Source organism: Pseudophryne corroboree, chromosome 10, assembly GCF_028390025.1.
Source record: "Pseudophryne corroboree isolate aPseCor3 chromosome 10, aPseCor3.hap2, whole genome shotgun sequence".
NCBI classification, from domain to species: Eukaryota; Metazoa; Chordata; class Amphibia; order Anura; family Myobatrachidae; genus Pseudophryne; species Pseudophryne corroboree.
Genome location: NC_086453.1, coordinates 135,240,739 through 135,312,592, shown reverse-complemented (window position 1 = coordinate 135,312,592; position 71,854 = coordinate 135,240,739).

Sequence of the window (71,854 nt, the reverse complement as noted above, 5' to 3'; positions counted from 1 at the left end):
CAACTAGTGCCCAGTCTAACAAACAAAAGGCCAGTGCCTGAAACTGGTGCCAGGTGGTCAACTGCGGCCCCCACAAGTAGTGCCCACTCTAACAACCGGCCTGAATACGAAACTGGTGCTAAGGGGTTACCTGTAACCCCCACATCTAGTGCCTAATCTAGAAAACAAAAGGCCAGAGTCTCAAACTGGTGCCAGGGGGTCCCTTGTGGCCCCTACGTCTAGTGCCCAGTGTAACAAACAATTGCCCTGAGCCTGAAACTGCTGCCAGGGGGTCCCTTGTGGCCCCTACAACTAGTGCCCAGTCTAACAAACAATCGGCCTGAGCCTGAAACTTGTACCGGGGGTCACCTGCGATCCCCTTGTCTAGTGCCCAGTCCAAAAAACAAAGGGCTGGTGCCTGAAACTGGTGCCAGGGGGTCCCTTGTGGCCCCTACAACTAGTGCCCTGTCGAACAAACAATCGTCTGGAGCCTTAAACTGGTGTTAGGGTGTCAACTATGACCCCCACGTCTAGTGCCGAGTCTAATAAAAACAGGCCGGAGCCCCAAACTGATGCCCAGGGGTCCCTTGCGGCCCCAACGTCTAGTGCCCAGTCTAACAAACAATAGGCCGGAGCCTGAAACTGGTGCCAGGGGGTCCCGTTTGGCCCCTACAACTAGTGCCCAGTCTAACAAACAATCGGCCTGAGCCTGAAACTAGTACCGGGGGTCACCTGCGATCCCCTTGTCTAGTGCCCAGTCCAAAAAACAAAAGGCTGGTGCCTGAAACTGGTGCCTGGGGGTCCCTTGTGGCCCCTACAACTAGTGCCCAGTCTAACAAACAATTGTCCGGAGCCTGAAACTGGTGTTAGGGTGTCAACTACGACCCCCACGTCTAGTGCCCAGTCTAATAAAAACAGACCGGAGCACCAAACTGGTGCCCAGGGGTCCCTTGCGGCCCCAACGTCTCGTGCCCAGTCTAACAAACAATCATCCGGAGACAGAAGCTGGTGCCAGGGGGTCCCTTTTGGCACCTACAACTAGTGCCCAGTCTAACAAGCAATAGGCCGGAGCCCCAAACTGGTGCCAGGGGGACCCTTGCGGCCACAACATTAAGTGCCCCGTCCAAAAAACAATAGACTGGTGCCTTAAACTGGTGCCAGGGGGTCCCTTGTGGCCCCTACAACTAGTGCCCAGTCCAAAAAATTAAAGGCTGGTGCCTAAATTTGGTGCCAGGGGGTTCCCTTGTAGCCCCTACAACTAGTGCCCAGTCTAACAAACAAAAGGCCGGAGCCTGAAACTGGTGCCAGGGGGACCCTTGCGGACACAACATTTAGTGCCCAGTCCAAAAAACAAAGGGGCGGTGCCTGAAACTGGTTCCAGGGGGTCCATTATGGCCTCTACAACTAGTGCCCAGTCTAACAAACAATCGGCCTGAGCCTGAAACTAGTACCGGGGGTCACCTGCGATCCCCTTGTCTAGTGCCCAGTCCAAAAAACAAAAGGCTGGTGCCTGAAACTGGTGCCAGGGGGTCCCTTGTGGCCCCTACAACTAGTGCCCAATCTAACAAACAATTGTACGGAGCCTTAAACTGGTGTTAGGGTGTCAACTATGACCCCCACGTCTAGTGCCCAGTCTAATAAAAATAGGCCGGCGCCCCAAACTGGTGCCCAGGGGTCCCTTGCGGCCCCAACGTCTAGTGCCCAGTCTATCAAACAATAGGCCGGAGCCTGAAACTGGTGCCAGGGGGTCCCGTTTGGCCCCTACAACTAGTGCCCAGTCTAACAAACAATCGGCCTGAGCCTGAAACTAGTACCGGGGGTCACCTGTGATCCCCTTGTCTAGTGCCCAGTCCATAAAACAAAAGGCTGGTGCCTGAAACTGGTGCCAGGGGGTCCCTTGTGGTCCCTACAACTAGTGCCCAGTCTAACAAACAATCGTCCGGAGCCTGAAACTGGTGTTAGGGTGTCAACTACGACCCCCACGTTTAGTGCCCAGTCTAATAAAAACCGTCCGGAGCCCCAAACTGGTGCCCAGGGGTCCCTTGCGGCCCCAACGTCTAGTGCCCAGTCTAACAAACAATAGGCCGGAGCCTGAAACTGGTGCCAGGGGGTCCCGTTTGGCCCCTACAACTAGTGCCCAGTCTAACAAACAAAAGGCCAGTGCCTGAAACTGGTGCCAGGTGGTCAACTGCGGCCACCACAAGTAGTGCCCACTCTAACAACCGGCCTGAATACGAAACTGGTGCTAGGGGGTTACCTGTAACCCCCACGTCTAGTGCCTAATCTAGAAAACAAAAGGCCGGAGTCTCAAACTGGTGCCAGGGGGTCCCTTGTGGCCCCTACGTCTAGTGCCCAGTGTAACAAACAATTGCCCTGAGCCTGAAACTGCTGCCAGGGGGTCCCTTCTGGCCCCTACAACTAGTGCCCAGTCTAACAAACAATCGGCCTGAGCCTGAAACTAGTACCGGGGGTCACCTGCGATCCCCTTGTCTAGTGCCCAGTCCAAAAAACAAAAGGCTGGTGCCTGAAACTGGTGCCAGGGGGTCCCTTGTGGCCCCTACAACTAGTGCCCAGTCTAACAAACAATCGTCTGGAGCCTTAAACTGGTGTTAGGGTGTCAACTATGACCCCCACGTCTAGTGCCGAGTCTAATAAAAACAGGCCGGAGCCCCAAACTGGTGCCCAGGGGTCCCTTGCGGCCCCAACGTCTAGTACCCATTCTAACAAACAATAGGCCGGAGCCTGAAACTGCTGCCAGGGGGTCCCGTTTGGCCCCTACAACTAGTGCCCAGTCTAACAAACAATCGGCCTGAGCCTGAAACTAGTACCGGGGGTCACCTGTGATCCCCTTGTCTAGTGCCTGCCCAGTCCATAAAACAAAAGGCTGGTGCCTGAAACTGGTGCCAGGGGGTCCCTTGTGGCCCCTACAACTAGTGCCCAGTCTAACAAACAATTGTCCGGAGCCTTAAACTGGTGTTAGGGTGTCAACTATGACCCCCACGTCTAGTGCCCAGTCTAATAAAAATAGGCCGGAGCCCCAAACTGGTGCCCAGGGGTTCCTTGCGGCCCCAATGTCTAGTGCCCAGTCTAACAAACAATAGGCCGGAGCCTGAAACTGGTGCCAGGGGGTCCCGTTTGGCCCCTACAACTAGTGCCCAGTCTAACAAACAAAAGGCCAGTGCCTGAAACTGGTGCCAGGTGGTCAACTGCGGCCCCCACAAGTAGTGCCCACTCTAACAACCGGCCTGAATACGAAACTGGTGCTAAGGGGTTACCTGTAACCCCCACGTCTAGTGCCTAATCTAGAAAACAAAAGGCCGGAGTCTCAAACTGGTGCCAGGGGGTCCCTTGTGGCCCCTACATCTAGTGCCCAGTGTAACAAACAATTGCCCTGAGCCTGAAACTGCTGCCAGGGGGTCCCTTGAGGCCCCTACAACTAGTGCCCAGTCTAACAAACAATCGGCCTGAGCCTAAAACTAGTACTGGGGGTCACCTGCGATCCCCTTGTCTAGTGCCCAGTCCAAAAAACAAAGGGCTGGTGCCTGAAACTGGTGCAAGGGGGTCCCTTGTGGCCCCTACAACTAGTGCCCTGTCTAACAAACAATCGTCTGGAGCCTTAAACTGGTGTTAGGGTGTCAACTATGACCCCCACGTCTAGTGCCGAGTCTAATAAAAACAGGCCGGAGCCCCAAACTGGTGCCCAGGTGTCCCTTGCGGCCCCAACGTCTAGTGCCCAGTCTAACAAACAATAGGCCGGAGCCTGAAACTGGTGCCAGGGGTTCCCGTTTGGCCCCTACAACTAGTGCCCAGTCTAACAAACAATCGGCCTGAGCCTGAAACTAGTACCGGGGGTCACCTGCGATCCCCTTGTCTAGTGCCCAGTCCAAAAAACAAAAGGCTGGTGCCTGAAACTGGTGCCAGGGGGTCCCTTGTGGTCCCTACAACTAGTGCCCAGTCTAACAAACAATTGTCCGGAACCTTAAACTGGTGTTAGGGTGTCAACTATGACCCCCACGTCTAGTGCCCAGTCTAATAAAAATAGGCCGGCGCCCCAAACTGGTGCCCAGGGGTCCCTTGCGGCCCCAACGTCTAGTGCCCAGTCTAACAAACAATTGCCCTGAGCCTGAAACTGCTGCCAGAGGGTCCCGTTTGGCCCCTACAACTAGTGCCCAGTCTAACAAACAATCGGCCTGAGCCTGAAACTAGTACCGGGGGTCACCTGTGATCCCCTTGTCTAGTGCCCAGTCCATAAAACAAAAGGCCTGAGCCTGAAACTAGTATCGGGGGTCACCTGCGATCCCCTTGTCTAGTGCCCAGTCCAAAAAACAAAGGGCTGGTGCCTGAAACTGGTGCCAGGGGGTCCCTTGTGGCACCTACAACTAGTGCCCTGTCTAACAAACAATCGTCTGGAGCCTTAAACTGGTGTTAGGGTGTCAACTATGACCCCCACGTCTAGTGCCGAGTCTAATAAAAACAGGCTGGAGCCCCAAACTGGTGCCCAGGGGTCCCTTGCGGCCCCAACGTCTAGTGCCCAGTCTAACAAACAATAGGCCGGAGCCTGAAACTGGTGCCAGGGGGTCCCGTTTGGCCCCTACAACTAGTGCCCAGTCTAACAAACAATCGGCCTGAGACTGAAACTAGTACCGGGGGTCACCTGCGATCCCCTTGTCTAGTGCCCAGTCCAAAAAACAAAAGGCTGGTGCCTGAAACTGGTGCCTGGGGGTCCATTGTGGCCCTTACAACTAGTGCCCAGTCTAACAAACAATTGTCCGGAACCTTAAACTGGTGTTAGGGTGTCAACTATGACCCCCACGTTTAGTGCCCAGTCTAATAAAAATAGGCAGGCGCCCCAAACTGGTGCCCAGGGGTCCCTTGCGGCCCCAACGTCTAGTGCCCAGTCTAACAAACAATAGGCCGGAGCCTGAAACTGGTGCCAGGGGGTCCCGTTTGGCCCCTACAACTAGTGCCCAATATAACAAACAATCGGCCTGAGCCTGAAACTAGTACCGGGGTCACCTGTGATCCCCTTGTCTAGTGCCCAGTCCATAAAACAAAAGGCTGGTGCCTGAAACTGGTCCCAGGGGGTCCCTTGTGGCCCCTACAACTAGTGCCCAGTCTAACAAACAATCGTCCGGAGCCTGAAACTGGTGTTAGGGTGTCAACTACGACGCCCACGTCTAGTGCCCAGTCTAATAAAAACAGGCCGGAGCCCCAAACTGGTGCCCAGGGGTCCCTTGCGGCCCCAACGTCTAGTGCCCAGTCTAACAAACAATAGGCCGGAGCCTGAAACTGGTGCCAGGGGGTCCCGTTTAGCCCCTACAACTAGTGCCCAGTCTAACAAACAAAAGGCCAGTGCCTGAAACTGGTGCCAGGTGGTCAACTGCGGCCCCCACAAGTAGTGCCCACTCTAACAACCGGCCTGAATATGAAACTGGTGCTAGGGGGTTACCTGTAACCCCCACGTCTAGTGCCTAATCTAGAAAACAAAAGGCCGGAGTCTCAAACTGGTGCCAGGGGGTCCCTTGTGGCCCCTACGTCTAGTGCCCAGTGTAACAAACAATTGCCCTGAGCCTGAAACTGCTGCCTGGGGGTCCCTTGTGGCCCCTACAACTAGTGCCCAGTCTAACAAACAATCGGCCTGAGCCTGAAACTAGTACCGGGGGTCACCTGCGATCCCCTTGTCTAGTGCCCAGTCCAAAAAACAAAAGGCTGGTGCCTGAAACTGGTGCCAGCGGGTCCCTTGTGGCCCCTACAACTAGTGCTCAGTCTAACAAACAATCGTCTGGAGCCTGAAACTGGTGTTAGGGTGTCAACTATGACCCCCACGTTTAGTGCCCAGTCTAATAAAAACCGTCCGGAGCCCCAAACTGGTGCCCAGGGGTCCCTTGCGGCCCCAACGTCTAGTGCCCAGTCTAACAAACAATAGGCCGGAGCCTGAAACTGGTGCCAGGGGGTCCCGTTTGGCCCCTACAACTAGTGCCCAGTCTAACAAACAAAAGGCCAGTGCCTGAAACTGGTGCCAGGTGGTCAACTGCGGCCCCCACAAGTAGTGCCCACTCTAACAACCGGCCTGAATACGAAACTGGTGCTAGGGGGTTACCTGTAACCCCCACGTCTAGTGCCTAATCTAGAAAACAAAAGGCCGGAGTCTCAAACTGGTGCCAGGGGGTCCCTTGTGGCCCCTACGTCTAGTGCCCAGTGTAACAAACAATTGCCCTGAGCCTGAAACTGCTGCCAGGGGCTCCCTTGTGGCCCCTACAACTAGTGCCCAGTCTAACAAACAATCGGCCTGAGCCTGAAACTAGTACCGGGGGTCACCTGCGATCCCCTTGTCTAGTGCCCAGTCCAAAAAACAAAGGGCTGGTGCCTGAAACTGGTGCCAGGGGGTCCCTTGTGGCCCCTACAACTAGTGCCCTGTCTAACAAACAATCGTCTGGAGCCTTAAACTGGTGTTAGGGTGTCAACTATGACCCCCACGTCTGGTGCCGAGTCTAATAAAAACAGGCCGGAGCCCCAAACTGGTGCCCAGGGGTCCCTTGCGGCCCCAACGTCTAGTGCCCAGTCTAACAAACAATAGGCCGGAGCCTGAAACTGGTGCCAGGGGGTCCCGTTTGGCCCCTACAACTAGTGCCCAGTCTAACAAACAATCGGCCTGAGACTGAAACTAGTACCGGGGGTCACCTGCGATCCCCTTGTCTAGTGCCCAGTCCAAAAAACAAAAGGCTGGTGCCTGAAACTGGTGCCTGGGGGTCCATTGTGGCCCCTACAACTAGTGCCCAGTCTAACAAACAATTGTCCGGAACCTTAAACTGGTGTTAGGGTGTCAACTATGACCCCCACGTCTAGTGCCCAGTCTAATAAAAATAGGCCGGCGCCCCAAACTGGTGCCCAGGGGTCCCTTGCGGCCCCAACGTCTAGTGCCCAGTCTAACAAACAATAGGCCGGAGCCTGAAACTGGTGCCAGGGGGTCCCGTTTGGCCCCTACAACTAGTGCCCAATCTAACAAACAATCGGCCTGAGCCTGAAACTAGTACCGGGGTCACCTGTGATCCCCTTGTCTAGTGCCCAGTCCATAAAACAAAAGGCTGGTGCCTGAAACTGGTCCCAGGGGGTCCCTTGTGGCCCCTACAACTAGTGCCCAGTCTAACAAACAATCGTCCGGAGCTTGAAACTGGTGTTAGGGTGTCAACTACGACCCCCACGTCTAGTGCCCAGTCTAATAAAAACAGGCCGGAGCCCCAAACTGGTGCCCAGGTGTCCCTTGCGGCCCCAACGTCTAGTGCCCAGTCTAACAAACAATAGGCCGGAGCCTGAAACTGGTGCCAGGGGGTCCCGTTCAGCCCCTACAACTAGTGCCCAGTCTAACAAACAAAAGGCCAGTGCCTGAAACTGGTGCCAGGTGGTCAACTGCGGCCCCCACAAGTAGTGCCCACTCTAACAACCGGCCTGAATACGAAACTGGTGCTAGGGGGTTACCTGTAACTCCCACGTCTAGTGCCTAATCTAGAAAACAAAAGGCCGGAGTCTCAAACTGGTGCCAGGGGGTCCCTTGTGGCCCCTACGTCTAGTGCCCAGTGTAACAAACAATTGCCCTGAGCCTGAAACTGCTGCCAGGGGGTCCCTTGTGGCCCCTACAACTAGTGCCCAGTCTAACAAACAATCGGCCTGAGCCTGAAACTAGTACCGGGGGTCACCTGCGATCCCCTTGTCTAGTGCCCAGTCCAAAAAACAAAAGGCTGGTGCCTGAAACTGGTGCCAGGGGGTCCCTTGTGGCCCCTACAACTAGTGCCCTGTCTAACAAACAATCGTCTGGAGCCTTAAACTGGTGTTAGGGTGTCAACTATGACCCCCACGTCTAGTGCCGAGTCTAATAAAAACAAAAGGCCGGAGCCCCAAACTGGTGCCCAGGGGTCCCTTGCGGCCCCAACGTCTAGTACCCATTCTAACAAACAATAGGCCGGAGCCTGAAACTGCTGCCAGGGGGTCCCGTTTGGCCCCTACAACTAGTGCCCAGTCTAACAAACAAAAGGCCAGTGCCTGAAACTGGTGCCAGGTGGTCAACTGCGGCCCCCACAAGTAGTGCCCACTCTAACAACCGGCCTGAATATGAAACTGGTGCTAGGGGGTTACCTGTAACCCCCACGTCTAGTGCCTAATCTAGAAAACAAAAGGCCGGAGTCTCAAACTGGTGCCAGGGGTCCCTTGTGGCCCCTACGTCTAGTGCCCAGTGTAACAAACAATTGCCCTGAGCCTGAAACTGCTGCCAGGGGGTCCCTTGTGGCCCCTACAACTAGTGCCCAGTCTAACAAACAATCAGCCTGAGCCTGAAACTAGTACCGGGGGTCACCTGCGATCCCCTTGTCTAGTGCCCAGTCCAAAAAACAAAGGGCTGGTGCCTGAAACTGGTGCCAGGGGGTCCCTTGTGGCCCCTACAACTAGTGCCCTGTCTAACAAACAATCATCTGGAGCCTTAAACTGGTGTTAGGGTGTCAACTATGACCCCCACGTCTAGTGCCCAGTCTAATAAAAACAGGCCGGAGCCCCAAACTGGTGCCCAGGGGTCCCTTGCGGCCCCAACGTCTAGTGCCCAGTCTAACAAACAATAGGCCGGAGCCTGAAACTTGTGCCAGGGGGTCCCGTTTGGCCCCTACAACTAGTGCCCTGTCTAACAAACAATCGTCTGGAGCCTTAAACTGGTGTTAGGGTGTCAACTATGACCCCCACGTCTAGTGCCGAGTCTAATAAAAACAAAAGGCCGGAGCCCCAAACTGGTGCCCAGGGGTCCCTTGCGGCCCCAACGTCTAGTACCCATTCTAACAAACAATAGGCCGGAGCCTGAAACTGCTGCCAGGGGGTCCCGTTTGGCCCCTACAACTAGTGCCCAGTCTAACAAACAATCGGCCTGAGCCTGAAACTAGTACCGGGGGTCACCTGTGATCCCCTTGTCTAGTGCTCAGTCCATAAAACAAAAGGCTGGTGCCTGAAACTGGTGCCAGGGGGTCCCTTGTGGCCCCTACAACTAGTGCCCAGTCTAACAAACAATCGTCCGGAGCCTGAAACTGGTGTTAGGGTGTCAACTACGACCCCCACGTCTAGTGCCCAGTCTAATAAAAACAGGCCGGAGCCCCAAACTGGTGCCCAGGGGTCCCTTGCGGCCCCAACGTCTAGTGCCCAGTCTAACAAACAATAGGCCGGAGCCTGAAACTGGTGCCAGGGGGTCCCGTTTGGCCCCTACAACTAGTGCCCAGTCTAACAAACAAAAGGCCAGTGCCTGAAACTGGTGCCAGGTGGTCAACTGCGGCCCCCACAAGTAGTGCCCACTCTAACAACCGGCCTGAATATGAAACTGGTGCTAGGGGGTTACCTGTAACCCCCACGTCTAGTGCCTAATCTAGAAAACAAAAGGCCGGAGTCTCAAACTGGTGCCAGGGGGTCCCTTGTGGCCCCTACATCTAGTGCCCAGTGTAACAAACAATTGCCCTGAGCCTGAAACTGCTGCCAGGGGGTCCCTTGTGGCCCCTACAACTAGTGCCCAGTCTAACAAACAATCGGCCTGAGCCTGAAACTAGTACCGGGGGTCACCTGCGATCCCCTTGTCTAGTGCCCAGTCCAAAAAACAAAGGGCTGGTGCCTGAAACTGGTGCCAGGGGGTCCCTTGTGGCCCCTACAACTAGTGCCCTTTCTAACAAACAATCGTCTGGAGCCTTAAACTGGTGTTAGGGTGTCAACTATGACCCCCACGTCTAGTGCCGAGTCTAATAAAAACAGGCCGGAGCCCCAAACTGGTGCCCAGGGGTCCCTTGCGGTCCCAACGTCTAGTGCCCAGTCTAACAAACAATAGGCCAGAGCCTGAAACTGGTGCCAGGGGGTCCCGTTTGGCCCCTACAACTAGTGTCCAGTCTAACAAACAATCGGCCTGAGACTGAAACTAGTACCGGGGGTCACCTGCGATCCCCTTGTCTAGTGCCCAGTCCAAAAAACAAAAGGCTGGTGCCTGAAACTGGTGCCTGGGGGTCCATTGTGGCCCCTACAACTAGTGCCCAGTCCAACAAACAATTGTCTGGAACCTTAAACTGGTGTTAGGGTGTCAACTATGACCCCCACGTCTAGTGCCCAGTCTAATAAAAATAGGCAGGCGCCCCAAACTGGTGCCCAGGGGTCCCTTGCGGCCCCAACGTCTAGTGCCCAGTCTAACAAACAATAGGCCGGAGCCTGAAACTGGTGCCAGGGGGTCCTGTTTGGCCCGTACAACTAGTGCCCAGTCTAACAAACAATCGGCCTGAGCCTGAAACTAGTACCGGGGGTCACCTGTGAAACCCTTGTTTAGTGCCCAGTCCATAAAACAAAAGGCTGGTGCCTGAAACTGGTGCCCAGGGGTCCCTTGTGGCCCCAACGTCTAGTGCCCAGTCTAACAAACAATAGGCCGGAGCCTGAAACTGGTGCCAGGGGGTCCCGTTTGGCCCCTACAACTAGTGCCCAGTCTAACAAACAAAAGGCCAGTGCCTGAAACTGGTGCCAGGTGGTCAATTGCGGCCCCCACAAGTAGTGCCCACTCTAACAACCAGCCTGAATACGAAACTGGTGCTAGGGGGTTACCTGTAACCCCCACGTCTAGTGCCTAATCTAGAAAACAAAAGGCCGGAGTCTGAAACTGGTGCCAGGGGGACCCTTGTGGCCCCTACGTCTAGTGCCCAGTGTAACAAACAATTGCCCTGAGCCTGAAACTGGTGCCCAGGGGTCACTTGCGGCCCCAACGTCTAGTGCCCAGTCTAACAAACAAACAGCCTGAGCCTGAAACTAGTGCCAGGGGGTCACCTGCGATCCCCTTGTCTAGTATCCAGTCCAAAAACCAAAAGGCTGGTGCCTGAAACTGGTGCCAGGTGGTCCCTTGTGGCCCCTACAGCTAGTGCCCAGTCTAACAAACAATTGTCCGGAGCCTGAAACTGGTGTTAGGGTGTCAACTACGACCCCCACGTCTAGTGCCAAGTCTAATAAAAACAGACCGGAGCACCAAACTGGTGCCCAGGGGTCCCTTGCGGCCCCAACGTCTCGTGCCCAGTCTAACAAACAATCGGCCGGAGACAGAAGCTGGTGCCAGGGGGTCCCTTTTGGCATCTACAACTAGTGCCCAGTCTAACAAACAATAGGCCGGAGCCCCAAACTGGTGCCAGGGGGACCCTTGCGGCCACAACATTTAGTGCCCAGTCCAAAAAACAATAGACTGGTGCCTGAAACTGGTGCCAGGGGGTCCCTTGTGGCCCCTACAACTAGTGCCCAGTTTAACAAACAAATGGCCGGATACAGAAGCTGGTGCCAGGGGGTCCCTTGTGGCCCCTACAACTAGTGCCCAGTCTAACAAACAAAAGGCCGGAGCCTGAAACTGGTGTCAGGGGGACCCTTGCGGACACAACATGTAGTGCCCAGTCCAAAAAACAAAGGGGCGGTGCCTGAAACTGGTGCCAGGGGGTCCATTATGGCCCTTACAACTAGTGCCCAGTCTAACAAGCAATCGGCCTGAGCCTAAAACTAGTACCGGGGGTCACCTGCGATCCCCTTGTCTAGTGCCCAGTCCAAAAAACAAAAGGCTGGTGCCTGAAACTGGTGCCAGGGGGTCCCTTGTGGCCCCTGCAACTAGTGCCCAGTCTAACAAACAATCGTCCGGAGCCTGAAACTGGTGTTAGGGTGTCAACTACGACCCCCACGTCTAGTGCCCAGTCTAATATAAACAGTCCGGAGCCCCAAACTGGTGCCCAGGGGTCCCTTGCGTCCCCAACGTCTAGTGCCCAGTCTAACAAAAAATAGGCCGGAGCCTGAAACTGGTGCCAGGGGGTCCCGTTTGGCCCCTACAACTAGTGCCCAGTCTAACAAACAAAAGGCCAGTGCCTGAAACTGGTGCCAGGTGGTCAACTGCGGCCCCCACAAGTAGTGCCCACTCTAACAACCGACCTGAATACGAAACTGGTGCTAGGGGGTTACCTGTAACCCCCACGTCTAGTGCCTAATCTAGAAAACAAAAGGCCGGAGTCTGAAACTGGTGCCAGGGGGTCCCTTGTGGCCCCTACGTCTAGTGCCCAGTGTAACAAACAATTGCCCTGAGCCTGAAACTGGTGCCAGGGGGTCCCTTGTGGCCCCTACAACTAGTGCCCAGTCTAACAAACAATCGGCCTGAGCCTGAAACTAATACCGGGGGTCACCTGCGATCCCCTTGTCTAGTGCCCAGTCCAAAAAACAAAAGGCCGGTGCCTGAAACTGGTGCCAGGGGGTCCCTTGTGGCCCCTGCAACTAGTGCCCAGTCTAACAAACAATCATCAGGAGCCTTAAACTGGTGTTAGGGTGTCAACTATGACCCCCAAGTATAGTGCCCAGTCTAATAAAAACAGGCCGGAGACCCAAACTGGTGCCCAGGGTCCCTCGCGGCCCCAACATCTAGTGCCCAGTCTAACAAACAATAGGCCGGAGCCTGAAACTGGTGCCAGGGGGTCCTGTTTGTCCCCTACAACTAGTGCCCAGTCTAACAAATAAACGGCCTGAGCCTGAAACTAGTACCGGGGGTCACCTGCGATCCCCTTGTCTAGTGCCCAGTCCAAAAAACAAAAGGCTGGTGCCTGAAACTGGTGCCAGGGGGACCCTTGCGGCCACAACATTAAGTGCCCCGTCCAAAAAACAATAGACTGGTGCCTTAAACTGGTGCCAGGGGGTCCCTTGTGGCCCCTACAACTAGTGCCCAGTCCAAAAAATTAAAGGCTGGTGCCTAAATTTGGTGCCAGGGGGTCCCTTGTAGCCCCTACAACTAGTGCCCAGTCTAACAAACAAAAGGCCGGAGCCTGAAACTGGTGCCAGGGGGACCCTTGCGGACACAACATTTAGTGCCCAGTCCATAAAACAAAGGGGCGGTGCCTGAAACTGGTTCCAGGGGGTCCATTATGGCCTCTACAACTAGTGCCCAGTCTAATAAACAATCGGCCTGAGCCTGAAACTAGTACCGGGGGTCACCTGCGATCCCCTTGTCTAGTGCCCAGTCCAAAAAACAAAAGGCTGGTGCCTGAAACTGGTGCCAGGGGGTCCCTTGTGGCCCCTACAACTAGTGCCCAGTCTAACAAACAATTGTACGGAGCCTTAAACTGGTGTTAGGGTGTCAACTATGACCCCCACGTCTAGTGCCCAGTCTAATAAAAATAGGCCAGAGCCCCAAACTGGTGCCCAGGGGTCCCTTGCGGCCCCAATGTCTAGTGCCCAGTCTAACAAACAATAGGCCGGAGCCTGAAACAGGTGCCAGGGGGTCCCGTTTGGCCCCTACAACTAGTGCCCAGTCTAACAAACAAAAGGCCAGTGCCTGAAACTGGTGCCAGGTGGTCAACTGCGGCCCCCACAAGTAGTGCCCACTCTAACAACCGGCCTGAATACGAAACTGGTGCTAAGGGGTTACCTGTAACCCCCACGTCTAGTGCCTAATCTAGAAAACAAAAGGCCAGAGTCTCAAACTGGTGCCAGGGGGTCCCTTGTGGCCCCTACGTCTAGTGCCCAGTGTAACAAACAATTGCCCTGAGCCTGAAACTGCTGCCAGGGGGTCCCTTGTGGCCCCTTCAACTAGTGCCCAGTCTAACAAACAATCGGCCTGAGCCTGAAACTAGTACCGGGGGTCACCTGCGATCCCCTTGTCTAGTGCCCAGTCCAAAAAACAAAGGGCTGGTGCCTGAAACTGGTGCCAGGGGGTCCCTTGTGGCCCCTACAACTAGTGCCCTGTCGAACAAACAATCGTCTGGAGCATTAAACTGGTGTTAGGGTGTCAACTATGACCCCCACGTCTAGTGCCGAGTCTAATAAGAACAGGCCGGAGCCCCAAACTGATGCCCAGGGGTCCCTTGCGGCCCCAACGTCTAGTGCCCAGTCTAACAAACAATAGGCCGGAGCCTGAAACTGGTGCCAGGGGGTCCCGTTTGGCCCCTACAACTAGTGCCCAGTCTAACAAACAATCGGCCTGAGCCTGAAACTAGTACCGGGGGTCACCTGCGATCCCCTTGTCTAGTGCCCAGTCCAAAAAACAAAAGGCTGGTGCCTGAAACTGGTGCCAGGGGGTCCCTTGTGGCCCCTACAACTAGTGCCCAGTCTAACAAACAATTGTCCGGAACCTTAAACTGGTGTTAGGGTGTCAACTATGACCCCCACGTCTAGTGCCCAGTCTAATAAAAATAGGCCGGCGCCCCAAACTGGTGCCCAGGGGTCCCTTGCGGCCCCAACGTCTAGTGCCCAGTCTAACAAACAATAGGCCGGAGCCTGAAACTGGTGCCAGGGGGTCCCGTTTGGCCCCTACAACTAGTGCCCACTCTAACAAACAATCGGCCTGAGCCTGAAACTAGTACCGGGGGTCACCTGTGATCCCCTTGTCTAGTGCCCAGTCCATAAAACAAAAGGCTGGTGCCTGAAACTGGTGCCAGGGGGTCCCTTGTGGTCCCTACAACTAGTGCCCAGTCTAACAAACAATCGTCCGGAGCCTGAAACTGGTGTTAGGGTGTCAACTACGACCCCCACGTTTAGTGCCCAGTCTAATAAAAACCCGGCCGGAGCCCCAAAATGGTGCCCTGGGGTCCCTTGCGGCCCCAACGTCTAGTGCCCAGTCTAACAAACAATAGGCCGGAGCCTGAAACTGGTGCCAGGGGGTCCCGTTTGGCCCCTACAACTAGTGCCCAGTCTAACAAACAAAAGGCCAGTGCCTGAAACTGGTGCCAGGTGGTCAACTGCGGCCCCCACAAGTAGTGCCCACTCTAACAACCGGCCTGAATACGAAACTGGTGCTAGGGGGTTACCTGTAACCCTTACGTCTAGTGCCTAATCTAGAAAACAAAAGGCCGGAGTCTCAAACTGGTGCCAGGGGGTCCCTTGTGGCCCCTACGTCTAGTGCCCAGTGTAACAAACAATTGCCCTGAGCTTGAAACTGCTGCCAGGGGGTCCCTTGTGGCCCCTACAACTAGTGCCCAGTCTAACAAACAATCGGCCTGAGCCTGAAACTAGTACCGGGGGTCACCTGCAATCCCCTTGTCTAGTGCCCAGTCCAAAAAACAAAAGGCTGGTGCCTGAAACTGGTGCCAGGGGGTCCCTTGTGGCCCCTACAACTAGTGCCCAGTCTAACAAACAATCGTCTGGAGCCTTAAACTGGTGTTAGGGTGTCAACTATGACCCCCACGTCTAGTACCGAGTCTAATAAAAACAGGCCGGAGCCCCAAACTGGTGCCCAGGGGTCCCTTGTGGCCCCAACGTCTAGTACCCATTCTAACAAACAATAGGCCGGAGCCTGAAACTGCTGCCAGGGGGTCCCGTTTGGCCCCTACAACTAGTGCCCAGTCTAACAAACAATCGGCCTGAGCCTGAAACTAGTACCGGGGGTCACCTGTGATCCCCTTGTCTAGTGCCCAGTCCATAAAACAAAAGGCTGGTGCCTGAAACTGGTGCCAGGGGGTCCCTTGTGGCCCCTACAACTAGTGCCCAGTCTAACAAACAATTGTCCGGAGCCTTAAACTGGTGTTAGGGTGTCAACTATGACCCCCACGTCTAGTGCCCAGTCTAATAAAAATAGGCCGGAGCCCCAAACTGGTGCCCAGGGGTTCCTTGCGGCCCCAATGTCTAGTGCCCAGTCTAACAAACAATAGGCCGGAGCCTGAAACTGGTGCCAGGGAGTCCCGTTTGGCCCCTACAACTAGTGCCCAGTCTAACAAACAAAAGGCCAGTGCCTGAAACTGGTGCCAGGTGGTCAACTGCGGCCCCCACAAGTAGTGCCCACTCTAACAACCGGCCTGAATACGAAACTGGTGCTAAGGGGTTACCTGTAACCCCCACGTCTAGTGCCTAATCTAGAAAACAAAAGGCCGGAGTCTCAAACTGGTGCCAGGGGGTCCCTTGTGGCCCCTACGTCTAGTGCCCAGTGTAACAAACAATTGCCCTGAGCCTGAAACTGCTGCCAGGGGGTCCCTTGTGGCCCCTACAACTAGTGCCCAGTCTAACAAACAATCGGCCTGAGCCTGAAACTAGTACCGGGGGTCACCTGCGATCCCCTTGTCTAGTGCCCAGTCCAAAAAACAAAGGGCTGGTGCCTGAAACTGGTGCCAGGGGGTCCCTTGTGGCCCCTACAACTAGTGCCCTGTCTAACAAACAATCGTCTGGAGCCTTAAACTGGTGTTAGGGTGTCAACTATGACCCCCACGTCTAGTGCCGAGTCTAATAAAAACAGGCCGGAGCCCCAAACTGGTGCCCAGGGGTCCCTTGCGGCCCCAACGTCTAGTGCCCAGTCTAACAAACAATAGGCCGGAGCCTGAAACTGGTGCCAGGGGTTCCCGTTTGGCCCCTACAACTAGTGCCCAGTCTAACAAACAATCGGCCTGAGCCTGAAACTAGTACCGGGGGTCACCTGCGATCCCCTTGTCTAGTGCCCAGTCCAAAAAACAAAAGGCTGGTGCCTGAAACTGGTGCCTGGGGGTCCCTTGTGGCCCCTACAACTAGTGCCCAGTCTAACAAACAATTGTCCGGAACCTTAAACTCGTGTTAGGGTGTCAACTATGACCCCCACGTCTAGTGCCCAGTCTAATAAAAATAGGCCGGCGCCCCAAACTGGTGCCCAGGGGTCCCTTGCGGCCCCAACGTCTAGTGCCCAGTCTAACAAACAATAGGCCGAAGCCTGAAACTGGTGCCAGGGGGTCCCGTTTGGCCCCTACAACTAGTGCCCAGTCTAACAAACCATCGGCCTGAGCCTGAAACTAGTACCGGGGGTCACCTGTGATCCCCTTGTCTAGTGCCCAGTCCATAAAACAAAAGGCTGGTGCCTGAAACTGGTGCCAGGGGGTCCCTTGTGGTCCCTACAACTAGTGCCCAGTCTAACAAACAATCGTCCGGAGCCTGAAACTGGTGTTAGGGTGTCAACTACGACCCCCACGTTTAGTGCCCAGTCTAATAAAAACCGTCCGGAGCCCCAAACTGGTGCCCAGGGGTCCCTTGCGGCCCCAACTTCTAGTGCCCAGTCTAACAAACAATAGGCCCGAGCCTGAAACTGGTGCCAGGGGGTCCCGTTTGGCCCCTACAACTAGTGCCCAGTCTAACAAACAAAAGGCCAGTGCCTGAAACTGGTGCCAGGTGGTCAACTGCGGCCCCCACAAGTAGTGCCCACTCTAACAACCGGCCTGAATACGAAACTGGTGCTAGGGGGTTACCTGTAACCCCCACGTCTAGTGCCTAATCTAGAAAACAAAAGGCCGGAGTCTCAAACTGGTGCCAGGGGGTCCCTTGTGGCCCCTACGTCTAGTGCCCAGTGTAACAAACAATTGCCCTGAGCCTGAAACTGCTGCCAGGGGGTCCCTTGTGGCCCCTACAACTAGTGCCCAGTCTAACAAACAATCGGCCTGAGCCTGAAACTAGTACCGGGGGTCACCTGCGATCCCCTTGTCTAGTTCCCAGTCCAAAAAACAAAAGGCTGGTGCCTGAAACAGGTGCCAGGGGGTCCCTTGTGGCCCCTACAACTAGTGCCCTGTCTAACAAACAATCGTCTGGAGCCTGAAACTGGTGTTAGGGTGTCAACTATGACCCCCACGTCTAGTGCCGAGTCTAATAAAAACAGGCCGGAGCCCCAAACTGGTGCCCAGGGGTCCCTTGCGGCCCCAACGTCTAGTGCCCAGTCTAACAAACAATAGGCCGAAGCCTGAAACTGGTGCCAGGGGGTCCCGTTTGGCCCCTACAACTAGTGCCCAGTCTAACAAACAAAAGGCCAGTGCCTGAAACTGGTGCCAGGTGGTCAACTGCGGCCCCCACAAGTAGTGCCCACTCTAACAACCGGCATGAATACGAAACTGGTGCTAGGGGGTTACCTGTAACCCCCACGTCTATTGCCTAATCTAGAAAAAAAAAGGCCGGAGTCTGAAACTGGTGCCAGGGGGACCCTTGTGGCCCCTACGTCTAGTGCCCAGTGTAACAAACAATTGCCCTGAGCCTGAAACTGGTGCCCAGGGGTCCCTTGCGGCCCCAACGTCTAGTGCCCAGTCTAACAAACAATAGGCCGAAGCCTAAAACTGGTGCCAGGGGGTCCCGTTTGGCCCCTACAACTAGTGCCCAGTCTAACAAACAAAAGGCCAGTGCCTGAAACTGGTGCCAGGTGGTCAACTGCGGCCCCCACAAGTAGTGCCCACTCTAACAACCGGCCTGAATACGAAACTGGTGCTAGGGGGTTACCTGTAACCCCCACGTCTAGTGCCTAATCTAGAAAACAAAAGGCCGGAGTCTGAAACTGGTGCCAGGGGGTCCCTTGTGGCCCCTACGTCTAGTGCCCAGTGTAACAAACAATTGCCCTGAGCCTGAAACTGCTGCCAGGGGGTCCCTTGTGGCCCCTACAACTAGTGCCCAGTCTAACAAACAATCGGCCTGAGCCTGAAACTAGTACCGGGGGTCACCTGCGATCCCCTTGTCTAGTGCCCAGTCCAAAAACAAAAGGCTGGTGCCTGAAACTGGTGCCAGGGGGTCCCTTGTGGCCCCTACAACTAGTGCCCAGTCTAACAAACAATCGTCTGGAGCCTTAAACTGGTGTTAGGGTGTCAACTATGACCCCCACGTCTAGTGCCGAGTCTAATAAAAACAGGTCGGAGCCCCAAACTAGTGCCCAGGGGACCCTTGCGGCCCCAACGTCTAGTGCCCATTCTAACAAACAATAGGCCGGAGCCTGAAACTGGTGCCAGGGGGTCCCGTTTGGCCCCTACAACTAGTGCCCAGTCTAACAAACAATCGGCCTGAGCCTGAAACTAGTACCGGGGGTCACCTGCGATCCCCTTGTCTAGTGCCCAGTCCAAAAAAACAAAAGGCTGGTGCCTGAAACTGGTGCCAGGGGGTCCCTTGTGGCCCCTACAACTAGTGCCAAGTCTAACAAACAATCGTCTGGAGCCTGAAACTGGTGTTAGGGTGTCAACTACGACCCCCACGTCTAGTGCCCAGTCTAATAAAAACAGGCCGGGCCCCAAACTGGTGCCCAGGGGTCCCTTGTGGCCCCAACGTCTAGTGCCCAGTCTAACAAACAATAGGCCGGAGCCTGAAACTGGTGCCAGGGGGTCCCGTTTGGTCCCTACAACTAGTGCCCACTCTAAAAAACAAAAGGCCAGTGCCTGAAACTGGTGCCAGGTGGTCAACTGCGGCCCCCACAAGTAGTGCCCACTCTATCAACCGGCCTGAATACGAAACTGGTGCTAGGGGGTTACCTGTAACCCCCACGTCTAGTGCCTAATCTAGAAAACAAAAGGCCGGAGTCTGAAACTGGTGCCAGGGGGACCCATGTGGCCCCTACGTCTAGTGCCCAGTGTAACAAACAATTGCCCTGAGCCTGAAACTGGTGCCCAGGGGTCGCTTGCGGCCCCAACGTCTAGTGCCCATTCTAACAAACAATAGGCCGGAGCCTGAAACTGGTGCCAGAGGGTCCCGTTTGGCCCCTACAACTAGTGCCCAGTCTAACAAACAATCGGCCTGAGCCTGAAACTAGTACCGGGGGTCACCTGCGATCCCCTTGTCTAGTGCCCAGTCCAAAAAAACAAAAGGCTGGTGCCTGAAACTGGTGCCAGGGGGTCCCTTGTGGCCCCTACAACTAGTGCTCAGTCTAACAAACAATCGCCTGGAGCCTGAAACTGGTGTTAGGGTGTCAACTACGACCCCCACGTCTAGTGCCCAGTCTAATAAAAACAGGCCGGGCCCCAAACTGGTGCCCAGGGGTCCCTTGCGGCCCCAACGTCTAGTGCCCAGTCTAACAAACAATAGGCCGGAGCCTGAAACTGGTGCCAGGGGGGCCCGTTTGGCCCCTACAACTAGTACCCAGTCTAACAAACAAAAGGCCAGTGCCTGAAACTGGTGCCAGGTGGTCAACTGCGGCCCCCACAAGTAGTGCCCACTCTAACAACCGGCCTGAATACGAAACTGGTGCTAGGGGGTTACCTGTAACCCCCACGTCTAGTGCCTAATCTTGAAAACAAAAGGCCGGAGTCTGAAACTGGTGCCAGGGGGTCCCTTGTGGTCCCTACGTCTAGTGCCCAGTGTAACAAACAATTGCCCTGAGCCTGAAACTGGTGCCAGGGGGTCCCTTGTGGCCCCTACAACTAGTGCCTAGTCTAACAAACAATCGGCCTGAGCCTGAAACTAGTGCCAGGGGGTCACCTGTGATCCCCTTGTCTAGTATCCAGTCCAAAAAACAATAGGCTGGTGCCTGAAACTGGTGCCAGGGGGTCCCTTGTGGCCCCTACAGCTAGTGCCCAGTCTAACAAACAATTGTCCGGAGCCTGAAACTGGTGTTAGGGTGTCAACTACGACCCCCATGTCTAGTGCCCAGTCTAATATAAACAGACCGGAGCACCAAACTGGTGCCCAGGGGTCCCTTGCGGCCCCAACGTCTCGTGCCCAGTCTAACAAACAATCATCCGGAGACAGAAGCTGGTGCCAGGGGGTCCCTTTTGGCACCTACAACTAGTGCCCAGTCTAACAAGCAATAGGCCGGAGCCCCAAACTGGTGCCAGGGGGACCCTTGCGGCCACAACATTAAGTGCCCCGTCCAAAATACAATAGACTGGTGCCTTAAACTGGTGCCAGGGGGTCCCTTGTGGCCCCTACAACTAGTGCCCAGTCCAAAAAATTAAAGGCTGGTGCCTAAATTTGGTGCCAGGGGATCCCTTGTAGCCCCTACAACTAGTGCCCAGTCTAACAAACAAAAGGCCGGGGCCTGAAACTGGTGCCAGGGGGACCCTTGCGGACACAACATTTAGTGCCCAGTCCAAAAAACAAAGGGGCGGTGCCTGAAACTGGTGCCAGGGGGACCATTATGGCCTCTACAACTAGTGCCCAGTCTAACAAACAATCGGCCTGAGCCTGAAACTAGTACCGGGGGTCACCTGCGATCCCCTTGTCTAGTGCCCAGTCCAAAAAACAAAAGGCTAGTGCCTGAAACTGGTGCCAGGGGGTCCCTTGTGGCCCCTACAACTAGTGCCCAGTCTAACAAACAATTGTACGGAGCCTTAAACTGGTGTTAGGGTGTCAACTATGACCCCCACGTCTAGTGCCCAGTCTAATAAAAATAGGCCGGAGCCCCAAACTGGTGCCCAGGGGTCCCTTGCGGCCCCAATGTCTAGTGCCCAGTCTAACAAACAATAGGCCGGAGCCTGAAACTGGTGCCAGGGGGTCCCGTTTGGCCCCTACAACTAGTGCCCAGTCTAACAAACAATTGTACGGAGCCTTAAACTGGTGTTAGGGTGTCAACTATGACCCCCACGTCTAGTGCCCAGTCTAATAAAAATAGGCCGGAGCCCCAAACTGGTGCCCAGGGGTCCCTTGCGGCCCCAATGTCTAGTGCCCAGTCTAACAAACAAAAGGCCAGTGCCTGAAACTGGTGCCAGGTGGTCAACTGCGGCCCCCACAAGTAGTGCCCACTCTAACAACCGGCCTGAATACGAAACTGGTGCTAGGGGGTTACCTGTAACCCCCACGTCTAGTGCCTAATCTAGAAAACAAAAGGCCGGAGTCTCAAACTGGTGCCAGAGGGTCCCTTGTGGCCCCTACGTCTAGTGCCCAGTGTAACAAACAATTGCCCTGAGCCTGAAACTGCTGCCAGGGGGTCCCTTGTGGCCCCTACAACTAGTGCCCAGTCTAACAAACAATCGGCCTGAGCCTGAAACTAGTACCGGGGGTCATCTGCGATCCCCTTGTCTAGTGCCCAGTCCAAAAAACAAAAGGCTGGTGCCTGAAACTGGTGCCAGCGGGTCCCTTGTGGCCCCTACAACTAGTGCTCAGTCTAACAAACAATCGTCTGGAGCCTGAAACTGGTGTTAGGGTGTCAACTATGACCCCCACGTTTAGTGCCCAGTCTAATAAAAACCGGCCGGAGCCCCAAACTGGTGCCCAGGTGTCCCTTGCGGCCCCAACGTCTAGTGCCCAGTCTAACAAACAATAGGCCGGAGCCTGAAACTGGTGCCAGGGGGTCCCGTTTGGCCCCTACAACTAGTGCCCAGTCTAACAAACAAAAGGCCAGTGCCTGAAACTGGTGCCAGGTGGTCAACTGCGGCCCCCACAAGTAGTGCCCACTCTAACAACCGGCCTGAATACGAAACTGGTGCTAGGGGGTTACCTGTAACCCCCACGTCTAGTGCCTAATCTAGAAAACAAAAGGCCGGAGTCTCAAACTGGTGCCAGGGGGTCCCTTGTGGCCCCTACGTCTAGTGCCCAGTGTAACAAACAATTGCCCTGAGCCTGAAACTGCTGCCAGGGGGTCCCTTGTGGCCCCTACAACTAGTGCCCAGTCTAACAAACAATCGGCCTGAGCCTGAAACTAGTACCGGGGGTCACCTGCGATCCCCTTGTCTAGTGCCCAGTCCAAAAAACAAAAGGCTGGTGCCTGAAACTGGTGCCAGGGGGTCCCTTGTGGCCCCTACAACTAGTGCCCTGTCTAACAAACAATCGTCTGGAGCCTTAAACTGGTGTTAGGGTGTCAACTATGACCCCCACGTCTAGTGCCGAGTCTAATAAAAACAAAAGGCCGGAGCCCCAAACTGGTGCCCAGGGGTCCCTTGCGGCCCCAACGTCTAGTGCCCAGTCTAACAAACAATAGGCCGGAGCCTGAAACTGGTGCCAGGGGGTCCCGTTTGGCCCCTACAACTAGTGCCCAGTCTAACAAACAATCGGCCTGAGCCTGAAACTAGTACCGGGGGTCACCTGTGATCCCCTTGTCTAGTGCCCAGTCCATAAAACAAAAGGCTGGTGCCTGAAACTGGTGCCAGGGGGTCCCTTGTGGTCCCTACAACTAGTGCCCAGTCTAACAAACAATCGTCCGGAGCCTGAAACTGGTGTTAGGGTGTCAACTACGACCCCCACGTCTAGTGCCCAGTCTAATAAAAACAGGCCGGAGCCCCAAACTGGTGCCCAGGGGTCCCTTGCGGCCCCAACGTCTAGTGCCCACTCTAACAAACAATAGGCCGGAGCCTGAAACTGGTGCCAGGGGGTCCCGTTTAGCCCCTACAACTAGTGCCCAGTCTAACAAACAAAAGGCCAGTGCCTGAAACTGGTGCCAGGTGGTCAACTGCGGCCCCCACAAGTAGTGCCCACTCTAACAACCGGCCTGAATATGAAACTGGTGCTAGGGGGTTACCTGTAACCCCCACGTCTAGTGCCTAATCTAGAAAACAAAAGGCCGGAGTCTCAAACTGGTGCCAGGGGGTCCCTTGTGGCCCCTACGTCTAGTGCCCAGTGTAACAAACAATTGCCCTGAGCCTGAAACTGCTGCCAGGGGGTCCCTTGTGGCCCCTACAACTAGTGCCCAGTCTAACAACCAATCGGCCTGAGCCTGAAACTAGTACCGGGGGTCACCTGCGATCCACTTGTCTAGTGCCCAGTCCAAAAAACAAAAGGCTGGTGCCTGAAACTGGTGCCAGGGGGTCCCTTGTGGCCCCTACAACTAGTGCCCAGTCTAACAAACAATCGTCTGGAGCCTTAAACTGGTGTTAGGGTGTCAACTATGACCCCCACGTCTAGTGCCGAGTCTAATAAAAACAGGCCGGAGCCCCAAACTGGTGCCCAGGGGTCCCTTGCGGCCCCAACGTCTAGTGCTCATTGTCACAACTGAGGGCCTGAGCTGACGGGAGGCAGCCTCAGTTGTAGGGGCTGAGATGTACCGGAACCTGGGAGGTTGTATCAGACCCCTGGACATGTAAGTAACATGAATAATAACTGCCCGAAGGCGTGACCACGACAACTTAGATAAAAGTCAATGATGTTTATTATGACAACTCCGCATCACAGCAGCAATAAAAGAAAACGTAAAAGTCAGCAAAGAATAAATACAGTTCCTGAGTACTACAGCATGGCAGGAGCCACAGGGCACTGGTAGTGTGAGATAGTTCTTATGATCTTCTAGATGGAAAGTCCTTACCAGGCCCGGCTGTAGCAATGGAGATAACCCAGGATTGTACCAGCTGGTGTTCCAGGAAGAGCTGGGTTGCTAAAGGTAAAACAGCTGCTGTGGATACTGGCTGGAACCAGACTGTTGTTAGCACGGAGTGGATACTGGCTGGAACCAGTTAAATAATAAATGAACTTTGGGAGCGATGAAATGTGAACTGAAATGTAGAACTTGAGAGCGGAGAAATAATAATTCCGGTGGAGAGTGGTAAAGTGTAGAAAGGACACCGGCCCTTTAAGGGAAGCTGTACTCTGCTGGAAGCTGAGGCTGGAAGCAGGTAGTGTTGTAGCTGGAAACAGATGAATCCACAATGGATTGGAGAGTCAGGCTACACCGCAGGTGGAATGCTGGTGCGGGTCTCTATGGTGGAAGTCTTGAGACAGGAGCTGGAACCTGGAAGACAATCATAGAAGAGAGACAAACAGGAACTAGGTTTGACAACCAAAGCACTGACGTCTTCCTTGCTCAGGTACAGCTTACTTATACCTGCAGCAAGGAAGGGGTTGGCTAGGCAATTATGCAAATCAACAACACAGACAGCAGATTGGTGGAAATGATCAGATGACAGAATCCAAGATGGCTGCGCCCATGCAGACACTTGGAGGGAAGTTTGGTTTGTAATCCATGTGGTCTGGGAAACAGTAATGGCGGCGCCGGCCACCGGAGACAGGAGACGCCAGGCTGATAGATGCACATTTAACCACGCGGGCACAGCGGAGGCCGCGGCTGATGAAAAGACCACTCTGCATGTGGAAACTCAGGAACAGCGGAATCCGGTCCTGGAACGCTGAGCCCGCCTTAGGAGGCATCTGAAGGGTAAGTAATGGCGTCCAGATACCCGGATCGTGACAGCACCCCCCCCTTTAGGAGTGGCCCCAGGACACTTCTTAGGCTTTAAAGGAAACTTTGCGTGGAAATTTCGGACCAAGGCAGGAGCATGGACGTCAGAGGCATTGGTCCAAGAGCGTTCTTCAGGACCATAGCCCTTCCAGTCAATGAGATACTGAAGTTGACCGTAACGGTGACGTGAGTCCAGGATCTTGGCCACTTCATACTCAACGCCTCGTTGAGTTTGGACTTTCGGAGTTGGTGGAAGTGAGGAATGAAACCGATTCAAGATTAGCGGTTTCAACAGGGAAACATGGAATGTCCTGGGTATTTTTAAGAAGGGAGGTAACTGGAGTCTGTAAGCAACAGGATTGATGACTTGATCAATTTTAAAAGGACCGATGTAGCGAGGTGCAAACTTCATACTGGGAACTCTTAACCTCAAATTCTTCGTGGATAACCATACCCGATCACCCACCTTGAGAGCAGGAACTGCTCGACGCTTCTTATCCGCAAACTTCTTGTACCTGAACGATGCCTTGAGCAGAGCTGATCGTACGCTCTTCCAGATATTGGCAAACTGATGCAAGGTGATATCCACTGCGGGAACAGAAGTTGCTGGAAGCGGTTGGAACTCAGGGACTTTAGGGTGGAATCCAAAGTTGGTGAAGAATGGTGTTGAGGAAGATGAAGAATGATACTGGTTGTTATGACAGAACTCGGCCCAGGGAAGTAATTGAACCCAGTCATCTTGAGAGGAGGACACATAGATGCGGAGGAAGGCCTCCAAGTCCTGATTCACCCTCTCAGTTTGACCATTGGTCTGAGGATGGTAAGCCGTGGAAAACTTTAACTTGACTTGGAGGACTTGACATAAACTTCGCCAGAATTTGGCTGTGAATTGAACTCCTCGATCTGAGATAATTTCTTCTGGAAGACCGTGGAGTCGGAAGATCTCTTGTATGAATACTTGAGCCAACTTGGAAGCTGACGGAAGACCGGTGAGAGGAATGAAGTGTGCCATCTTGGTGAACCGGTCAACTACCACCCAGATGGTATTGAACTTGTTGCACATGGGCAAATCTGTAATAAAATCCATCGACAAATGGGTCCATGGTCGACGGGGAACAGATAGTGGAACCAGTTGCCCCGCAGGCGACTGGCGGGATACTTTATGTTGAGCACACTTTGGGCAAGATGCAATAAACTCCAAAACGTCCTTTTTCAGAGTTGGCCACCAATAGGACCTAGAGATAAACTCCAGGGTTTTTTGGATACCTGTATGTCCGGCAAAACGGGAAGCATGGGCCCAATGCATGAGCTTCTTCCTTAGTGTCGGCTTCACAAAACTTTTCCCTGATGGGGGCGTAGAGTCCATCCCTACCGTGGAGAATGCCAACGGATTTATAATAGGATGCTTGTCTGAAGACTCCGACTCATTTTCTTGCTCCCATGAGCGGGAAAGGGCATCGGCCTTGCGATTCTGAGAGCCCGGACAGAACTGGAGTTTAAAGTCGAACCTGGAAAAGAAAAGTGCCCATCTGGCCTGACGAGGGTTGAGACATTGTGCGCCTTTTAGATATAGAAGGTTCTTGTGGTCTGTAAGGATGGTGATTGAATGAGAAGCTCCCTCCAACAGATATCTCCACTCCTCTAGAGCGAGCTTGATGGCTAGCAACTCCTGGTCGCCAATGGCATAGTTGCGCTCCGCTGGGGAGAACTTCCGTGAGAAGAAACTGCAAGGATGTAAATGACCATCTTTAGCCCTCTGAGATAACACCGCTCCTACTCCAACGGAGGAGGCATCCACCTCTAAGATGAAAGGAGAGTCGATGTCAGGCTGTTTCAGGACAGGTGCAGAGATGAACCTCTGTTTTAAAAGATGAAAAGCTTGCATGGCTTCTTCAGACCACTTGGACGGGTTAGCACCCTTCTTGGTGAAAGCAGTAATAGGCGCCACAATGGTGGAAAAGTCTCGTATAAACTTTCGGTAATAATTGGCGAACCCTAAGAACCTCTGGACCCCTTTGAGGGTTAAGGGTACCGGCCAATTCTGGATTGCTTGTAGTTTCTCAGGATCCATCTCTAGTCCGGAACCGGACACAATGTACCCTAGAAACGGAATGGACTTGACTTCAAAGACGCATTTCTCTAATTTGCAGTAGAGATGATTGACACGGAGACGGGACAGAACCTCCTTTACCCAGAAACGATGTTCCTCTAAATCGTTGGCAAAAATGAGGATATCATCTAGATAGACCACGACATGACGGTATAGAATGTCTCTGAAGATCTCATTGACGAAATGCTGGAAGACAGCTGGAGCATTGCTCAATCCGAAGGGCATGACGAGGTACTCATAATGTCCGTCACGGGTGTTAAATGCGGTCTTCCACTCGTCACCCTCACGGATCCGGATGAGATTGTATGCACCTCTCAGGTCCAGCTTTGTAAAGATGGTAGCTCCGCTAACTCTGTCAAAGAGCTCAGTAATCAGGGGTAAAGGATAGCGGTTCTTGATGGTAATGTCGTTCAAACCTCTGTAGTCGATGCACGGCCGCAGACCACCATCTTTCTTCTTTACAAAAAAGAAGCCTGCGCCGGCTGGAGAAGAAGAAGGTCGAATGAACCCCTTTGCTAGGTTCTCTTTAATGTATTCCTCCATAGAATGTGTCTCGGGGAGAGACAACGGATAAGTTCGGCCTCGAGGTGGAACCTTCCCTGGAACGAGATCAATCGGGCAGTCCCATTCTCTATGAGGAGGAAGGATATCGGCAGAAGCTTTACTGAACACATCCGTGAAATCTTGATATGGAGGAGGTGGAACATCAGACGACCTGGGGGAGGAAGAACAGACAGGCAATACTTTAAACAAACATGTCTTAGTACAGGAGGAACCCCATGCCAGGATTTGCGTAGTCGTCCAATCAATTGTAGGATTGTGAAGACGGAGCCATGGAAGGCCCAGGACCACAGGATGTGTGGCTCTTGGAATCACTAAAAATGAAATAAGTTCGGAATGAAGAACTCCCACTCTCAGACGAACTGGTAGAGTCCTTAGAGAAATAACTGTATCAAAAATTTTACTGCCATCCACAGCAGTTAAGGAAAAGGACGAAGGAAGTCTCTCGGTGGGTAGGGACCACCGTTTAACATAGGCTTCAGTAATAAAGTTCCCAGCTGCTCCGGAATCCAGGAGGGCAATGACGTTCTGATAACGTTGAGCAACTTGAAGCGAGACTGGGAGGTTACAATCTTGAGGAGATGGAGAGGAGATCATTACTCCTAGCCGGCCCTCTCCTTGGCGAGCTAGGATTTGGAGTTTCCCGGACGTTTGGGACAGGCATTAATGGTGTGAGACGGAGCTGCACAATACAGACAGAGAAACTCGGAGAGACGTCTTCGGCGCTCAGCAGGAGTTAAACGGGAACGGCCAATTTGCATGGGTTCATCTGTAGTTGGTGACAGTTGGCGAGGAGGAGGAGTAGAAGATTTTGGAGCAGATGATCTTCCACGCTCAGTTGCTCTCTCTCTGAAACGTAAGTCAACTTTCGTACAAAGTGAGATTAGCTCATCTAACTTGGAGGGTAAGTCTCTGGTAGCTAACTCATCTTTAATACGCTCGGATAAACCATGCCAGAATGCAGCATACAGGGCCTCGTCGTTCCATGCCAGTTCGGATGCCAGGATCTGGAACTGTATAAGATATTGTCCTACAGTACGTGATTCCTGGCGTAAACGGAGAATCTCAGACGAAGCTGAAGTTACCCGGCCTGGCTCGTCGAAGATGCGCCTGAATGTTGACACAAATGCAGTGTAAGAAGATAGCAGGGTGTCGGACCTCTCCCATAACGGTGATGCCCAATCAAGGGCTGAGCCACTGAGAAGAGAAATAATGTAGGCAATTTTTGTACGGTCACTGGGAAAATTGCCAGGTTGTAGCTCAAACTGAATCTCACACTGGTTGAGAAATCCCCTGCAGAATCTTGGAGATCCGTCAAATTTTGCTGGCGTTGGAAGATGAAGACGTGGAGCAGAAATGGGTAAGGTTATAGCTGGAGTCACTGTGGTTGACGCACCAGACGCGCCTGATCCACGGAGAGTTGTCTGAATCCCATCCAGCCGAGTAGAGAGATCCTGGAGACAGCGGATGATGTGGCCCTGTGCAGCCTCCTGATGTTCTAGTCGGGCTGCCAGTTCTTGCATCGGCCTGGCCGCTTGATCCTGGTCTCCGGCTGGATTCATTAGGTCAGTGCTTACTGTCACAACTGAGGGCCTGAGCTGACGGGAGGCAGCCTCAGTTGTAGGGACTGAGATGTACCGGAACCTGGGAGGTTGTATCAGACCCCTGGACATGTAAGTAACATGAATAATAACTGCCCGAAGGCGTGACCACGACAACTTAGATAAAAGTCAATGATGTTTATTATGACAACTCCGCATCACAGCAGCAATAAAAGAAAACGTAAAAGTCAGCAAAGAATAAATACAGTTCCTGAGTACTACAGCATGGCAGGAGCCACAGGGCACTGGTAGTGTGAGATAGTTCTTATGATCTTCTAGATGGAAAGTCCTTACCAGGCCCGGCTGTAGCAATGGAGATAACCCAGGATTGTACCAGCTGGTGTTCCAGGAAGAGCTGGGTTGCTAAAGGTAAAACAGCTGCTGTGGATACTGGCTGGAACCAGACTGTTGTTAGCACGGAGTGGATACTGGCTGGAACCAGTTAAATAATAAATGAACTTTGGGAGCGATGAAATGTGAACTGAAATGTAGAACTTGAGAGCGGAGAAATAATAATTCCGGTGGAGAGTGGTAAAGTGTAGAAAGGACACCGGCCCTTTAAGGGAAGCTGTACTCTGCTGGAAGCTGAGGCTGGAAGCAGGTAGTGTTGTAGCTGGAAACAGATGAATCCACAATGGATTGGAGAGTCAGGCTACACCGCAGGTGGAATGCTGGTGCGGGTCTCTATGGTGGAAGTCTTGAGACAGGAGCTGGAACCTGGAAGACAATCATAGAAGAGAGACAAACAGGAACTAGGTTTGACAACCAAAGCACTGACGTCTTCCTTGCTCAGGTACAGCTTACTTATACCTGCAGCAAGGAAGGGGTTGGCTAGGCAATTATGCAAATCAACAACACAGACAGCAGATTGGTGGAAATGATCAGATGACAGAATCCAAGATGGCTGCGCCCATGCAGACACTTGGAGGGAAGTTTGGTTTGTAATCCATGTGGTCTGGGAAACAGTAATGGCGGCGCCGGCCACCGGAGACAGGAGACGCCAGGCTGATAGATGCACATTTAACCACGCGGGCACAGCGGAGGCCGCGGCTGATGAAAAGACCACTCTGCATGTGGAAACTCAGGAACAGCGGAATCCGGTCCTGGAACGCTGAGCCCGCCTTAGGAGGCATCTGAAGGGTAAGTAATGGCGTCCAGATACCCGGATCGTGACACTCATTCTAACAAACAATAGGCCGGAGCCTGAAACTGGTGCCAGGGGGTCCCGTTTGGCCTCTACAACTAGTGCCCAGTCTAACAAACAATCGGCCTGAGCCTGAAACTAGTACCGGGGGTCATCTGCGATCCCCTTGTCTAGTGCCCAGTCCAAAAAACAAAAGGCTGGTGCCTGAAACTGGTGCCAGCGGGTCCCTTGTGGCCCCTACAACTAGTGCTCAGTCTAACAAACAATCGTCTGGAGCCTGAAACTGGTGTTAGGGTGTCAACTATGACCCCCACGTTTAGTGCCCAGTCTAATAAAAACCGGCCGGAGCCCCAAACTGGTGCCCAGGTGTCCCTTGCGGCCCCAACGTCTAGTACCCATTCTAACAAACAATAGGCCGGAGCCTGAAACTGCTGCCAGGGGGTCCCGTTTGGCCCCTACAACTAGTGCCCAGTCTAACAAACAAAAGGCCAGTGCCTGAAACTGGTGCCAGGTGGTCAACTGCGGCCCCCACAAGTAGTGCCCACTCAAACAACCGGCCTGAATACGAAACTGGTGCTAGGGGGTTACCTGTAACCCCCACGTCTAGTGCCTAATCTAGAAAACAAAAGGCCGGAGTCTCAAACTGGTGCCAGGGGGTCCCTTGTGGCCCCTACGTCTAGTGCCCAGTGTAACAAACAATTGCCCTGAGCCTGAAACTGCTGCCAGGGGGTCCCTTGTGGCCCCTACAACTAGTGCCCAGTCTAACAAACAATCGGCCTGAGCCTGAAACTAGTACCGGGGGTCACCTGCGATCCCCTTGTCTAGTGCCCAGTCCAAAAAACAAAAGGCTGGTGCCTGAAACTGGTGCCAGGGGGTCCCTTGTGGCCCCTACAACTAGTGCCCTGTCTAACAAACAATCGTCTGGAGACTTAAACTGGTGTTAGGGTGTCAACTATGACCCCCACGTCTAGTGCCGAGTCTAATAAAAACAAAAGGCCGGAGCCCCAAACTGGTGCCCAGGGGTCCCTTGCGGCCCCAACGTCTAGTACCCATTCTAACAAACAATAGGCCGGAGCCTGAAACTGCTGCCAGGGGGTCCCGTTTGGCCCCTACAACTAGTGCCCAGTCTAACAAACAAAAGGCCAGTGCCTGAAACTGGTGCCAGGTGGTCAACTGCGGCCCCCACAAGTAGTGCCCACTCAAACAACCGGCCTGAATATGAAACTGGTGCTAGGGGGTTACCTGTAACCCCCACGTCTAGTGCCTAATCTAGAAAACAAAAGGCCGGAGTCTCAAACTGGTGCCAGGGGGTCCCTTGTGGCCCCTACGTCTAGTGCCCAGTGTAACAAACAATTGCCCTGAGCCTGAAACTGCTGCCAGGGGGTCCCTTGTGGCCCCTACAACTAGTGCCCAGTCTAACAAACAATCGGCCTGAGCCTGAAACTAGTACCGGGGGTCACCTGCGATCCCCTTGTCTAGTGCCCAGTCCAAAAAACAAAGGGCTGGTGCCTGAAACTGGTGCCAGGGGGTCCCTTGTGGCCCCTACAACTAGTGCCCTGTCTAACAAACAATCGTCTGGAGCCTTAAACTGGTGTTAGGGTGTCAACTATGACCCCCACGTCTAGTGCCGAGTCTAATAAAAACAGGCCGGAGCCCCAAACTGGTGCCCAGGGGTCCCTTGCGGCCCCAACGTCTAGTGCCCAGTCTAACAAACAATAGGCCGGAGCCTGAAACTGGTGCCAGGGGGTCCCGTTTGGCCCCTACAACTAGTGCCCAGTCTAACAAACAATCGGCCTGAGACTGAAACTAGTACCGGGGGTCACCTGCGATCCCCTTGTCTAGTGCCCAGTCCAAAAAACAAAAGGCTGGTGCCTGAAACTGGTGCCTGGGGGTCCATTGTGGCCCCTACAACTAGTGCCCAGTCTTACAAACAATTGTCCGGAACCTTAAACTGGTGTTAGGGTGTCAACTATGACCCCCACGTCTAGTGCCCAGTCTAATAAAAATAGGCCGGCGCCCTAAACTGGTGCCCAGGGGTCCCTTGCGGCCCCAACGTCTAGTGCCCAGTCTAACAAACAATAGGCCGGAGCCTGAAACTGGTGCCAGGGGGTCCCGTTTGGCCCCTACAACTAGTGCCCAGTCTAAAAAATAATCGGCCTGAGCCTGAAACTAGTACCGGGGGTCACCTGTGATCCCCTTGTCTAGTGCCCAGTCCATAAAACAAAAGGCTGGTGCCTGAAACTGGTGCCAGGGGGTCCCTTGTGGTCCCTACAACTAGTGCCCAGTCTAACAAACAATCGTCCGGAGCCTGAAACTGGTGTTAGGGTGTCAACTACGACCCCCACGTTTAGTGCCCAGTCTAATAAAAACCGTCCGGAGCCCCAAACTGGTGCCCAGGGGGCCCTTGCGGCCCCAACGTCTAGTGCCCAGTCTAACAAACAATAGGCCGGAGCCTGAAACTGGTGCCAGGGGGTCCCGTTTGGCCCCTACAACTAGTGCCCAGTCTAACAAACAAAAGGCCAGTGCCTGAAACTGGTGCCAGGTGGTCAACTGCGGCCCCCACAAGTAGTGCCCACTCTAACAACCGGCCTGAATACGAAACTGGTGCTAGGGGGTTACCTGTAACCCCCACGTCTAGTGCCTAATCTAGAAAACAAAAGGCCGGAGTCTCAAACTGGTGCCCAGGGGTCCCTTGTGGCCCCTACGTCTAGTGCCCAGTGTAACAAACAATTGCCCTGAGCCTGAAACTGCTGCCAGGGGGTCCATTGTGGCCCCTACAACTAGTGCCCAGTCTAACAAACAATCGGCCTGAGCCTGAAACTAGTACCGGGGGTCACCTGCGATCCCCTTGTCTAGTGCCCAGTCCAAAAAACAAAAGGCTGGTGCCTGAATCTGGTGCCAGGGGGTCCCTTGTGGCCCCTACAACTAGTGCCCTGTCTAACAAACAATCGTCTGGAGCCTTAAACTGGTGTTAGGGTGTCAACTATGACCTCCACGTCTAGTGCCGAGTCTAATAAAAACAAAAGGCCGGAGCCCCAAACTGGTGCCCAGGGGTCCCTTGCGGCCCCAACGTCTAGTACCCATTCTAACAAACAATAGGCCGGAGCCTGAAACTGCTGCCAGGGGGTCCCGTTTGGCCCCTACAACTAGTGCCCAGTCTAACAAACAATCGGCCTGAGCCTGAAACTAGTACCGGGGGTCACCTGTGATCCCCTTGTCTAGTGCCCAGTCCATAAAACAAAAGGCTGGTGCCTGAAACTGGTGCCAGGGGGTCCCTTGTGGTCCCTACAACTAGTGCCCAGTCTAACAAACAATCGTCCGGAGCCTGAAACTGGTGTTAGGGTGTCAACTACGACCCCCACGTTTAGTGCCCAGTCTAATAAAAACCGGCCGGAGACCCAAACTGGTGCCCAGGGGTCCCTTGCGGCCCCAACGTCTAGTGCCCAGTCTAACAAACAATAGGCCGGAGCCTGAAACTGGTGCCAGGGGGTCCCGTTTGGCCCCTACAACTAGTGCCCAGTCTAACAAACAAAAGGCCAGTGCCTGAAACTGGTGCCAGGTGGTCAACTGCGGCCCCCACAAGTAGTGCCCACTCTAACAACCGGCCTGAATACGAAACTGGTGCTAGGGGGTTACCTGTAACCCCCACGTCTAGTGCCTAATCTAGAAAACAAAAGGCCTGAGTCTCAAACTGGTGCCAGGGGGTCCCTTGTGGCCCCTACGTCTAGTGCCCAGTGTAACAAACAATTGCCCTGAGCCTGAAACTGCTGCCAGGGGGTCCCTTGTGGCCCCTACAACTAGTGCCCAGTCTAACAACCAATCGGCCTGAGCCTGAAACTAGTACCGGGGGTCACCTGCGATCCACTTGTCTAGTGCCCAGTCCAAAAAACAAAAGGCTGGTGCCTGAAACTGGTGCCAGGGGGTCCCTTGTGGCCCCTACAACTAGTGCCCAGTCTAACAAACAATCGTCTGGAGCCTTAAACTGGTGTTAGGGTGTCAACTATGACCCCCACGTCTAGTGCCGAGTCTAATAAAAACAGGCCGGAGCCCCAAACTGGTGCCCAGGGGTCCCTTGCGGCCCCAACGTCTAGTACCCATTCTAACAAACAATAGGCCGGAGCCTGAAACTGCTGCCAGGGGGTCCCGTTTGGCCCCTACAACTAGTGCCCAATCTAACAAACAATCGGCCTGAGCCTGAAACTAGCACCGAGGTCACCTGTGATCCCCTTGTCTAGTGCCCAGTCCATAAAACAAAAGGCTGGTGCCTGAAACTGGTCCCAGGGGGTCCCTTGTGGCCCCTACAACTAGTGCCCAGTCTAACAAACAATCGTCCGGAGCCTGAAACTGGTGTTAGGGTGTCAACTACGACCCCCACGTCTAGTGCCCAGTCTAATAAAAACAGGCCGGAGCCCCAAACTGGTGCCCAGGGGTCCCTTGCGGCCCCAACGTCTAGTGCCCACTCTAACAAACAATAGGCCGGAGCCTGAAACTGGTGCCAGGGGGTCCCGTTTAGCCCCTACAACTAGTGCCCAGTCTAACAAACAAAAGGCCAGTGCCTGAAACTGGTGCCAGGTGGTCAACTGCGGCCCCCACAAGTAGTGCCCACTCTAACAACCGGCCTGAATATGAAACTGGTGCTAGGGGGTTACCTGTAACCCCCACGTCTAGTGCCTAATCTAGAAAACAAAAGGCCGGAGTCTCAAACTGGTGCCAGGGGGTCCCTTGTGGCCCCTACGTCTAGTGCCCAGTGTAACAAACAATTGCCCTGAGCCTGAAACTGCTGCCAGGGGGTCCCTTGTGGCCCCTACAACTAGTGCCCAGTCTAACAACCAATCGGCCTGAGCCTGAAACTAGTACCGGGGGTCACCTGCGATCCACTTGTCTAGTGCCCAGTCCAAAAAACAAAAGGCTGGTGCCTGAAACTGGTGCCAGGGGGTCCCTTGTGGCCCCTACAACTAGTGCCCAGTCTAACAAACAATCGTCTGGAGCCTTAAACTGGTGTTAGGGTGTCAACTATGACCCCCACGTCTAGTGCCGAGTCTAATAAAAACAGGCCGGAGCCCCAAACTGGTGCCCAGGGGTCCCTTGCGGCCCCAACGTCTAGTGCTCATTCTAACAAACAATAGGCCGGAGCCTGAAACTGGTGCCAGGGGGTCCCGTTTGGCCTCTACAACTAGTGCCCAGTCTAACAAACAATCGGCCTGAGCCTGAAACTAGTACCGGGGGTCATCTGCGATCCCCTTGTCTAGTGCCCAGTCCAAAAAACAAAAGGCTGGTGCCTGAAACTGGTGCCAGCGGGTCCCTTGTGGCCCCTACAACTAGTGCTCAGTCTAACAAACAATCGTCTGGAGCCTGAAACTGGTGTTAGGGTGTCAACTATGACCCCCACGTTTAGTGCCCAGTCTAATAAAAACCGGCCGGAGCCCCAAACTGGTGCCCAGGTGTCCCTTGCGGCCCCAACGTCTAGTGTACAGTCTAACAAACAATAGGCCGGAGCCTGAAACTGCTGCCAGGGGGTCCCGTTTGGCCCCTACAACTAGTGCCCAGTCTAACAAACAAAAGGCCAGTGCCTGAAACTGGTGCCAGGTGGTCAACTGCGGCCCCCACAAGTAGTGCCCACTCTAACAACCGGCCTGAATACGAAACTGGTGCTAGGGGGTTACCTGTAACCCCCACGTCTAGTGCCTAATCTAGAAAACAAAAGGCCGGAGTCTCAAACTGGTGCCAGGGGGTCCCTTGTGGCCCCTACGTCTAGTGCCCAGTGTAACAAACAATTGCCCTGAGCCTGAAACTGTTGCCAGGGGGTCCCTTGTGGCCCCTACAACTAGTGCCCAGTCTAACAAACAATCGGCCTGAGCCTGAAACTAGTACCGGGGGTCACCTGCGATCCCCTTGTCTAGTGCCCAGTCCAAAAAACAAAAGGCTGGTGCCTGAAACTGGTGCCAGGGGGTCCCTTGTGGCCCCTACAACTAGTGCCCTGTCTAACAAACAATCGTCTGGAGCCTTAAACTGGTGTTAGGGTGTCAACTATGACCCCCACGTCTAGTGCCGAGTCTAATAAAAACAAAAGGCCGGAGCCCCAAACTGGTGCCCAGGGGTCCCTTGCGGCCCCAACGTCTAGTACCCATTCTAACAAACAATAGGCCGGAGCCTGAAACTGCTGCCAGGGGGTCCCGTTTGGCCCCTACAACTAGTGCCAAGTCTAACAAACAAAAGGCCAGTGCCTGAAACTGGTGCCAGGTGGTCAACTGCGGCCCCCACAAGTAGTGCCCACTCAAACAACCGGCCTGAATATGAAACTGGTGCTAGGGGGTTACCTGTAACCCCCACGTCTAGTGCCTAATCTAGAAAACAAAAGGCCGGAGTCTCAAACTGGTGCCAGGGGGTCCCTTGTGGCCCCTACGTCTAGTGCCCAGTGTAACAAACAATTGCCCTGAGCCTGAAACTGCTGCCAGGGGGTCCCTTGTGGCCCCCACAACTAGTGCCCAGTCTAACAAACAATCGGCCTGAGCCTGAAACTAGTACCGGGGGTCACCTGCGATCCCCTTGTCTAGTGCCCAGTCCAAAAAACAAAGGGCTGGTGCCTGAAACTGGTGCCAGGGGGTCCCTTGTGGCCCCTACAACTAGTGCCCTGTCTAACAAACAATCGTCTGGAGCCTTAAACTGGTGTTAGGGTGTCAACTATGACCCCCACGTCTAGTGCCGAGTCTAATAAAAACAGGCCGGAGCCCCAAACTGGTGCCCAGGGGTCCCTTGCGGCCCCAACGTCTAGTGCCCAGTCTAACAAACAATAGGCCGGAGCCTGAAACTGGTGCCAGGGGGTCCCGTTTGGCCCCTACAACTAGTGCCCAGTTTAACAAACAATCGGCCTGAGACTGAAACTAGTACCGGGGGTCACCTGCGATCCCCTTGTCTAGTGCCCAGTCCAAAAAACAAAAGGCTGGTGCCTGAAACTGGTGCCTGGGGGTCCATTGTGGCCCCTACAACTAGTGCCCAGTCTAACAAACAATTGTCCGGAACCTTAAACTGGTGTTAGGGTGTCAACTATGACCCCCACGTCTAGTGCCCAGTCTAATAAAAATAGGCCGGCGCCCCAAACTGGTGCCCAGGGGTCCCTTGCGGCCCCAACGTCTAGTGCCCAGTCTAACAAACAATAGGCCGGAGCCTGAAACTGGTGCCAGGGGGTCCCGTTTGGCCCCTACAACTAGTGCCCAGTCTAAAAAATAATCGGCCTGAGCCTGAAACTAGTACCGGGGGTCACCTGTGATCCCCTTGTCTAGTGCCCAGTCCATAAAACAAAAGGCTGGTGCCTGAAACTGGTGCCAGGGGGTCCCTTGTGGTCCCTACAACTAGTGCCCAGTCTAACAAACAATCGTCCGGAGCCTGAAACTGGTGTTAGGGTGTCAACTACGACCCCCACGTTTAGTGCCCAGTCTAATAAAAACCGTCCGGAGCCCGAAACTGGTGCCCAGGGGGCCCTTGCGGCCCCAACGTCTAGTGCCCAGTCTAACAAACAATAGGCCGGAGCCTGAAACTGGTGCCAGGGGGTCCCCTTTGGCCCCTACAACTAGTGCCCAGTCTAACAAACAAAAGGCCAGTGCCTGAAACTGGTGCCAGGTGGTCAACTGCGGCCCCCACAAGTAGTGCCCACTCTAACAACCGGCCTGAATACGAAACTGGTGCTAGGGGGTTACCTGTAACCCCCACGTCTAGTGCCTAATCTAGAAAACAAAAGGCCGGAGTCTCAAACTGGTGCCCAGGGGTCCCTTGTGGCCCCTACGTCTAGTGCCCAGTGTAACAAACAATTGCCCTGAGCCTGAAACTGCTGCCAGGGGGTCCCTTGTGGCCCCTACAACTAGTGCCCAGTCTAACAAACAATCGGCCTGAGCCTGAAACTAGTACCGGGGGTCACCTGCGATCCCCTTGTCTAGTGCCCAGTCCAAAAAACAAAAGGCTGGTGCCTGAATCTGGTGCCAGGGGGTCCCTTGTGGCCCCTACAACTAGTGCCCTGTCTAACAAACAATCGTCTGGAGCCTTAAACTGGTGTTAGGGTGTCAACTATGACCTCCACGTCTAGTGCCGAGTCTAATAAAAACAAAAGGCCGAAGCCCCAAACTGGTGCCCAGGGGTCCCTTGCGGCCCCAACGTCTAATACCCATTCTAACAAACAATAGGCCGGAGCCTGAAACTGCTGCCAGGGGGTCCCGTTTGGCCCCTACAACTAGTGCCCAGTCTAACAAACAATCGGCCTGAGCCTGAAACTAGTACCGGGGGTCACCTGTGATCCCCTTGTCTAGTGCCCAGTCCATAAAACAAAAGGCTGGTGCCTGAAACTGGTGCCAGGGGGTCCCTTGTGGCCCCTACAACTAGTGCCCAGTCTAACAAACAATCGTCCGGAGCCTGAAACTGGTGTTAGGGTGTCAACTACGACCCCCACGTCTAGTGCCCAGTCTAATAAAAACAGGCCGGAGCCCCAAACTGGTGCTCAGGGGTCCCTTGCGGCCCCAACGTCTAGTGCCCAGTCTAACAAACAATAGGCCGGAGCCTGAAACTGGTGCCAGGGGGTCCCGTTTGGCCCCTACAACTAGTGCCCAGTCTAACAAACAAAAGGCCAGTGCCTGAAACTGGTGCCAGGTGGTCAACTGCGGCCCCCACAAGTAGTGCCCACTCTAACAACCGGCCTGAATATGAAACTGGTGCTAGGGGGTTACCTGTAACCCCCACGTCTAGTGCCTAATCTAGAAAACAAAAGGCCGGAGTCTCAAACTGGTGCCAGGGGGTCCCTTGTGGCCCCTACGTCTAGTGCCCAGTGTAACAAACAATTGCCCTGAGCCTGAAACTGCTGCCAGGGGGTCCCTTGTGGCCCCTACAACTAGTGCCCAGTCTAACAAACAATCGGCCTGAGCCTGAAACTAGTACCGGGGGTCACCTGCGATCCCCTTGTCTAGTGCCCAGTCCAAAAAACAAAAGGCTGGTGCCTGAAACTGGTGCCAGGGGGTCCCTTGTGGCCCCTACAACTAGTGCTCAGTCTAACAAACAATCGTCTGGAGCCTGAAACTGGTGCCAGGGGGTCCCGTTTGGCCCCTACAACTAGTGCCCAGTCTAACAAACAATCGGCCTGAGCCTGAAACTAGTACCGGGGGTCACCTGCGATGCCCTTGTCTAGTGCCCAGTCCAAAAAACAAAAGGCTGCTGCCTGAAACTGGTGCCAGGGGGTCCCTTGTGGCCCCTACAACTAGTGCTCAGTCTAACAAACAATCGTCTGGAGCCTGAAACTGGTGTTAGGGTGTCAACTACGACCCCCACGTCTAGTGCCCAGTCTAATAAAAACAGGCCGGAGCCCCAAACTGGTGCCCAGGGGTCCCTTGTGGCCCCAACGTCTAGTGCCCAGTCTAAAAAACAATAGGCCCGAGCCTGAAACTGGTGCCAGGGGGTCCCGTTTGGCCCCTACAACTAGTGCCCAGTCTAACAAACAAAAGGCCAGTGCCTGAAACTGGTGCCAGGTGGTCAACTGCGGCCCCCACAAGTAGTGCCCACTCTAACAACCAGCCTGAATACGAAACTGGTGCTAGGGGGTTACCTGTAACCCCCACGTCTAGTGCCTAATCTAGAAAACAAAAGGCCGGAGTCTGAAACTGGTGCCAGGGGGACCCTTGTGGCCCCTACGTCTAGTGCCCAGTGTAACAAACAATTGCCCTGAGCCTGAAACTGGTGCCCAGGGGTCGCTTGCGGCCCCAACGTCTAGTGCCCAGTCTAACAAACAAACGGCCTGAGCCTGAAACTAGTGCCAGGGGGTCACCTGCGATCCCCTTGTCTAGTATCCAGTCCAAAAACCAAAAGGCTGGTGCCTGAAACTGGTGCCAGGTGGTCCCTTGTGGCCCCTACAGCTAGTGCCCAGTCTAACAAACAATTGTCCGGAGCCTGAAACTGGTGTTAGGGTGTCAACTACGACCCCCACGTCTAGTGCCCAGTCTAATAAAAACAGACCGGAGCACCAAACTGGTGCCCAGGGGTCCCTTGCGGCCCCAACGTCTCGTGCCCAGTCTAACAAACAATCGGCCGGAGACAGAAGCTGGTGCCAGGGGGTCCCTTTTGGCATCTACAACTAGTGCCCAGTCTAACAAACAATAGGCCGGAGCCCCAAACTGGTGCCAGGGGGACCCTTGCGGCCACAACATTTAGTGCCCAGTCCAAAAAACAATAGACTGGTGCCTGAAACTGGTGCCAGGGGGTCCCTTGTGGCCCCTACAACTAGTGCCCAGTTTAACAAACAAATGGACGGATACAGAAGCTGGTGCCAGGGGGTCCCTTGTGGCCCCTACAACTAGTGCCCAGTCTAACAAACAAAAGGCCGGAGCCTGAAACTGGTGTCAGGGGGACCCTTGCGGACACAACATGTAGTGCCCAGTCCAAAAAACAATGGGGCGGTGCCTGAAACTGGTGCCAGGGGGTCCATTATGGCCCTTACAACTAGTGCCCAGTCTAACAAGCAATCGGCCTGAGCCTGAAACTAGTACCGGGGGTCACCTGCGATCCCCTTGTCTAGTGCCCAGTCCAAAAAACAAAAGGCTGGTGCCTGAAACTGGTGCCAGGGGGTCCCTTGTGGCCCCTACAACTTGTGCCCAGTCTAACAAACAATTGTCCGGAGCCTTAAACTGGTGATAGGGTGTCAACTATGACCCCCACGTCTAGTGCCCAGTCTAATAAAAATAGGCCGGAGCCCCAAACTGCTGCCCAGGGGTCCCTTGCGGCCGCTACGTCTAGTGCCCAGTCTAACAAACAATAGGCCGGAGCCTGAAACTGGTGCCAGGGGGTCCCGTTTGGCCCCTACAACTAGTGCCCAGTCTAACAAACAAAAGGCTAGTGCCTGAAACTGGTGCCAGGTGGTCAACTGCGGCCCCCACAAGTAGTGCCCACTCTAACCACCGACCTGAATACGAAACTGGTGCTAGGGGGTTACCTGTAACCCCCACGTCTAGTGCCTAATCTAGAAAACAAAAGGCCGGAGTCTGAAACTGGTGCCAGGGGGTCCCTTGTGGCCCCTACGTCTAGTGCCCAGTGTAACAAACAATTGCCCTGAGCCTGAAACTGGTGCCAGGGGGTCCCTTGTGGCCCCTACAACTAGTGCCCAGTCTAACAAACAATCGGCCTGAGCCTGAAACTAATACCGGGGGTCACCTGCGATCCCCTTGTCTAGTGCCCAGTCCAAAAAACAAAAGGACGGTGCCTGAAACTGGTGCCAGGGGGTCCCTTGTGGCCCCTGCAACTAGTGCCCAGTCTAACAAACAATCGTCCGGAGCCTGAAACTGGTGTTAGGGTGTCAACTACGACCCCCACGTCTAGTGCCCAGTCTAATAAAAACAGTCCGGAGCCCCAAACTGGTGCCCAGGGGTCCCTTGCGTCCCCAACGTCTAGTGCCCAGTCTAACAAAAAATAGGCCGGAGCCTGAAACTGGTGCCAGGGGGTCCCGTTTGGCCCCTACAACTAGTGCCCAGTCTAACAAACAAAAGGCCAGTGCCTGAAACTGGTGCCAGGTGGTCAACTGCGGCCCCCACAAGTAGTGCCCACTCTAACAACCGACCTGAATACGAAACTGGTGCTAGGGGGTTACCTGTAACCCCCACGTCTAGTGCCTAATCTAGAAAACAAAAGGCCGGAGTCTGAAACTGGTGCCAGGGGGTCCCTTTTGGCCCCTACGTCTAGTGCCCAGTGTAACAAACAATTGCCCTGAGCCTGAAACTGGTGCCAGGGGGTCCCTTGTGGCCCCTACAACTAGTGCCCAGTCTAATAAACAATCGGCCTGAGCCTGAAACTAATACCGGGGGTCACCTGCGATCCCCTTGTCTAGTGCCCAGTCCAAAAAACAAAAGGCTGGTGCCTGAAACTGGTGCCAGGGGGTTCCTTGTGGCCCCTACAACTTGTGCCCTGTCTAACAAACAATTGTCCGGAGCCTTAAACTGGTGTTAGGGTGTCAACAATGGCCCCCACGTCTAGTGCCCAGTTTAATAAAAATAGGCCGGAGCCCCAAACTGGTGCCCAGGGGTCCCTTGCGGCCCCAACGTCTAGTGCCCAGTCTAACAAACAATAGGCCGGAGCCTGAAACTGGTGCCAGGGGGTCCCGTTTCGCCCCTACAACTAGTGCCCAGTCTAACAAACATTCGGCCTGAGCCTGAAACTAGTACCGGGGGTCACCTGTGATCCCCTTGTCTAGTGCCCAGTCCAAAAAACAAAAGGCTGGTGCCTGAAACTGGTGCCAGGAGGTCCCTTGTGGCCCCTACAACTAGTGCCCAGTCTAACAAACAAAAGGCCGGAGCCTGAAACTGGTGCCAGGGGGACCCTTGCGGACACAACATTTAGTGCCCAGTCCAAAAAACAAAGGGGCGGTGCCTGAAACTGGTGCCAGGGGGTCCATCATGGCCCCTACAACTAGTGCTTAGTCTAACAAACAAATGGCCGGAGACAGAAACTGGTGCCAGGGGGTCCCTTCTGGCCCCTACAACTAGAGCCCAGACTAACAAACAAAAGGGCGGAGCCTGAAACTAGTGCCATGGGGTCACCTGCGATCCCCTTGTCTAGAGACCAGTCCAAAAAATTAAAGGCTGGTGCCTGAATCTGGTGCCAGGGGGTCCCTTGTGGCCCCTACAACTAGTGCCCAGTCTATATAGTATATATAGTAGTAGGCCATTGCTATTGATACTGGCATATAATTCCACACATTAAAATATGGAGAACAAAAATGTGGAGGTTAAAAAAATAGGGAAAGATCAAGATCCACTTCCACCTCGTGCTGAAGCTGCTGCCACTAGTCATGGCCGAGACGATGAAATGCCATCAACGTCGTCTGCCAAGGCCGATGCCCAATGTCATAGTTGAGAGCATGTAAAATCCAAAACACAAAAGTTCAGTAAAATGACCGAAAAATCTAAATTAAAAGCATCTGAGGAGAAGCATAAACTTGCCAATATGCCATTTACGACACGGAGTGCCAAGGAACGGCTGAGGCCCTGGCCTATGTTCATGGCTAGTGGTTTAGCTTCACATGAGGATGGAAGCACTCATCCTCTCGCTAGAAAAAAGAAAAGTCTTAAGCTGGCAAAAGCACAGCAAAGAACTGTGCGTTCTTCGAAATCACAAATCCCCAAGGAGAGTCCAATTGTGTCGGTTGCGATGCCTGACCTTCCCAACACTGGACGGGAAGAGCTTGCGCCTTCCACCATTTGCACGCCCCCTGCAAGTGCTGGAAGGAGCACCCGCAGTCCAGTTCCTGATAGTCAAATTGAAGATGTCAGAGTTGAAGTACACCAGGATGAGGATATGGGTGTTGCTGGCGCTGGGGAGGAAATTGACAAGGAGGATTCTGATGGTGAGGTGGTTTGTTTAAGTCAGGCACCCGGGGAGACACCTGTTGTCCGTGGGAGGAATATGGCCATTGACATGCCTGGTCAAAATACAAAAAAAAAATCAGCTCTTCGGTGTGGAATTATTTAAACACAAATGCGGACAACAGGTGTCAAGCCGTGTGTTGCCTTTGTCAAGCTGTAATAAGTAGGGGTAAGGACATTAACCACCTCGGAACATCCTCCCTTATACGTCACCTGCAGCGCATTCATCATAAGTCAGTGACAAGTTCAAAAACTTTGGGTGACAGCGGAAGCAGTCCACTGACCACTAAATCCCTTCCTCTTGTAACAAAGCTCCTGCAAACCACACCACCAACTCCCTCGGTGTCAATTTCCTCCTTACCCAGGAAAGCCAATAGTCCTGCAGGCCATGTCACTGGCAAGTCTGACGAGTCCTCTCCTGCCTGGGATTCCTCCGATGCATCCTTGAGTGTAACGCCTACTGCTGCTGGCGCTACTGTTGTTGCTGCTGGGAGTCGATCGTCATCCCAGAGGGGAAGTCGGAAGACCACTTGTACTACTTCCAGTAAGCAATTGACTGTACAACAGTCCTTTGCGAGGAAGATGAAATATCACAGCAGTCATCCTGCTGCAAAGCGGATAACTGAGGCCTTGGCAGCCTGGGCGGTGAGAAACGTGGTTCCGGTATCCATCGTTATTTCAGAGCCAACTATAGACTTGATTGAGGTACTGTGTCCCCGGTACCAAATACCATCTAGGTTCCATTTCTCTAGGCAGGCGATACCGAAAATGTACACAGATGTCAGAAAAAGAGTCACCAGTGTCCTAAAAAATGCAGTTGTACCCAATGTCCACTTAACCACGGACATGTGGACAAGTGGAGCACGGCAGACTCAGACTCAGGACTGTGACAGCCCACTGGGTAGATGTATTGCCTCCCGCTGCAAGAACAGCAGCGGCGGCACCAGTAGCAGCATCTCGCAAACGCCAACTCGTTCCTAGGCAGGCTACGCTTTGTTTCACCGCTTTCCAGAATAGGCACACAGCTGAAAACCTCTTACGGCAACTGAGGAAGATCATCGCAGAATGGCTTACCCCAATTGGACTCTCCTGGGGATTTGTGACATCGGACAACGCCAGCAATATTGTGCGTGCATTACATCTGGGCAAATTCCTGCACGTCCCATGTTTTGCACATACCTTGAATTTGGTGGTGCAGAATTATTTAAAAAACGACAGGGGCGTGCAAGAGATGCTGTCGGTGGCCCGAAGAATTGCGGCCCACTTTCGGCGTTCAGGCACCGCGTACAGAAGACTGGAGCACCACCAAACATACCTGAACCTGCCCTGCCATCATCTGAAGTAAGAGGTGGTAACGAGGTGGAATTCAACCCTCTATATGCTTCAGAGGATGGAGGAGCAGCAAAAGGCCATTCAAGCCTATACATCTGGCCACGATATAGGCAAAGGAGGTGGAATGCACCTGACTCAAGTGCAGTGGAGAATGATTTCAACGTTGTGCAAGGTTCTGCAACCCTTTGAACTTGCCACACGTGAAGTCAGTTCAGACACTGCCAGTCTGAGTCAGGTCATTCCCCTCATCAGGCTTTTGCAGAAGAAGCTGGAGACATTGAAGGAGGAGCTAAAATAGAGCGATTCCGCTAGGCATGTGGGACTTGTGGATGGAGCCCTTAATTCGCTTAACCAGGATTCACGGGTGGTCAATCTGTTGAAATCAGAGCACTACATTTTGGCCACCGTGCTCGATCCTAGATTTAAAACCTACGTTGTATCTCTCTTTCCGACAGACACAAGTCTGCAGAGGTTCAAAGACCTGCTGGTGAGAAAATTGTCAAGTCAAGCGGAACGTGACCCGTCAACAGCTCCTCCTTCACATTCTCCCGCAACTGGGGGTGCGAGGAAAAGGCTAAGAATTCCGAGCCCACCCGCTGGCGGTGAAGCAGGGCAGTCTGGAGCGAGTGCTGACATCTGGTCCGGACTGAAGGACCTGCCAACGATTACTGACATGTCGTCTACTGTCACTGCATATGATTCTCTCACCATTGAAAGAATGGTGGAGGATTATATGAGTGACCGCATCCAAGTAGGCACGTCAGACAGTCCGTACGTATACTGGCAGGAAAAAGAGGCAATTTGGAGGCCCTTGCACAAACTGGCTTTATTCTACCTAAGTTGCCCTCCCTCCAGTGTGTACTCCGAAAGAGTGTTTAGTGCAGCCACTCACCTTGTCAGCAATCGGCGTACGAGCTTACTTCCAGAAAATGTGGAGAAGATGATGTTCATTAAAATGAATTATAATCAATTCCTCCGTGGAGACATTCACCAGCAGCAATTGCCTCCAGAAAGTACACGGGGACCTGAGATGGTGGATTCCAGTGGGGATGAATTAATAATCTGTGAGGAGGGGGATGTACACAGTGAAAGGGGTGATGAATCGGACGATGAGGAGGAGGTGGACATCTTGCCTCTGTAGAGCCAGTTTGTGCAAGGAGAGATTGATTGCTTCTTTTTTGGTGGGGGCCCAAACCAACCAGTCATTTCAGTCACAGTCGTGTGGCAGACCCTGTCACTGAAATGATGGGTTCGTTAAAGTGTGCATGTCCTGTTTATACAACATAAGGGTGGGTGGGAGGGCCCAAGGACAATTCCATCTTGCACCTCTTTTTTCTTTCATTTTTCTTTGCATCATGTGCTGTTTGGGGACTATTTTTTTGAAGTGCCATCCTGTCTGACACTGCAGTGCCACTCCTAGATGGGCCAGGTGTTTGTGTCGGCCACTTGGGTCGCTTAGCTTAGTCACACAGCTACCTCATTGTGCCTCTTTTTTTCTTTGCATCATGTGCTGTTTGGGGACTATTTTTTTGAAGTGCCATCCTGTCTGACACTGCAGTGCCACTCCTAGATGGGCCAGGTGTTTGTGTCGGCCACTTGGGTCGCTTAGCTTAGTCACACAGCTACCTCATTGTGCCTCTTTTTTTCTTTGCATCATGTGCTGTTTGGGGACTATTTTTTTGAAGTGCCATCCTGTCTGACACTGCAGTGCCACTCCTAGATGGGCCAGGTGTTTGTGTCGGCCACTTGGGTCGCTTAGCTTAGTCACACAGCTACCTCATTGCGCCTCTTTTTTTCTTTGCATCATGTGCTGTTTGGGGACTATTTTTTTGAAGTGCCATCCTGCCTGACACTGCAGTGCCACTCCTAGATGGGCCAGGTGTTTGTGTCGGCCACTTGTGTCGCTTAGCTTAGCCATCCAGCGACCTCGGTGCAAATTTTAGGACTAAAAATAATATTGTGAGGTGTGAGGTGTTCAGAATAGACTGAAAATTAGTGGAAATTATGGTTATTGAGGTTAATAATACTTTGGGATCAAACTGACCCCCAAATTCTATGATTTAAGCTGTTTTTTTTAGGGTTTTTTGAAAAAAAACACCCGAATCCAAAACACACCCGAATCCGACAAAAAATTTTCGGTGAGGTTTTGCCAAAACGCGTCCGAATCCAAAACACGGCCGCGGAACCGAACCCAAAACCAAAACACAAAACCCGAAAAATTTCCGGTGCACATCACTAGTTTACCAGTCAGGTAAAATGACACCCTGCACTTTATCTGTGGACCCTGCATGAACCATCATCAGTCACCTCTATTACTAAGGACAGTGGGGAGAATAAAGTTACGGAAATGGACTAGTTAAATGATACATTTATAGACTGGAGTATCACCAGGACTGCATAGTACAGTGCAACTTATTGTATCTGTTCCCTGCCTCTGCACCACTGCTCCGTGTAGCATTGACTTTTTCCATTATTCAGTGCCTGGCTGCTGCCAGCCAACTCAGTTGCTGAAGGAGCTGTTGGGGGGTGAATGGGCAGGAGGCAGAGTTTCAGGCGACCCAGGAACAGAGCTTTGGATAGCCCAGGGGCAGAGCTTCATTCAGCATCGGGGGAGGTGGGGCTTAGACTGATTGTGGGAGTGATGGGAAATACTTTGGGCAGCTGGATGGTGAATAAGCGGGGCTTTGGAATGCTCTTGGTGGGTGTAAGGAAAAAGTCTTTCTCACTGCACTGCAGTACAGACGCTGTGGGCCTATTTTGATAGGGGGCTGGAGCTGCAGCTCCACCTACCCTGTTGTTAAATCAGCCCTGGAGGGGAAACCATAACTAATCACCGGGGCTCGGGACTCTAGCCATCTGCAGAGTGGGCAGAGAGACTGGTGGCCCTGCTCTGGGCCCAAGACTACAAAACTAAATGATCTTACCTCCCCTTAATACAAAGTGAAAACCGCTGATTAAACATTTTAAAAAGTCTGATTTATTATGTATTACTAACAGCAGCAGTAAAAGCCAGAACAAAGAACAATAAGGTTCTGATTTTTATGCTCAGAGTCGGACTGGGACATGAAGGGCCCACCGGGAAACTGCAGTGGTAGGGGATCATGCTTAGAGGCATGGCTAACCATTAGTGCTTGGGCTGGGCCCCTTGATATATATATATATATATATATATATATATAAAATACTGCTAGTGCATGCATGATAATATACCAGATTAATAACAGCAATGCACTGTCCAAATGCACCATAGTCATGTGCAGTATAATAAAACATGTGTATAATGTATAATTCAAGTGCAGTATCTGGAAACCTGAACCTAGAGGAAGGCTTGGGCCCACAGGTAGTGGGGCCCACTGGGGGTTTCCCCTGTACCCCTGTGGGCCACTCCAGCCCTGCTTACGCTGGGTACACACTGGCCGATATATCTGACGTTCAATTGAAACAATCAGAAGAAAAAGACCAGAGTTGTAAAAATAGTTTCATCCTCCATTAGGAAAACACACCAGTCCACATAGCTCTCTCTGCGAAGCAGCTTTTGGCCGAGAAACAGATTGCAGTGCTAGAACACCCTCCAGAGCACCGTGTCACTTCTTTCTTTTCCCTAATGTCAAATCTGTACTCAAGGGAACCAGTTTTACATCAGTTACTGAGGTAAAGAAGAAAATTATGCAGCTGTTGAGACAGCTGGCAGATAATGAGCTATAGCACAGCTTTGACCAATGGAAAATAAGAATGCAGCAGTGTTTGGATGCAGAGGGGGTACATAGAAGGGGGATGGAGTTAAAACAAACTTAATATAAGTAAATGTGTCACTATAGCGATATTGGCATCCCGGGTGCAAAAATGCTGGCAATGGGGTGAGCACATCAAGGCCCCTTGGCGGCACGCTGTGCTTGCCATGCTACGGGCATGGTGGCTCGCTTCGCTCACTACAGGTTCTATTCTCCCTCTATACATGTCATGGACAACAACAGAGGGAGAATCACCTACCTCAGCAGTATTCCGGCTGCGGGATAGTAACCCTGTCGGGATTACAGCGTCAGTATTGCAACCGCCAGGATCCCGACAGGCGGTATTTTAACCGCATACCATATATATATATATATATATATATATATATATATATATATATATATATATATATATATATATATAATACGTTTATATATAGTTACGGAGCATTTACACCACAGGTGTCTTGTAAATTAAGTTAAGAATGCAATTGGGATCCTGCTGCACCATGGGCTGTCCAGTGTGGGTATTTAGCTTGGTATTATGTCTGTAAAGCACCTGCCCCTTCATATCTCATACAAATATTGCACTTTTATTAACAACACTGCAGCCAATCTCCTAAATTCAGATTCTGCCACTTGGAACATCCAAACAAACATGCAGTATCACTCAATGGGGTAAATTTACTAACTATTTTTACTAACTATGGAAGTTCTATTTAAGATGGGATGTTGCCCATAGCAACCAATCAGATTCCTGGTACTATCATCTAGAATGTGCTAGATAAATGAGAAGTAGAATCTGATTGGTTGCTATGGGCAACATCCCATCTTAAATAGAACTACCATCTTAGTATATTTACCCCTATGGGGGAGATTCAAATGTTTCAAAAGTCAGTCGGGTGTCTGTTTTTTCCTGTCTATTAGATAGGAATATACAGACTCCCAACTGACTTTTCAAACATTTGAATCTCACCCTATGACTGAAAAGGTTTTCACCTTGACAAAGGGGCAAGTTAGTCCTAAAACGTTGGTCTATGTAAGTGACCCGTTTTCTACAAGCTTTTTTCAGTTGAGTGCCGCTGCCTGTTTGTTTGCTATTACATTCTCCAGAGGGCTCCGAGACAGATATTTAAGTTTTTGGTAGTGTGAGAGGTGCGGCTGCGTGTGGTGGTGCCTGCTGCCGTGCAGGTGTAGATTCGGTACTCACCAGGCGCCGCTCTCTCTCACCTTCAGGTACCGGAACCTTCAACGGACCTGGCAATCTTCATTCGGATCCGGACACGGCGATTCCCTCTCGGAGCTGACCGACGACCGAGCTGAGGAGAGAATAGTTTACCTTAAAGGGGGTATCGACCCTTCTTCCACTGGAAAAGGGGATACCCCGGGGGTGACCGCGACCTTCACCGGTTGGGTGAAAGGTCATCACTGGCACAAAGCCTCAGCCACCCAGCTTTCACACACTCGCGCTCTCGCACGTAGTGTGATGAAAAGGATTCTCACGTCCGTGAGCAATCCCGACTCCGGCGCTCGGGGACAGACAAGGGACAAACGTACACGGATGCTACTCACCGTCACAAGTCTTGCACTCCGATCTTCTCCACTTACAGGTCCCTGTAAGGAGGCAAAGAGAAACAGCCGTGCAGGGCCAAGAACTACCCTAGTGTGCGTCCGCTACACTAGCTACATAAACAGAGCCCTCAAACTAGCTCGTGTGAGTGGTGCAACACAACTATGCACAACTTAAACAAACAGACACTTTGCCCTGCACGGTAACAACATACATCACAATATCGGAATACAAGATCACACGTTGCTGTCCCTTTAAATCCCTCCCGCTGGAAAGGGGGTGGGCGCCGCACGGCCTACACACCTCCTGTACCTTCCCTTATGTGGGCCCCAGGCCTGCCTACCTAAATACCTCAGGGTGGCCTGGGCCTAGCGCCCAGTGCCACCTGTACTCACTTCGGGGGTCTTATTCACTGGGCCTAGCGCCCCCTAGCTGCACACAGGCCGGAGGCCTGATTTCACCCACGGGCCTAGCGCCCGCCTAACCTGTCACACGCGGGGTGACCTGGGCCTAGTACCCAGCGTCACCTTTAGATATCCCTAGCTGGCCAAAATACCCTAGGGCCTAATGCCCTCTAATGCCCCACAGGCCTATTGACGGATATTCCCCCGGGCCTAGTGCCCGCCTAACTGGTGCCACAGGGAGAGGGTGGCTTGGGCCTAATGCCCAAACCACCTAATCAAATAATGGCCCCCAATCTCCTATCTGCGCCCAGGCCTAGTGCCCGAATTGTGCCCTCGGGCCTAATGCCCGTCCCTGGTGGTCGAGGGAGGAAAAGGGGAGGGGGAAGGATAGCCTCACTGAGGCCTCACCTAATCCGGGGGTCTCTGGCACCCTCTTCTGCCGCTGACCCGTCCTGGCCAGCGGCGCCTCCGCCTCTTCTCCGCGTCCAGCCGCCGCTGGACATCTTCTTCAAGGGGCCTGGCGTCTTCTGGCCTCTTCCGTTGCCTCAGGACCTCTTCACCGCTCTTCGGCGCGGCCCGGCGTCTTCTCCCGGCGTCCTGCTTCTTCGCGCTCCTGCGTGCCGGACTCTTCGGCTCCCGCCCGGCGTCTGACGTCAGACGCCGGGGGCGGGGCCTATGACGCGGCGAGCGCCGATTGGCTCGCCGCGTCCCTCTCTGATTGGCTGCCGCTCCGGGAGCCGCGATTGGCTCCCGGAGGGCGCCAACGTTTGAATCTTCCCGCAGCCTCCGGTCCGGTGCAGGGAAAAGGGTAATCCCTGCACCGGACACCCGCCGCCAAGCACCCAGCGCTGGGGACAGACAAGCTGCCCCAACGCTGTCCCCAGCTAGGGACAGCAACACTGATGTGCCCACAGGGCACATCTCTACATAGAGTAGGGACCTTGATGAAGTCTGAGTGACAAAATGCGTTGGGCTGACCCTATTGACTTCTGACTAAGATAAGAATATCTTTCTACTTGTCTTGTAGGAAAATTGTCTATTTAGAGTCCATATTTTCTCTTTTGTATTTTTAATATTATAATTTTTTTAAATTATCACCCTTTATGCTTTTATAGCCATATGTATTGTTATAAATAAATTATTATGTTTTATTGGATATCAGATCCTCTTTTTATTCTAAATAGATTGGTCGCTTTTACCCTCATCCCCTGGTTTTATATATATATATATATATATATATATATAAAGCAACAAAAGAGCCGGCACTCCCCTTGCTGGTGTATCATCTGCTCCGGTGCCCTCCATGAGATGAAAACATCCAAATATAATGAAGAACGTCTGGCGGCACTCAGGAGACTTTTCAAATGATGAATTTATTAGAGTATTGTTACTCTAATAAATTCATCATTTGAAAAGTCTCCTGAGTGCCGCCAGACGTTCTTCATTTTATATATATATATATATATATATATATATATATAATAAGAATTTACTCACCGGTAATTCTATTTCTCATAGTCCGTAGTGGATGCTCGGGACTCCGTAAGGACCATGGGGAATAGACGGGCTCCGCAGGAGACTGGGCACTCTAAAGAAAAGATAAGGTACTATCTGGTGTGCACTGGCTCCTCCCTCTATGCCCCTCCTCCAGACCTCAGTTAAGGAAACTGTGCCCGGAAGAGCTGACACTACAAGGAAAGGATTTAGAATCCAGGGTAAGACTCATACCAGCCACACCGATCACACCGTACAACTTGTGATAACCATACCCAGTTAACAGTATGAACAACAACTAAGCCTCACTCAACGGATGGCTCATAACAACAACCCCTTATTAAGCAATAACTATATACACGTATTGCAGAAGAAGTCCGCACTTGGGACGGGCGCCCAGCATCCACTACGGACTACGAGAAATAGAATTACCGGTGAGTAAATTCTTATTTTCTCTGACGTCCTAGTGGATGCTGGGTACTCCGTAAGGACCATGGGGATTATACCAAAGCTCCCAAACGGGCGGGAGAGTGCGGATGACTCTGCAGCACCGAATGAGCAAACTCAAGGTCCTTCTCAGCCAGGGTATCAAACTTGTAGAATTTTGCAAATGTGTTTGAACCCGACCAAGTAGCAGCTCGGCAAAGTTGTAAAGCCGAGACCCCTCGGGCAGCCGCCCCCTCGGGCAGTCCAGCCGCAGAATGTGCAAGTTGAATCGTGTTACAGATCCAGCGAGCAATAGTCTGCTTTGAAGCAGGAGCACCCAGCTTGTTGGGTGCATGCAGGATAAATAGCGAGTCAGTTTTTCTGACTCCAGCTGTCCTGGAAACATATATTTTTAGGGCCCGGACTACGTCCAGCAACTTGGAATCCTCCAAGTCACGAGTAGCCGCAGGCACCACAATAGGTTGGTTCAAATGAAAAGCTGATACCACCTTTGGGAGAAATTGGGGACGAGTCCTCAATTCTGCCCTGTCCATATGGAAAATCAGATATGGGCTTTTACACGACAAAGCTGCCAATTCTGACACACGCCTGGCCGAAGCCAAGGCCAATAGCATGACCACTTTCCACGTGAGATATTTTAGCTCCACGGTTTTAAGTGGCTCAAACCAATGTGATTTTAGGAAATCCAACACAACGTTGAGATCCCAAGGTGCCACTGGAGGCACAAAAGGGGGCTGAATATGGAGCACTCCCTTAACAAACTTTTGAACTTCAGGCAGTGAAGCCAGTTCTTTTTGAAAGAAAATAGACAGGGTTGAAATCTGGACTTTTATGGAACCCAATTTAAGGCCCATAGTCACTCCTGACTGTAGGAAGTGCAGAAATCGACCCAGCTGAAATTCCTCTGTTGGGGCCTTCTTGGCCTCACACCAAGCAACATATTTTCGCCATATGCGGTGATAATGTTTTGCTGTCACATCCTTCCTAGCTTTTATCAGCGTAGGAATGACTTCATCCGGAATGCCCTTTTCCTTTAGGATCCGGCGTTCAACCGCCATGCCGTCAAACGCAGCCGCGGTAAGTCTTGGAACAGACAGGGCCCCTGCTGTTGCAGGTCCTGTCTGAGCGGCAGAGGCCATGGGTCCTCTGAGATCATTTCCTGAAGTTCTGGGTACCAAGTTCTTCTTGGCCAATCCGGGACAATGAGTATAGTTCTTACTCCCCTTTTTCTTATTATCCTCAGTGCCTTGGGTAAGAGGGGAAGAGGAGGGAACACATACACCGACTGGTACACCCACGGTGTCACTAGAGCGTCCACAGCTATCGCCTGAGGGTCCCTTAACCTGGCGCAATATCTTTTTAGCTTTTTGTTGAGGCGGGACGCCATCATGTCCACCTGTGGCCGTTCCCAGCGATTTACAATCAGCTTGAAGACTTCTGGATGAAGTCCCCACTCTCCCGGGTGGAGGTCGTGTCTGCTGAGGAAGTCTGCTTCCCAGTTGTCCACTCCCGGAATGAACACTGCTGACAGTGCTAGCACGTGATTCTCCGACCAATCGAAGAATCCTTGTGGCTTCTGCCATTGCCATCCTGCTTCTTGTGCTGCCCTGTCGATTTACATGGGCGACTGCCGTGATGTTGTCTGACTGAATCAGAACTGGTTGGTTTTGAAGCAGGGATTCTGCTTGACTCATGGCCCTTAGTTCCAGAATATTTATGTGTAGGGAAGTTTCCTGACTCGACCATTGTCCTTGGAAGTTTCTTCCCTGGGTGACTGCCCCCCAACCTCGGAGGCTTGCATCCGTGGTCACCAGGACCCAGTACTGTATGCCGAATCTGCGGCCTTCGAGCAGATGAGCACTCTGCAGCCACCACAGCAGAGACACCCTGGCCCTCGGGGACAGGGTGATCAACCGATGCATCTGGAGATGCGATCCGGACCACTTGTCTAACAGATCCCACTGAAAGATCCTTGCATGGAATCTGCCGAAGGGAATTGCTTCGTAAGAAGCTACCATCTATCCCAGGACTCGCGTGCAGTGATGCACCGACACCTGCTTTGGTTTCAGGAGGTCCCTGACCAGAGATGATAATTCCTGGGCCTTCTCCTCCGGGAGAAACACCTTCTTCTGTTCTGTGTCCAGAATCATGCCCAAGAACAGCAGACGCTTCGCAGGAATCAGCTGTGACTTTGGGATATTCAGAATCCAGCCGTGCTTATGCAGCACTTCCTGAGATAGTGCTACGCTGACTAGCAACTGCTCTTTGGACCTCGCCTTTATAAGGAGATCGTCCAAGTACGGGATAATTATGACTCCTTTCTTTCGGAGGAGCATCATCATTTCGGCCATTACCTTGGTAAATACCCGCGGTGCCGTGGACAGACCAAACGGCAGCGTCTGGAATTGGTAATGACTGTCCTGTACCACAAACCTGAGGTACTCCTAGTGGGGTGGATAAATGGGGACATGCAGGTAAGCATCCTTGATGTCCAATGACACCATAAAATCCCCCTCTTCCAGGCTTGCAATAACCGCCCTGAGCGATTCCATCTTGAACTTGAACTTTTTTATATAAATGTTCAAGGATTTCAAATTTAGAATGGGCCTCACCGAACCGTCTGGTTTCGGTACCACAAACATTGTGGAATAGTAACCCCGTCCCTGTTGAAGGAGGGGTACCTTGATTATCACCTGCTGAAGATACAGCTTGTGAATTGCCGCCAGTACTACCTTCCTTTCTCTGAGCGCAGCAGGCAAGGCTGATTTGAGGTAACGGCGAGGGGGAGTCGCCTCGAACTCCAGCTTGTATCCCTGTGATACTACTTGTAGAACCCAGGGATCCACCTGTGAGCGAACCCACTGGTCGCTGAAGTTCCAGAGACGCGCCCCCACCGCACCTGGCTCCGCCTGTGGAGCCCCAGCGTCATGCGGTGGACTTAGAGGAAGCGGGGGAGGATTTTGATCCTGGGAACTGGCAGTCTGGTGCAGCTTTTTCCCTCTTCCCTTGCCTCTGGGCAGAAAGGAAGCGCCTCTGACCCGCTTGCCTTTCTGGGGCCGAAAGGACTGTACCTGATAATATGGTGCTTTCTTAGGCTGTGAGGGAACCTGAGGTAAAAATTAGAGATGAGCGGGTTCGGTTCCTCGGAATCCGAACCCGCCCGAACTTCATGTTTTTTTTCACGGGTCCGAGCGACTCGGATCTTCCCGCCTTGCTCGGTTAACCCGAGCGCGCCCGAACGTCATCATGACGCTGTCGGATTCTCGCGAGGCTCGGATTCTATCGCGAGACTCGGATTCTATATAAGGAGCCGCGCGTCGCCGCCATTTTCACTCGTGCATTGAGATTGATAGGGAGAGGACGTGTCTGGCGTCCTCTCCATTAGAATAGAGATAGATTAGATAGAGAGAGAGAGATTGTGCAGAGTCGCAGACAGAGTTAGTTTACCACAGTCAGTGACCAGTGCAGTTGCTAGTTAACTTTTATTTAATATAATATATCCGTTCACTTCTCTCTGCTATATCCGTTCTCTGCCTGAAAAAAAAAACGATACACAGCACAGTCAGTCACACAGTGTGACTCAGTCTGTGTGCACTCAGCTCAGCCCAGTGTGCTGCACAGTCATCAATGTATAAATTAAAAGCTTATAATTAATTGTGGGGGAGACTGGGGAGCACTGCAGGTTGTTAGCAGGAGCCAGGAGTACAATTATATTAATTAACAGTGCACACTTTTGCTGCAGGAGTGGTGACCAGTGCCTGACCACCAGTATAGTATTGTTGTATACTACTAATATCTCTTTAAATATCAACCAGTCTATATTAGCAGCAGACACAGTACAGTGCGGTAGTTCACGGCTGTGGCTACCTCTGTGTCGGCACACGGCAGGCAGTCCGTCCGACCAGAATTGTATTATTTATTATTATATACCTACCACCTAACCGTGTTTTTTTTTCCATTCTTTATACCGTCATAGTGTCATCCTAATTGTTACGAGTATACTACTATCTCTTTATCAACCAGTGTACAGTGCGGTAGTTCACGGCTGTGGCTACCTCTGTGTCGGCACACGGCAGGCAGTCCGTCCGACCAGAATTGTATTATTTATTATTATATACCTACCACCTAACCGTGGTTTTTTTTTTCATTCTTTATACCGTCATAGTGTCATCCTAATTGTTACGAGTATACTACTATCTCTTTATCAACCAGTGTACAGTGCGGTAGTTCACGGCTGTGGCTACCTCTGTGTCGGCACACGGCAGGCAGTCCGTCCGACCAGAATTGTATTATTTATTATTATATACCTACCACCTAACCGTGGTTTTTTTTTCATTCTTTATACCGTCATAGTGTCATCCTAATTGTTACGAGTATACTACTATCTCTTTATCAACCAGTGTACAGTGCGGTAGTTCACGGCTGTGGCTACCTCTGTGTCGGCACACGGCAGGCAGTCCGTCCGACCAGAATTGTATTATTTATTATTATATACCTACCACCTAACCGTGGTTTTTTTTTTCATTCTTTATACCGTCATAGTGTCATCCTAATTGTTACGAGTATACTACTATCTCTTTATCAACCAGTGTACAGTGCGGTAGTTCACGGCTGTGGCTACCTCTGTGTCGGCACACGGCAGGCAGTCCGTCCGACCAGAATTGTATTATTTATTATTATATACCTACCACCTAACCGTGGTTTTTTTTTTCATTCTTTATACCGTCATAGTGTCATCCTAATTGTTACGAGTATACTACTATCTCTTTATCAACCAGTGTACAGTGCGGTAGTTCACGGCTGTGGCTACCTCTGTGTCGGCACACGGCAGGCAGTCCGTCCGACCAGAATTGTATTATTTATTATTATATACCTACCACCTAACCGTGGTTTTTTTTTCATTCTTTATACCGTCATAGTGTCATCCTAATTGTTACGAGTATACTACTATCTCTTTATCAACCAGTGTACAGTGCGGTAGTTCACGGCTGTGGCTACCTCTGTGTCGGCACACGGCAGGCAGTCCGTCCGACCAGAATTGTATTATTTATTATTATATACCTACCACCTAACCGTGGTTTTTTTTTTCATTCTTTATACCGTCATAGTGTCATCCTAATTGTTACGAGTATACTACTATCTCTTTATCAACCAGTGTACAGTGCGGTAGTTCACGGCTGTGGCTACCTCTGTGTCGGCACACGGCAGGCAGTCCGTCCGACCAGAATTGTATTATTTATTATTATATACCTACCACCTAACCGTGGTTTTTTTTTTCATTCTTTATACCGTCATAGTGTCATCCTAATTGTTACGAGTATACTACTATCTCTTTATCAACCAGTGTACAGTGCGGTAGTTCACGGCTGTGGCTACCTCTGTGTCGGCACACGGCAGGCAGTCCGTCCGACCAGAATTGTATTATTTATTATTATATACCTACCACCTAACCGTGGTTTTTTTTTCATTCTTTATACCGTCATAGTGTCATCCTAATTGTTACGAGTATACTACTATCTCTTTATCAACCAGTGTACAGTGCGGTAGTTCACGGCTGTGGCTACCTCTGTGTCGGCAGTCGGCAGGCAGTCCGTCCATCCATAATTGTATTATTATTATAATATATACCACCTAACCGTGGTTTTTTTTTCATTCTTTATACCGTCGTCATAGTGTCATACTAGTTGTTACGAGTATACTACTATCTCTTTATCAACCAGTGTACAGTGCGGTAGTTCACGGCACAAACAGAATGTGCACAAACTGGCTTTATTCTACCTAAGTTGCCCTCCCACAAGTGTGTACTCCGAAAGAGTGTTTAGTGCCGCCGCTCACCTTGTCAGCAATCGGCGTACGAGGTTACATCCAGAAAATGTGGAGAAGATGATGTTCATTAAAATGAATTATAATCAATTCCTCCGCGGAGACATTGACCAGCAGCAATTGCCTCCACAAAGTACACAGGGAGCTGAGATGGTGGATTCCAGTGGGGACGAATTGATAATCTGTGAGGAGGGGGATGTACACGGTGATATATCGGAGGGTGAAGATGAGGTGGACATCTTGCCTCTGTAGAGCCAGTTTGTGCAAGGAGAGATTAATTGCTTCTTTTTTGGGGGGGGTCCAAACCAACCCGTCATATCAGTCACAGTCGTGTGGCAGACCCTGTCACTGAAATGATGGGTTGGTTAAAGTGTGCATGTCCTGTTTTGTTTATACAACATAAGGGTGGGTGGGAGGGCCCAAGGATAATTCCATCTTGCACCTCTTTTTTCTTTTCTTTTTCTTTGCATCATGTGCTGATTGGGGAGGGTTTTTTGGAAGGGACATCCTGCGTGACACTGCAGTGCCACTCCTAGATGGGCCCGGTGTTTGTGTCGGCCACTAGGGTCGCTAATCTTACTCACACAGTCAGCTACCTCATTGCGCCTCTTTTTTTCTTTGCATCATGTGCTGTTTGGGGAGGGTTTTTTGGAAGGGACATCCTGCGTGACACTGCAGTGCCACTCCTAGATGTGCCCGGTGTTTGTGTCGGCCACTAGGGTCGCTAATCTTACTCACACAGTCAGCTACCTCATTGCGCCTCTTTTTTTCTTTGCGTCATGTGCTGTTTGGGGAGGGTTTTTTGGAAGGGCCATCCTGCGTGACACTGCAGTGCCACTCCTAGATGGGCCCGGTGTTTGTGTCGGCCACTAGGGTCGCTTATCTTACTCACACAGCGACCTCGGTGCAAATTTTAGGACTAAAAATAATATTGTGAGGTGTGATGTGTTCAGAATAGGCTGAAAATGAGTGTAAATTATGTTTTTTGAGGTTAATAATACTTTGGGATCAAAATGACCCCCAAATTCTATGATTTAAGCTGTTTTTTAGGGTTTTTTGAAAAAAACACCCGAATCCAAAACACACCCGAATCCGACAAAAAAAATTCGGTGAGGTTTTGCCAAAACGCGGTCGAACCCAAAACACGGCCGCGGAACCGAACCCAAAACCAAAACACAAAACCCGAAAAATTTCCGGCGCTCATCTCTAGTAAAAATGTCGACTTCCCAGCTGTTGCTGTGGAAACAAGTTCCGAGAGACCATCCCCAAACAATTCCTCACCCTTGTAAGGCAAAACCTCCATGTGGCTTTTAGAATCCGCATCACCTGTCCACTGCCGAGTCCATAATCCTCTCCTGGCAGAAATGGACATTGCATTAATTCTAGATGCCAGCCGGCAAATATCCCTCTGTGCACCTCTCATATATAAGACGACGTCTTTAATATGCTCTATGGTTAGCAAAATCGTATCCCTGTCGAGGGTATCAATATTATCTGACAGGGTATCGGACCAAGCTGCTGCAGCACTACACATCCATGCTGAAGCAATTGCAGGTCTCAGTATAGTACCTGAGTGTGTATATACAGACTTCAGGATAGCCTCCTGCTTTCTATCCGCAGGCTCCTTTAAGGCGGCCGTATCCTGAGACGGCAGTGCCACCTTTTTTGACAAGCGTGTGAGCGCCTTATCCACCCTAGGGGATGTCTTCCAACGTAACCTGTCCTCTGGCGGGAAAGGGTACGCCATCAGTAACTTTTTTGAAATCACTAGTTTCTTATCGGGGGAAGCCCACGCTTCTTCACACACTTCATTCAACTCATCTGATGGGGGAAAAACCACTGGTTGCTTTTTCTCCCCAAACATAATACCCTTTTTAGTGGTACCTGGGTTAATGTCAGAAATGTGCAACACATCTTTCATTGCCGTAATCATGCAATGGGTGGCCCTAGTGGAATGTACATTAGTCTCGTCCTCGTCGACACTGGAGTCAGACTCCGTGTCGACATCTGTGTCTGCCATCTGAGGTAGCGGGCGTTTTTGAGCCCCTGATGGCCTTTGAGACGCCTGGGCAGGCACTGGCTGAGAAGCCGGCTGTCCCACAGCTGTTATGTCATCGAACCTTTTATGGAAGGAGTTGACACTGTCGTGTAATACCTTCCACATATCCACCCACTCTGGTGTCGGCCCCGCAGGGGGTGACATCACACTTATCGGCACCTGCTCCGCCTCCACATAAGCTTCCTCATCAAACATGTCGACACAGCCGTACCGACACACCGCACAAACACAGGGAATGCTCTGACTGAGGACAGGACCCCACTAAGTCCTTAGGGGAGACAGAGAGAGAGTATGCCAGCACACACCACAGCGCTATATATCACAGGGATGCACACTATACTGAGTGATTTTTCCCAATAGCTGCTATTATACACAATTTTGTGCCTCAATTTATGTGCCCCCCCTCTCTTTTTTACCCTAGAAGTCTTGGAACTGCAGGGGAGAGCCTGGGGAGCGTCCTTCCAGCGGAGCTGTGAAGAGAAAATGGCGCTGGTGTGCTGAGGAAGATAGCCCCGCCCCTTTCTCGGCTGACTCCTCCCGCTTTTTTATATGCTTTATGGCGGGGGATTACAGTTTAATAGCTGTATTATGTGCTATTTAGCCATGTAAGGTACTCTAATTGCTGCCCAGGGCGCCCCCCCCAGCGCCCTGCACCCATCAGTGACCGGAGTGTGTGGTGTGCAGAGGGAGCAATGGCGCACAGCTGCAGTGCTGTGCGCTACCTTTATGAAGACCGGAGTCTTCAGCCGCCGATTTTCAACTTCTCTTCGTTCTTCTGGCTCTGCTAGGGGGACGGCGGCGCGGATCCGGGACCGGACGACCGAGGCTGGGCCTGTGTTCGATCCCTCTGGAGCTAATGGTGTCCAGTAGCCTTAGAAGCCCAAGCTAGCTGCAAGCAGGTAGGTTCGCTTCTCTCCCCTCAGTCCCACGAAGCAGTGAGTCTGTTGCCAGCAGATCTCACTGAAAATAAAAAACCTAACAAATACTTTCTTTTCTAGGAAGCTCAGGAGAGCCCCTAGGGTGCATCCAGCTCGGGCCGGGCACAGATACTAACTGAGGTCTGGAGGAGGGGCATAGAGGGAGGAGCCAGTGCACACCAGATATAGTACCTAATCTTTCTTTTAAGAGTGCCCAGTCTCCTGCGGAGCCCGTCTATACCCCATGGTCCTTACGGAGTACCCAGCATCCACTAGGACGTCAGAGAAAAGTAGCTAGCGAGCGATCAACTTGGAATGACTTCCTATGTGCTTTATTCAGAGTGCCCTGGAGCAGCTGTTTTTAGCGTCATATTCTCGGGGCTTCAAGGGTCTTCTCACAGTCAGCAGATAACCGAGACTGTGTGACACTGCACAGGGGTGTGTGAGCAGGAGGACCAATCAGAAGCTGCAATCACTGTGATATCATGTTGACCTATTGACAGGAGCCGGATTAAGGGGGGGGGGGGGCTCCGGGGTTAAGTACCCCGGTCCCCCCTGTCTGCTGAAAGGGCCCCCCGTCACACGCCACAGATCGGATCTGTAATCCGATCCGATCCGCGGCACTGCACTGCGCTCCCCTCCCCACTATCAGCCCAGCAGCAGCCGTCGCTCACAGAGCCGCCGGCGCCGCTGAGCGCTTCCTGGGCTGCTTGCTGAGTGACGGCTCAGCTGCCCAATAGTGTGTCACCCTGCAAGCTTGCTGCTCAGCGACTGGCTGAGCACACAGGCTGCAGGAAAGAAGGAAGCTCCCTGCCAGCGCGTGCGTGTGTACTGGCTGGGTGAAGACTAGAGACAGGCTCCATCCTTGATGTAAGGTCAGGATGGGTTGTTTAATTTTTCTTAAAGTATGTATTAAATTTAACGTAGGCCCTGGATTGTGTGTGTGTGTGTGTGTGTGTGTGTGTGTGTGTGTGTGTGTGTGTGTGTGTGTACACACACACACACACACACACACACACAATATATATAATTTATATATACATATATATATATATATATACACACACTATATATATGTATGTTTACAAACAGCAGAGGTGGTACTCCTGGACTCAGTACTTGGTGAAAGATAAAGTGCTTTACTTCGACGTTTCGGGATACTTCCCCCCCCCCCCCCCCCCTCATCAGGACAAGTGTGTCATGATGACGGTTGGGGGGATTACCTCAAAACGTTGCAGTAAAGCACTTTATCTTTCACCGAGCACTGAGTCCAGGAGTACCACCTCTGCTGTCTGCATAATGGATGGGCTTTGCTGGTCCCTAGGAGGGCACACTGGCAGGTTATTTCTGTGGCATACGAGGGAGTGCTGGATTGTTTTATATATATATATATATATATAAATATACACACAGTGGTCGAAGTGGGGCGGTATACGGCGGTATGGTATACCGCCATTTCTTCCACTGACCCGGAAATGAGGAACTAAAAGTGCAGCAGGAGGCGAGGTAAATGGCAATCCTGCTGCACATGGTGCTCCCCGTCCCTGCGCGGCGGCTGTGTAGAGCGCTGTACTAGCTCTCAGCCGCTCACCACCGCACGCCACTCACCGCCGCCAGCCGCTCACTGCTGCCAACCACCAGCTGCCCACCGCTCACCGCCACCAGCAGCCCACCGATCACCGCCGCCAGCCACCAGCAGCCCACCGCTCGCCGCCGCCCGCCGCTCACTGCCGCCAGCCACCAGCAACAAATGAGGTAACGTTCCCCTGCTGTCACCTCTCTCCCTGTCGTTACCGTTCCCACTGTCACTCTCTCTCTCCCTGCTGTCACTGTCATTACTCTCTCTCCCTGTAGTTACTCTCTCTCCCTGTTGTCACTCTCTCCCTGCTGTCACTTTCGTTACTCTCTCTCCCTGTCGTCACTCTCTGTCACTGTCGTCACTCTCTCACCATGTCGTCACTGTCGTCAGTATCTCTGTTTGTCGTCACTCTCTCTCCCTGTCTTCACTGTTGTCACTCTCTCTCCCTGTCGTCGCTCTCTCTCCCTGTCATCACTCTCTCTCCCTGTCGTCACTGTCATCACTCTCTCTCCCTGTCGTCACTCTCTCTCCCTGTCGTCACTGTCGTCACTCTCTCTCCCTGTCGTCACTCTCTCTCCCTGTCGTCACTCTCTCCCCCTGTCATCACTCTCTCTCCCTGTCGTCACTCTCTCTCCCTGTCGTCACTCTCTCTCTCCCTGTCGTCACTCTTTCTCCCTGTCGTCACTCTCTCTCTCCCTGTCGTCACTCTCTCTCTCTCCATGTCGTCACTCTGGCTGTCCCTGCTGTCACAATTTCAGCTCATTCAGTGTGCTATAAAGTGAATTTCAGCTCATTCAGTGTGCTACAATGTGAATTTCGGCTCATTCAGTGTTCTATAAAGTGAATTTCAGCTCATTCAGTGTGCTATAATGTGAATTTCGGCTCATTCAGTGTGCTACAATGTGAATTTCGGTTCATTCAGTGTGCTATAATGTGAATTTCGGCTCATTCAGTGTGCTACAATGTGAATTTCGGCTCATTAAGTGTGCTATAACGTGAATTTCGGCTCATTTAGTGTGCTACAATGTGAATTTCGGCTCATTCATTCAGTGTGCTACAATGTGAATTTCGGCTCATTCAGTGTGCTACAATGTTAATGTCGGCTCATTCAGTGTGCTATAATGTTAATGTCGGCTCATTCAGTGTGCTACAATGTTAATGTCGGCTCATTCAGTGTGCTATAATGTTAATGTCGGCTCATTCAGTGTGCTATAATGTGAATGTCGGCTCATTCAGTGTGCTATAAAGTGAATTTCAGCTCATTCAGTGTGCTATAATGTGAATTTCGGCTCATTCAGTGTGCTACAATGTGGATGTCGGCTCATTCAGTGTGCTACATTGTGATTTTCAGCTCATTCAGTGTGCTACAATGTGAATTTCGGCTCATTCAGTGCGCTACAAGGTGAATTTCGGCTCCTACCGGGTGCTACAATGTGGGGTGGAGGTATAGTACAGAATAAACAGTGGCACCAGGGCTGATGAAAGAGTGTTCGGTGCCTCCCTGCAAACTATAAATTTGCGCCCTCTCTCCCATACTTAATAAAGGGACAGTGCGCACCGAAGTCACACGCCTCAAGAAGCGGGTGGGGTTTGGCCACACAATAGTACCAATTCAAATTACTCCATAAAGTAGCATAATCTTGTTCACATTACACCGCACACTGGGGGTCATTCCGACCTGTTCGCACGCATCGGTTCTTCGCTGCAGGGCAAACGGGTCGGAACTGCGCATGCGTGCCGGACGCAATGCGCACGCGCAGCGTTGCCTGGCGACGGCCGTCACCGGGAAGCAACGTCGCCAGCGAGAAATGTGATTGCATCGGCGATCGCAAGAAGACGGACAGGCAGGAGGCGTTCTGGGGCGGATACTCACCGTTTTCCAGGCGTGGTGAGTCCAACGCAGGCGGATCCAGGCGTTTGGGGGGCGGATGTCTGACGTCACAGCCGGGAACATCATCGCTAGATCCGTCGCACTGGGGAGTAGCTGCAGGTCTGGTCTTGTTTTGCTTTAAACTTTTTTTTAGCATAGCAGGGCTGCACAAGAGATCGCAGCCCTGCTATGCTAAAATGGTTGGTTCTAAATCGGAGTGGGAGAAGGGACCTTCAGACGTCACTAGGGGAGGAGACACGTCACCAGGGGGAGGAGCTACGGCCGAACAGGGTACCCGAAAAGTACGCTCGCTCCGCTCCGCTCACCACCTGATTACTATAGGTAATAGTTGGTGGCGTGGATAGTAGAGGACCTATCCTGCTAGCCTAGCTCCTCCGCCTTGTGTCGTGCCTCCTCCCCCTGTCATAAAAGGTCCCTTAGGCCGCTTGAATCTAGCATACACTCCCCCATAGATATGAGATAGAAAGATGGATAGATCGACAGACACATAGATAAATAGATAGATAATAGGCAGACACATAGATAGATAGATAGATAGATAGATAAATAGACAGACACATAGATAGATAGATAGATAGATAGATAGATAGATAGATAGATAGATAGATAGATAGATAGAAAACTCACTTTAGTTCCTCTGTACTGGTCCCGGGCAGTCTCTTTTGTTTCTGAGTCCTGTCTGTGATGAGATGACTCCGTCCATACAGATGGGGGCACCTAGTGGCACCTGGCAGAACTGCACCTCCCCTTACTAGCGTCACAGCGCTGACACAGGAGGGGAGGATGAGACATCAGCGGCGGGGCAGGAGTGGGGGGGACAGAAGAGCCGCGATCCAGGCTGCTGGCTGCCGCTGCTTGTACAGTGGTAGGCGCAGCGGCAGCCGGCAACAACAGTGCAGTGAAGGGATGCAGAGCAGTTAGAGCGCCTCTCCTGCCTGGCGCTTACCTGCACCGCATCCCTTCGCTGAGCGGGTTCCGCCGGCACTGAGTGGCACTCAGGGTCTTCTGTGTCCAAAAAAACTGTATTGAACAAGTCACATACAACCGACGTTTTGAGGCTTGCAGACCTTCTTTCCCCTTATTCACACCTTGAAAAAGGGTCTGCGAGCCTCGAAACGTCAGTTGTATGTGACTTGTTCAATACAGTTTTTTTGGACACAGAAGACTCTGAGTGCCACTGTTTATTCTGTTATATATATATATATATATATATATATGAGCAGGGTGGAGATCCTGGCAGTCGGGATCACAGCATTCGAAATACAGACACCGGAATCATGACACTGTTCGGATCCCTGACCGCTGGAATCCCCTATGAATGTTTGCCAGGCCCACGGAGAGGTAACATGCGGGGGGAATTAGGTTTAGGTTGCAGTGGGAGTGTTAGGGTTAGGCTGTGGTGAGTGTATATATATACATACCTCCCAACTGTCCTGCTTTCAGCGGGACAGTCCCGCTATTCGGACCCTGTCCCGCTGTCCCACCCGCGAGCAGCAGTGTCCCGCGGGTGGGGGGGCAGTTAGGGGAGGCTTTGATCACCCGCTGCTCTGCTCTGCAAAGCAGCCGGTGATCACTGAATACATGCTGTACGCACGCGCACAGCATGTATTCAGAGCTAGGAGAGGAGCGGGGGCTGCCCAGCTGCTGGGAGAGCACTGAGCACGCCCCCAAAAGGAACAAAAACAGGCCGTTTGGTGAGGCCACGCCCACTCGAGCGAGGCCACACCCATCACTGTCGAGGCCACGCCCCCTTTTCGGGTCGGCGCGCGTCTTAGCCGCGCAAGAGTCCCGCTGTCGACAAACCAAAAGTTGGGAGGTATGTATATATGTGTGTGTGTGTGTGTGTGTCTATGTATATTATCTATATATATATATATATATATATATGTATATGTGTGTGTGTGTATATATTTATATATATATATGTGTAGATGTAAAATAGCTACTTTATCCAAACTACCCGATACTCCCCTAGTTCAAACGATACATTGTGTATTATATATATATATATATATATATATGTATATATATAATTTTAGACCTTAAGGCCCCCCCCCGTCTTAAGAACCCCGGGCCCCCCAATGCCTTAATCCAGCTCTGCCTATTGACCATGTCAACCTAATGCATGTTCCCAGACATGCGGGGGGACACCCAGCACAGGGCTAGCCTGCCCCGCATGTCTGTCCGGCACCCCCTGCACAAGTACAAAAGCATCACACAGCGGCAATGCTTTTGTACTTGTTGAGTAGCTCCCAGCCATCGCTGCTCCTGCGGCTGACCGGGAGTTGCTCGCCACTGCCTCTGGTCGCAGCAGCTGCTTGTGACGTCACACTGCAGCCCGCTCCCCGCATGGTCTGCGTTGGCTGAACCACGCCCCAAAAACAGCGGCCAAGCACCGCCATGCCGCCTCCTCCGCCCAGCGACCGACTCTGCCTGTCAATCAGGCAGAGGCGATCGCTAGGGAACGACGGCCTTCGGCCGTCCGGCGCATGCGCTGTTCCGACCTGATCGCTGCGCTGCGAACAAGTGCACCTAGCGATCGGGTCGGAATGACCACCCATACCCGCTCTTTTCACAACAGGCATTTTCCACCTGGGCCGAGAAAACGCAAACGTACGCTGGGGCTGATGCAGATTTGCATACAAGACCGGCAGGTTTTTCTTCCTCTGAATCTTTGCACCGCGCAGGCGTTGGAGCCGTGCATATACATTTATGGGCTATTCAGTGTGGTACTCAACTCAGTTGAGGCATAACTGGCTGGCAGCAGAACATTTCTAACTAGGCTAAATGTACAGAGGGTGAGTTGATGTGTGAGATTGATGGCATAGATGTTTACAAATCGGCATGCAAACATATATCCGCATTTAGGATATTATTCAGCATGAGTTGCAGTTTTGATATAAAAGCAAAACTGCAATTGCTGACAATCACATGCTGGGGGCTGCCTAACACAACGCAAGGCAGCCCAGCATGTTAATTGCCGCCAGTGATGCAATTGCAATTCAGTTGTGACCGCATCGCTGTCCCTGCAGTTTAAGGGTAGCCCCTTGCCTGCGCACTGCTGCCATTTTGTATATCGGAGCGGCCCTGCATGATGTCAAGCAGCCACCTCAATAATGCTCACACCTATGTTTTTCCTGAAATGTCCCCCCTAATGCCACACTGCCACTCACCCAACGCCTGCCACTGTCAATCATATTGTGGTTGCAGTGCAGCTGATGCGCATACGCAGTAACAGCACAGGTCCGGAGAATGCAAATGCAATGCATTTCCAAACCGTGCTGAATGAGGCCCTTAGTTCCACACACACAGCAGATCATACTTGCCTACATTTTATTTCTCCTCTCCGGGAGAAGCCTGGAGAGGAGACGCTGCAGGAGTCTTCAGGGGGCGGGGGCCGGATGGTGACATCTCCAAGCCCCTCCCCCACATGGCAAATGCCGCGATTTGCGGGTACGTGGGAAGGGGGCGGGGCTAAAATGACGCAATTTGTGTCATTTTAACCCCTTCCCTTCACAGTAAGTATAGCATGGATATTGTATATAGATTACACCTCCTCTTATTATGCATCTGCCCATTTCTTGCACATCTATATCCTATTGACAAAGAACATTGGACCAGTATGAAATGCAGCTCCCATTTAACCAGTTAGTAGCAAACAGCAAAATTGGCGTATCCATAATGGGTGCAGGATGTGTTGTGTACATAGGCCCCTGGGTCCAGGGGACACTCCTAATTATACTTACCCCTCCAGAGTCCTGCGAAGGCTGGTGCTGCAGAACAGCAGAAATCATTGTGAAAATGGCACAGTGACCATTTTCCTGGTGTTTTCCAAATGTACAATACAGAAGTCCCCGGAAATGTGTCACGGGTGCCATGTTACCGGAGACTTGCGCATGCGCAGTAAACTCTGGCACATAGCCAGGGTCAGGAGCATTTCTAGAGAGGAGGAGGCCCATGCAGGGTCCGTCTAGGCCCCCTCCTCTCCAGCCAGCAGTGCTATAGAGCTCTGGGCACTAGGGTCCCTAGGGGACCCCAGCACTGTCCCAGAATCTAGAGCGCATGTGCAAATCACAGTGAAAATGGCGTGGTGGTAATTTTTCCATTGATTTTCCTACTGCGCATGCACAAATCACCGGGAAAATGGCACTGCGCCATTTTCCCAGTGATTTCGACAGCGCTGCTACTGCACTGCGGTACTCCGTAGGGGAAGTTCTTAAATTAATGGGTGCAGGGTGTTTTCCTCCAGGGACACCCAGGGGCCCATGTGCACAGCACATACTGCACCCTTTATAAATACGCCATTGGCCAGGGTCTACTGCCAGAGAGGAGGGGGCCCACACGGAGCCTGCACATGGGCCCCCTCTGAAACTGCCTCTAAACAGCAGCCTTCTTACTAGTCCATTTACCATATGTTTTTCATCTGGGTTTGATTAGTGTCTTGTGGGGTTTAAATGAATTGTCTTGAAATTAAAAATTGAGAACGAATCCATACAACAGGGAATGAAAATCCCTCATTAATATTTTCACCACAGGACGAATGCAATACGGTCATTAGGTCGACAGTCATTAGGTCGACCACTTAAGGTCAACATGCATTAGGTCAACATAGTCAATAGGTTGACACGGTCATTTGGTCGACATGTACTAGGTCGACATTAGTTTTTAACTTTTTTTTCATTCTTTGGATTTTTTCATTCTTAACGATTCGCATGGACTGCGATTGGAACAGTAACCTGTGCCGAGCGAAGCGAGCCATGCAAGGGGACATGGTGCACTAATTGGGGTTCCCCGTCACTTTATGAAGAAAACAACACCAAAAACAGTAAAAATAACCATGTCGACCTAATGACCATGTCGACCTATTGTCCCTGTCGACCTAATGCATGTCGACCTTCCATGGTTAACCTAATGACTGTAGACCTAAGTTGTGTCTATCCAACGACCCGTACCCAGACGAATTTCACGTCTATTATTTATATTAATTTTCACTGGCATGGGGGTATAATAACATCGAATTTGTCTTTAAATTATACACGCACCAATTTTAAAGGAAGTTTAAGAAGAAAAGTTATATTTTAAATGACTTCATTACGTTAACAAAACATAACAGAGTGCTCCCCACAAGGAATTTTCTTTCTGTTTTGGCCTAAGCCACACCAAATATGATATGGGCTCCTCGACTATGACAGGAGATGGGTGCTGCAGGAGAATGTTACACTGCAGCACCTGCTTCCTGTCACTAGGTAGAAGCCGGCATTTGGTCACTGGCGTTTCTATAATGTGTGCAGTTTGTGCAGTGCACACAGGCCCCTGAGTCCAGAGTGGGCCCCCACCGCACACACTGCACCCATTTTTTAAATACTCACCCCTCCGAAGTCCAGCGCCGGCATCCACAGCGCTGTTAGAACACAGTGAAAATAGTTCAGCAGCCATTTTCACGGAGTTCTGCACATGCGCAGTATAGAAATCTCAGGGAAAATGGCCGCCACGCCATTTTCCCAGAGATCTGCACATGCGCAGTAAAGTCTGAGCCCTCTAGTGCTCAGACTCTACAGCGCTCCGGGCAGAGAGGAGGGGGCCCGAATGGAGGAGGCTGAACACGGGCCTCCTCCTCTCTTAAAACGCCCCTGCATTTGGTGCAACCCCTTCTGAGGGTGACACCCGGGTACGGGACGCACCCCCCTTCTGATGCCACTGGAGATAAATGGGAATCTGCGTTTTACCATTGCATACCTCCCAACTGTCCCAATTTTCGCGGGACAGTCCCATTTTTTGGGTACTGTCCCGCTGTCCCACCCGCGGGCCGCAGTGTCTCGTGGTGGGGGAGGGGGGGGGCAGTTGAAAGGCTCAGACACTCGCTGTCCTGCTTAGCAGAGCAGCGGAGAATAGATGCTGTGCGCATGCGCACAGTGTCTATTCACTGGACTCAGAGGGAGAGGGGGCATGCCAGCGGCTCACAGAGTGCTGGGCATGCCTCCTCAGTGACTAAAAGGGGGCGTGGCTCGCAATTGCCGGTCCTCCCACGGAGCCACGCCCCTTTTCTTAGACCACGACCCTTTTTCTGGAGCACACGCGGTGAAGCCACGCGTGTGTCCCGCTTATTACAAGTTAAAAGTTGGGAGGTATGCCAATGTCTATTTATGCTACTGTTTTAGGCACTTTTTAAATATGTTTAGATTAGAATATCAAAGTCTTTTACATGGTGCAGTTTTTCTTATTCTGCCTCTTTCTGTATTTCCAAAGGATCATAGTTTTCAATCCAAAATAGGCGCTGGTCAGATATATATATATATATATATATACTATAATTACGATTTCTTGGAGATGGTTGCCCCCTAAAACTGGAAACAGAACACTGCCATTGAGAGATGTCCACTCCTTGGCAACGTGACCCTGTCCGGAGATGACGTATCGGGACTTAAAAGGTAACCTGGCAAAAGTGCCCTGACCAGATGTGGTGTATAAGGTAACCAATCAGGTGCACTGTACTGTACAGAGTATCAAGTAGCCATGATTGGTGCAGGGATGTGCCACACTAAGAGGAAGCCCTGTTTAGGCAGGTGTGTTGGTATAGCGAAATTACCTATACTGACAGATGATTGGTTAGATTTGGTATTTAATTCTGTGAAGGAGATGAGGATAGCACTGGGCTAGATGCATCTTTGCTTGGAGTGTGATAAAATGGAGACAGAAAAAGCAGCCAATCAGCAATCAGCTCCTAACTGCCATGTCACATGCTGTGTTTGAAAAAAATGACAGTTGGGAGCTGACTGGCTGGTACTTTCTCTCTCTCCATTTTATCACTCTCCATCACTCTCTATCACTCTTGAAGGCCAGTAATAGTGTGCACATTTCGCACACTATTACTGGCCTTGAAAAAGATCCCAGAATGTGATTGAAACTCGTTGACATTTGTGTGGACTATACGGTAGATGGTGAAGGATTCTGGAGCCATTGCCTGACTGGGAGCTATGCCGTTGCTGTGATCCGGGACACCCGCTGGTACTGTATTTCTTTAATTATCTATACAGAGAGCTCAT